The sequence below is a fragment of the Cervus canadensis genome, chromosome 7 (genome assembly GCF_019320065.1).
Source record: "Cervus canadensis isolate Bull #8, Minnesota chromosome 7, ASM1932006v1, whole genome shotgun sequence".
Classification (NCBI taxonomy): Eukaryota; Metazoa; Chordata; class Mammalia; order Artiodactyla; family Cervidae; genus Cervus; species Cervus canadensis.
The window spans coordinates 32,777,481-32,849,569 of record NC_057392.1 but is presented as its reverse complement, the minus strand read 5'-3'; positions in this window follow the sequence as shown (position 1 = coordinate 32,849,569).

Genomic DNA, 72,089 nt, shown 5'->3' with positions numbered 1-72,089 from the left:
GTGAGCCCTGAGGGGTAAATTCCTGCCATCCAGCTTCCATCAGACTGCAGCCACTCCCTGTGGTGAGCCCTGAGGGAACTCAGGGTGTGAAAATCCAGGACACAGGCGCCCAGACAACCCAGCTGCATGTCAAAAGCCTGACTTCAGTGAGCCCAGACTCGCGTTTTCCCATACACAGAAAAGCACTGATTCCCTTAATTTGAGATAGCTGGTTTTCTTTTAATTAATAACAACCTTCTCACATTCACATTGCCTGCCCTTAGTCACACAACTTCTATATAACCTGGCTCCCCCTCCCACCTCCTCAGAACATGTCTTTCAGGGTGACTTGAGATGCTGCCTCTCAGGCTTGAAGCCCTCAAAATCCCCATTGCATAAAGTGTAACTCTCAACTTTTAGGTTGTGAATATTTTTAAAGTCTACAGAGATCTCCCAGTTAGGAAGTGGAGGAAGGCAAGATTGGGCAAAGAGACAAGATGACCCACAATCAGTTTCCACTGGGGCCTCAGACAATGCTGTGAGGATGTTCCAGAGCTGAGGTGGACCTTCAAGGTCATCGCTAAAAAAGTCAAGGTGAAAGTCGCCCCGTCGTGTCCGACTCTTTGCGACCCCATGGATTATACAGTCCATGGAATTCTCCAGGCCAGAATATTGGAGTGGGTAGCCTTTCCCTTCTCCATGGGATCTTCTCAACCCAGCAATCGAATCCAGGTCTCCTGCATTGCATGTGGATTCTTTACCAGCTGAGCCACCAAGGGAAGCCATAGGGTCATCCCCAGTTGAGACAGAAGTTGGCCTTTGTGTTTCCACACCTTTGATTGTTGGCTGCCGGCAGTCCCTGGAAGGGGACACCCTGGGTGAGGCAGTTTCTGATGCTAGGGTAGTGCCCAGGGGGACTTGCTGTCAGAGGCTGAAATTCTTCACAGCTGAAGAAGGGAAGCTTTTGATTCAAAGAAAACTAGATATGTGTAAACTGATCACTAGGGTTATTTATGATGCATTGTTCAATGAGAAAAACAAGTTTCAGAGACATGTGTGCAGTATCATTCTATTTTCAGAAAACAAATATCTTTGTTATTTTTGTAAATTTCTTGTGTGTTTGAATTTAGAAAGGAAACTGAGCTCTTTACAAAAGTTACTTCGTGAGTATGGAAGTACGAAAGGGAAGGGGATTTAATGAGATTATTATCCTTTTTTTTGAGTTATATATATATCTTTATTTTTAATTTTCAATGAAATATAGTTGACATAGAATATTTTTATTTTGAAGTATACTGCATAGTGATTTGATATTTTCAAATATTAAGAAATGATCGCCATGGTAAGTGTAGTAACCATTTGTCCCAGTGCAAAGTTATTACAATATTATTGACCATATTTCTTGTGCTGGACAGTGTATCCCTGTGGCTTACCTATTTTATAAATGGAGGCTTGTACCTTTTAATCTCCGTCATCTGTTTCCTCCTCTTCCCTCTGGCAAACACCTGTTTGTTCTCTGTATCATTGAGTCTGTTTTAATTTTGTTTTGTTCCATTTTTGCTTTTTACATTCCATATATAAGTGAGATCAAAAGGTATTTATTTATCTCTGTCTGACTTATTTCACTTAGTATAATGCCCTGAATTTTGTCCACTCATACTGTCACAAGTAGCAAAAATATTTTTAATGACTGAGCAATATTCCACTCTGGAGAAGGAAATGGCAACCCTCTCCAGTGGGGTTCTTGCCTGGTAAATCCCATGGACAGAGGAATCTGGCAGGAAGCAGTTCATGGTCCACAGAAGAGTCAAATACAACTTAGCAACTAAACAAAACAACAACATTCCATTGTGGATATATATCCCATATTCTTTATCCATTCATCTATTGTTGGACACTTAGGTTGCTTCCAGATATTGACTATTACAAATAATGCTTCAGTGAAAATTGTCGTGCATATATGTTTCTGAATTATTCTCTTTGTTTTCTCTGAGCAAACACTAAGAAGCAAACTTGGTGGATCATACGGTAGCTCTTTTTTCAGTTTTTGAGGAGCCTCCATGCTTTCCCAAAGTGCCTGCACCAGTTCACAATCCACCAACGGCACAGGGGGCTCCCTTTTCCCACTTCCTCACCAACACTCGCTATTTGTTGCTTTGCTGATAATAACCGTTTTGACAGCTATGAGGTGGTGTTTCACTGCGATTTTAACTTACATTTCCTTAATGATGAATGACACTGAGCATCTTCTCACGTGTCTTGGCCGACTGTATGTTTTTGGAAGAATGCCTGTTCAGCTCATCTGCCAACTTTTAAATCAAGTTGTATTTGTTTTTAGTTGAGTTGTTGTCAGCTATTTTCATTATATATCTTGTGCTGTTTTCATGATTAAGTGAACATGTCAATTAGATACATTTTTTTAATGCTATTTTGTCTTTTTTCTCCTTTTTGGCCACACTGCAAGGCATTGGGGAATCATATTTCCCCAATTAGGGATCAAACACATGCCCCCAGCAGTGGAAGCATGAAGCCCTAAGCCCTGGACTTTCAAGAAATGTCTTCAGTTAGATACAATTATTACATTTAATTAGAAAACAGATACAATGTGGCTTATTCATTTTACAAAAGGAATATACATCCACCTCCCAGTTCACTCACAATGCAAATTTCTTCAGTGTATTTGAAATATAAATCAATTAAAAACAAAAAATAATGCAGGTTTTCAAGACAGCGTATGTAACGAGATTCCTAGTGGTGAACAGGTTACCTATAGACAGTTTTGACTTGAAGCCAGTTACGTATTCTGCAGTGGAACCTCTGCATCTATGTTCAGGGAGGTTTCTCATCTCCATGACCTTTAATCTGTTCTGGGAGAAACCCTTTGGTGAGGCTGGCCCAGTTCACACCCCTGCCAGCCACGTAGGAATGTTCCAGTTATGCAGCATGGGTCACTTGCCTAGTAAGTCAGCCTTTTCCATTTTAGACTCTTGATGGGGGCAGAGGGGGACCTGAAGTTTAACTTTGCATGTCCCAGATGGCTGGTGACACTCAGCATCTTCCCATACACTTACTGGGCATTCAGTTATCTTCTTTTATTAAGTGCCTCTTCTAGTCTTTATCCATTTATAGTGACAGGTTTGCCTATCATTGGTTTCCAGCATTTATTTTATTTTATTTTTTTCCATTTATTTTTATTAGTTGGTTTCTAGCATTTCTTTATATATTTGGGCATAACTCATTCCTTATGTGTAAGTCTTGTGAACGTCTTCCAGTCCGTGTGTTGCTTTTTGACTCCCTGTATGATGAACAGAAACACTTAACTTTCATAAAGTCTAACATCAGTATTTTCTAGTTAAGGCTTTTGGTGTAATCTTTCCCCATTCTGAGCTTGCTACAGAAAACGCTCTGCTGTATTTCCCCCTGGAAGCTTTGTTGTTTTATCTTTCATACTTCCGTCTCTGATCTGTGTCAAATTAATTTTTGTTTATGCTGTGAGGTTGAGTGTCATTTTAAGGATTGTGTCATTTTAAGGATTCAGTGTGTGGATTTTATTTAGAAAGGTGTATGACCGTCACTGCTGTCTAAATGTTAATATTATTATCAATATTGTTTTCTTACTTTTCAATTCCCTAATGACCTTTTAAGCTTCCCTGGTGGCTCAGATGGTAAAGAATCTGCCTGTAATGCGGGAGACCTGGGTTCAATCTCTGGGTTGGGAAGATCCCCTGGGGGAGGAAATGGCAACCTACTCCAGTACTCTTGCCTGGAAAATTCGATCGACTGAGGAGCCTGGTGGGCTACAGTCCTTGGGGTCACAAAGAGTCAGACACGACTGAGTGACTTTACTTTCACTTTATTTTCAATGACCTTTTAATCTTTATTTTCCTAGCTCTTTAGCAGTAATCTGCAGGCTGGGCTTCACGTTTGAACTTTGTCACTTATGAAACATAAGCTTTCCAACAGGAGTTTCTCTGCGTATCAGATTCTATGTTTGGAAAAATGAGGATGACAATAACTGCCTGAATTAGCTCATGAATTGCTATAAGAACCAAATTGGATAATATACAAAGTTCCTTATAAATGGAAATTGTTATGCTAAAGTTGTTCATTTTTTTAGCACTGAATTAAGAACTCCAGAAACTTCCATTAATAGAAACACTTGACAACAGGATCTCTGAAAACACTTTCAAACCTTCAAAGCCTCAAGTTGGGCTAATGTCACTTCGTCTCAGGCTTGAGTCTTTGCTCACTGGTGACGAAGTGGAGGTGTGGAAGGGAACCGTCAGCAGTGATGGCTTCTGCTCTCCCCCAGCTTCAGTGAGGGGCCAGAGGCAGGGAGGTGACAAGCCTGCATCTCTGCGTTTTACCACACCTTTTTCATTTTATGAAATCTAGCTGGGTCTGCAGTGTGGGGTATGCAAATAATGCAGGGCTGGGCTTGTGGCACATTCTAGCGGTCCTCCACCTGTGGTCCCCAGTCCAGCAGCATCGGCACCACCTGGGAATTTGTCTGAAGGCAAATGTTTCGGCACACCCGAGTCCTGCTGGCTCAGGAACGCGGCTCATGCCCTTAGGGATCCATGCTCTCACAGGTCTTCCAGGTGACAGTAATCCCCATTCGGTTTAAGAGCCAGAAGAAGATGCTGGAAAGGCTGGTCTCCTGGGCTGCCTCTGCAGTTTGTTTCCTGCGTGGCCTTGAGGTAAACCTTATAACCTTCCTGGACCCCGAGCCTCCCCTTTTCAAAAGATAAATGGAGATAATGGGCCATGGGCCAGAAGGTGATTATGAAAGTACTTCATAAACTATGATTGAAACAGAGCTGTCTCCTTGATTTGGATATGTCGGTATGGGCATAGGAGCAGGATGTCAGAAAGGGACTCATCAGATCATTTGCTGAGTCACAATGGTTTTTTAAAATGAAAAAAAAAAAAGATAAAATAGCAAGAGAGTTATTCTGAGAGTTTGAGGCTGCCTTTCAAGGGCAGGCAAGCCTAGACCAGTTGAAACAACCCCTAGGGCAGTGCCCAGGTAGCTGAGGGGTGCTCGTAGAACTGTCAAGATGGGGATTCAAACTGGGGGGAAGCAAACAATGGTGACCCCCTTCCTTGGCATTTCATCATACACCTTTAATTCCCACCAGATTTGCCCCTGTGATGGAGTGAGGGTGAGAGATGGCTTGAGTTATGACCAAGAGTGCAGAGTCACAGTCAAGAAAAATTAGCCGGAGGAAATACCTTCATACAATCACAGTCGGCAAAAGGGAAGCTAGATCATTTAGACCCCAGGAAAACACATTCTTTCTGAGTTTAAGAAACTATATTAGCATCTTCCTGAATCCAGATTGAAAAGACTCATTCTCTAGTCATTCAAATGAGGAAGCAATTTTCCAGTAACAATAGGGCTATTAAATGTACCAGTTGAAAATGAGAATAATGTGTAGCTCACAGAGCCAACTTCCAAATCAGGACTCTTTCTTACTCCCCAGCAGATTGGTGATGCAGTCTGTTTCTATATATTTCTTATAAATTGCTTATGTATATCATTGGATTTTATTGAAATATTTAAAATACAATAGCTGCATATGAAAAGTCTTTGCTCCAAAATTATACTTTCAAGGTGACAATGAACACATGAATCTAAAGCTGTTCTTCATACACTAAAACTGCTATTTGTAAGAATTGCTAGTGGTATTCTTTTCCTTTCCGGATTCTTTCTTCCTTTAAGGTATCATTTGTCTATAGAAGACACTTTTTCAAAGCAATGGGAAACGGAGTTTCAAATGCCCAATATTATGCTACATTGACTGATAAAATTATGCATGCCCCTTTTGGATTCGATGGGGGATATAATATGACCATGAAAGTGTTGTTTTGTTGTGTTTTTTCCATTTTATGGCAAAACTCCTTTCAAATAATAGGACATCTGGTCCTGTGTCATCTACCAAGCCAGCGCTGACAGAGAAGAACCCAATGGATGAGGTCTCCCTGGCATACTTGGAAACTGTCACTTGGAAAAAAAGTGGCAGAGAAGCTGGCTTGGCTTAAACAGCGCATCAGTCCCTCCTCCAACTCTGAGTCAGAAATAATCACAGAAACCTCCATAACTTTAGAGGTTGGGTTTAGCATGCCCTGCTGCCACCGAAACCTGAAGTTGGATGACTCTAATTTCCAGCATGGTGGCAGTGGTGTATCCATTCACTGGGTTGTCACAAATTCCCTGTAACCCAAAACAAGATAAACATTCCAGTGATATCATATTAACTTCTTCTTGATTTTTAAAACAGACCTTATGTTTAGAGGAGATTTAGCTTCAAACTGAGCAGAAAGTACCGAGAATCCCAAGTAGCCCTGTCCCTGCACGTACATCATCTACTCCACCACCGATACCCTGCCCCAGCGTGGTGCGTTTGCTGCAACCGATGAACGTATATTGACAGAGTATCCCCCAAAGCCCATTGCTTACGTTAGGGTTCACTCTTGGTGTTGGACATTCTATAGGATTTGGCAACGGTACGACATGTATCCCCCGCTGTAGGATCCTACAGAACAGTTTCACTGCCCCAAAACCCTCTGTGCTCCACCTGTTTATTCCACCCTCTCCCCCAACTCCCGAAATCACTGGTCTCTTTACTATCGCCAAGGTTTTGCTTTACAAGGTTGTCATATAGTTGGAATCATAAAGCATGTAGCTCTTTCTGTCACTAACGAGTATGTATTTAAGGTTCCTCTATATCTTTTCCTGGCTTGATAGCTCATTTCTTTTTAGAACTGAATAATATCCCATTGCCTGGATGGATCACAGTCTGTTTATTCATTTACCTTCTGAAGAACATCTTGGCTGCTCCCAAGTTTTCGCAATTACGGATGAAGTTACAAACATTCTTGTGCAGTTGTATAGACATAAGTTTTTACCTCATTTGGGTAAATAACAAGGAGCACCATTGCTGGGCTGTAGAAGTGTTTTTCTTTTTTAATAAGAAGCTGCCAAACTGCCTTACAATGTATGGGTACCATTTTGCATACCAGCAGAGAATGAAAATTCCCATTGTTCCACATTTTTGTCAGTTTTGATGTTGTGTTTTGAATTTTGGCCGTTCTGATAGATGTGTAGTGTAGTAGCATCTCATGATTATTTTAATTTGAAGATTCCTTAATGACACATGATGTTGAGCATCTTTGCATATGCTCTTTTAAAAACTGAAATATAATTGCTTTGCAGGGAAGTCAGTGCTACTCTTGCTTCATCGGCCCTGTCCTCACACTGTGTCCACGTCACGCGCTCATTTATGACTTGTGAATCTTCTTCGGTAAGGTATCTCTTCAGGCATCTTGCTCATTTTTTTAACTGGGCTGTTCACTTTGTTAGGGTTGAATTTTAATAATCCTTCATATGTTTTGGATAATATTTCTTTATCAGATTTTTTTGTTCAAATAATTTTCCCCAGTCAGTGACTTGTCTTTTCATTCTCTTGATGGTTTCTTCTCCAAGGCAGGCATTTTAAATTTTAATGAAGGGTAGCTTGTCAATTATTTCTTTTATAGGACATGCCTTTGAGGCTGTATCTAAAAAGTCATCATCATAAACAAGACTACCTAGATTTTCTCCTATGCTATCTTCCAGTGGTTTCGTATTTTTGCATTTGATTTCCAGGTCTGTGATCCACTTTGAATTACATTTTGTGAAGAAGTGTGTAAGCTTTGTATCTAGATTCCTTTTTGCTTTTGATTTTGCACGTGGGTGTCTGTTGTTACAGCACCTTTCCTTGAAAGACTATTTTTTCTCTTCACTGAATTGCCTTTGCTCCTTTGTCAAAGACCACTTGGCTGTATTTATGTAGATTTATTTCTGGATTGATCTGTTTGTCTATTATTTGCCGATACCAGGCTGTCTTGATTATCGTATGTTTATAGTGGGTCTTGAAGTTAGTTTCAGTCTTCTGACTCTTCTTCTCTTTCAATAGCGTGTTGGCTACTCTAGATCGTTTGCTTCTCTGTACAAACTTTATAATCAGACAGTACCCGCAGAATTACTTCCTTATATTTTGATTGAGATGGCAGTGACTCTACAGACCTATTGGGGAGAACAAACATCTGGACAATATCGAGTCTTCCTGGGTGTGAACACGAACTGTCTCTTCACCTTTTGTCCTATGGCCTCTTTGATCAGAGTTTTGTAGCTTTCCGCATAAAATCATTGCGCGTCTTTTGTTAGATCTGTGTCTAAGCGTTCTCTTTCATCTGGTGGGGGATGCTAATGAAGGGCGTCATGGTTTTAATCTCACATCCCGCGGCTTGCAGCTGTGTATGTAAGAGGTCATCGCGGCCCGAGGGCCCGGTGACTTCCTGCAGCGCGCGGGCGCGTCACTGCGGGGGCTTCTCCCGTCCTGGGGCGCGGGCGCCGGGGTGCAGGCTCAGCAGTTGTGGCCGATGGGCTTCGTTGCTCCTTGGCATATGGGATCTTCACACACCAAGGATAGAACCCGTGTCCCCTGGCATTGGCAGTTCTTTTTTTTTTTTTCCCCCCCTTTTAAAAAAAAATTGGAAGATAATTACTTTACAGTACTGTGTTGCTTTCTGCAATGCAACAACTTAAATCAGTCATAAGTATCCGTATGTCCCCTTGAACCTCCCTCACACCCTTCACCCATCCCACCCCTCCAAACTGTCAGAGTACAGCCTAGACTCCTTACTATGCAGCAGCTTCACACCAGCTATCTACTTTACAAACGGTAATGCGTGCGTCTCAATGCAGCACTCTCAATTTGCCCCACCCTCCTCTACCCCTGCTGGGTCCTCAGGTCTGTTCTCTATGTCTGTGTCTCTGTGCCTGCCCTGCACATAGGTTCATCAGCACCAGTTTCCTGGATTCCATGTACATGCGTTAATATACGATATTTTTCTCTTTCTTCACTCTGTATAACAGGTTCATCCACCTCACCAGAACTGACTCAAGTTCATTAAGTTTTCTGTCTGGGGGATATTCCTTTGTATATATGTGCCACATCTTCTTTACCCATTCATCTCTCCATGGACATCTAGATTGCTTCTGTGTCTTAACTATTATAATAGTGCTGCAATGAACACTGGGGTACATGTATCTTTTTGAATTATGGTTTTCTCAGGGTATATGCCCAGTAATTGGATTACTGGGTCATATGGTAGTTTTCTTCCTAGTTTTTTTTTTTTTTTTTTTTTTAAGAAATCTTCATACTGTTCTCCATAGTGGCTGTATAGTTGCATTCCTACCAACTGTATAAGACTGTTCCCTTTTCTCCACATCCTCTCCAGCATTTATGGTTTGTAGATCTTTAAAATGATGGCCATTCTGACTAGTATGGTGTAACACCTCATTGTAGTTTTGATTTGCATTTCTCTAATAATGAATGATGTTGAACATTTTTTTCATGTATTTGTTGGCCATCTGTATGTCTTCTTTGGAGAAATGTCTGTTTAGGTCTTCTGCCCAATTTTTGATTGGGCTGTTTGTTCTTCTGATACTAAGCTGCATGAGCTGCTTGAATATTTTGGAGATTAATCCTTGTCAGTTGCTTCAGTTGCAATTATTTTCTTCCATTCTGAGGGCTGTCTTTTCATTTTGTTTATAGTTTCCTTTGCTGTGCAAAGCCTTTTAAGTTTAATTAGGTCCTACTTGCTATTTTTTGTCTTTATTTCCATTATGCTAAGAGGTGGGTCATAGAAGATCTTGCTGCAGTTTATGTCAGAGTGTCCTGCTTATGTTTTTCTCTAAGAGTTTTATAGTTTCTGTTCTTAAATTTAGATCTTAATTTATTTTTGTGTATGGGGTTAGAAATTGTTCTAATTTCATTCTTTTCCATGTAGCTGTACAGTTTTCCCAGCACCATTTATTGAAGTGGAGAAGGCAATGGCAACCCACTCCAGTACTCTTGCCTGGAAAATCCCATGGACAGAGGAGCCTGGTAGGCTGCAGTCCATGGGGTTGCTAAGAGTCGGACATGACAGAGCAACTTCACTTTCACTTTTCACTTTCATGCATTGGAGAAGGAAATGGCAACCCACTCCAGTGTTCTTGCCTGGAGAATCCTAGGGATGGGGGAGCCTAGTGGGCTGCCATCTATGGGGTCACACAAAGTCGGACACGACTTAAGTGACTTAGCAGCAGCAGCTACAGCAACTTATTGAAGAGACTGTCTTTCTCCATTGTATATTCTTGCCTCCTTTATCAAAGATAAGATGCCCACAGGTGTGTGGGTGTATCTCTAGACTTTCATCTTGTTCCATTGGTCTATATTTCTGTTTTCCTGCCAGGACCATACTGTATTGATGACTGTAGCTTTGTAGCATAGTCTGAGTCAGGAAGGTTGATTCCTCCAGTTCCATTTTTCTTTCTCAAGATTACTTTGGCTGTTTGGGATCTTTTGTGTTTCCATACAAATTGTGAATGTCTTTGTTCTAGCTATGTAAAAAAAAAATGTCATTGGTAATTGGATAGAGATTGTGTTGAAACTGTAGACTGCTTTGGATAGTATAGTCATTTTCACAATATTGATTCTTCCAATCCAAGCACATGATATATCGCTATGTTTGTGTCATCTTTGATTTCTTTCATCAGTGTCTTAATAGTTTTTTGTGTATAAGACTTTTGTCTCCCTAAGTAGATTTATTCTTATGTTTTTTATTAATTTTCGTTGCAGTGGTGAATGTGATTGTTTCTTTAATTTCTCTTTCTGATTTTTCATTGTTACTGTATAGGAATGCAAGGGATTTCTGTGTATTGATTTTGTATCCTGTGACTTCAGAAAATTCACTGATTAGCTCTAGTAACTCTTTTTGATAGTAACACAAATGAGTGATGAAATTTGTCAAAAGCTTTTTCTTCATCTACTGATATTATCATATGATTTTTATCTTTCAGTCTGTTAATGTGGTGTATCACATTGGTTGATTCAAGTCTATTGAACTATCCTTGCATCCCTGGGAGAAATCCCCTTTATCATGATGTACAATCCTTTTGATGTGGGATTCTGTTTGCTAGAATTTTGTTGAAGATTTTTGCATCTATGTTCATCAGTGATATTGGCCTATAACTTTTCTTTGTGTGTGTGATGTCTTTGTCTGGTTTTGGCATCAGGGTGACAGTGGCCTTGTAGAATGAGTTTGGAAGTATTCCTTCCTCAGCAATTTTTTGGCAGAGTTTGAGAAGGGTGGGCATTAGCTTTTCTCTAAACATTTGATAGAATTCACCTGTGAAGCCATCTGGCCCTGGGATTTTGTTTTTTTGTGAGAGTTTTGATCACAGTTCTGATTTCACTGCTTGCCCTTGGTCTGTTCATAATTTCTGTTTCTTCCTGGTTCACTCTTGGAAGGTTAATTTGTCCATTTCTTCCAGGCTGTCCATTTTATTGGCAGAAAGTTGCTCATAGTAGTCTCTTAGGATCTTTTGTGTTTCTGTATTGTTTGTTGTGACATGCCCTTTTTCATTTCTAATTTTATTGATTTGAGTCAACCAATAAAAATAAAATTTCTCACATATATATCCCTATATTATAAAACTAATGATTGTAACCCAATATTTTCAACATCTGAATAGATAAATGATACTTTTCTAGAGGTGCCCAATACATTGAAATTATGGATGGAGGGTCAGGACTTATAATAACACTACACTAATCATTTAAAATTATAATAGATGATATTGTAAATATAAAATTATATATATATAAAAATACAGAATCACATCCATATTCAAGAAATAACTTTGCTTCTCCTGCCAATTTATTGCTTATTTGTATAAGGCATGACCAAATAAATAATGTCTAAAGAATACAACCAATCAAATTGTGCATATCAATACAAAATGTTTATTTTAAAAAACATGCAAGGTGTTCAAATGATATTAAAAGAAAGACAGGGAATTCTGTCGACTTAGTGTGGCAGATTGAATTTTTCAAGGATGAACATATTCTCTCCCTTCCTACATTTTCTGTGAAGAGGTAGGATTTATGTTCTTTCCCCTTTATTTTGGGACAAACTTATGACTCTAGTATAAGTGATGCCATGTGGAATTTGAGGCTCATTTGTGAAAGTTGAAACAGCGTCCACCTGATTCTCTTCTGGGACATTTGCTCTTGGAATTCAGCCACAGCGCTGCACAGGAGCCCAGGCTACATGAAAATGCTACAGTCACAGATGTTCTCAATGACCGCACCAGGTAGGATCTTGGTCAATGGCCAAAATCAACAACCAGACGTGTGGCTAGGTGAGCAGATGACTCTCGTCCCCAGACATCAGGTCACTGTCAAAGCCTTTGCAAGTGATGCTCCAGAGAGCAGGGATGAGACTAGCAATGAGCCCTAGCAGGGTTTACAGCCACATTTGGATCAGGGCTGAGAGTCATAGGGAGGCTGGGAGGACGCTAGCAAAGGCCAGTACTGGGCATTTTCATGAGGTCCCCACTGTGCTGACATCATCTATCCCTCTAAGTTTCCTCTGAGGGGGAGGGGGAGGTTGGCCCCCACCTTGTACATCTCTCAGCCAAATACTGTAAAGACGGAAAGCATCTGGTGGGTGAAATTTATCAAAACTGATCTCAGGGAGACCGCAGTACATGGTCTTGAAGAGAGATCTTAGTCCACTGCCTGAGAATTGAACCCGATTACCCTGGATGGAAACCAGGAATCCTAGCCACTAGACCACCAGGGGCTAGACGATAAGAGAAACAGTTTAAGACTGAAGCAAGGGGGGAAATGCGCACCCAGAAAGAAAGGGTGTGGGCGTCCCTCACTAATGAGGATGAGTGCAGTGAAGAGGTGATTTAATTCCTTGTACAGGACAATTCTTCTGGGTCTTTATTTACCTTTGGCTAATTAATCTTGTTTCTTTTCACACGTCTGACCTGCCTAGGATTCTTCCCAACATACGTGCACAACTTTTTGCTAAGATGGGTCCCAGCACAGAGGCCCGTGGGCACGTGTCCACACTTACTATGGGGTGGTGCTTCCTCCGGTTCGGACCACCAAGGAGACGTTCTGCGCGTGTGCAGTCCCGGAAGCTTCCCTTGACCTCAGGAGTCTTCTCTCTCCCTTATCTCTCTTCCTTCTTATCTCTCTTCCTCAGCAGAGCTCCGCTTCTGCCACTAGCTTTGTCCTTGGAGTGTCTGGGGGAAAAGAAACCTCAATTTTACTCTGCTTGACAAACACCAGCTGCCCAGCCCAGGGGGGCATCTGCCTCCTACCTCAGAATGACCTGCACTTGACTGAGCCTGCGTCAGTCGGGCCTCTGACTTGTCTTTGGGGCCCGGAGTCCTCTGTCTCAGTTCACCCCTGGGACAGAAGTTCTTCTCTGTCAGATTCCTTATCTTTCAGAGGTATGGGTAAAGTTTGGCTTCAAGCTCATTCATGTTAAAATTGCCACAGACCTGGAATCCACTCTCACTAGGTTAGGTTATTAGGAGTTTTGATTTGCATCTTGGAAAGTAGGTTTTCTCCCAACTACCCCCACATAACAGGGCTGAGACGCTGATCCAGACTCACCCTGTCTTGGGAACAGCAGTTGACCCATCCAGCTTTGGGGGTCAAGGAGTCAGACCACAAGTGGTAATAGGACCCCTGTTGGTTAACAGCTGTGAGCTGCTGACTTCTTGGTACAATCAAGAGGAAATAGAAATGATTCCATAGACTTGTTTATTCCTTTATATGTAACCATATAGCCAGAAAACCTATTTTAGTTGTGAATGCATCTTTTCACTATCAGAGAAGCTTCGTATAAACTAAACATATAGCTGATGGAGTCACAGTTATAAGTAGTCAGTTTTCCTTGACAGAGCAGTTTTTATCACAAATTACCATCATCAGGCTGAGGCACTCAGAGAATACTCTGAGGCACTCATTTAAAGATTTAGTTTTGAAACTGAGAAAACCAAATGTGGATCCTGGCGGGGATTCCCCATAGACTGAACAGACCCTCAGCTTCTCTGCATCTCCTTCAGTTCAGTTCAGTTCAGTCACTCAGTCGTGTCTGACTCTTTGAGAGCCCATGGACTTTTTACTTAGATTTTGTACTCCCCGCTCCCACCCAATGCAGGGTTTTACAGAAAGCTTTTTGTTTTTATCTCTAAGAAGATAATCATAAAGCTGTGTTGCCCACTGAATTTATGTCATAATTATCACCTTGTTAATAAACAATAAAAAAAATTGGAACATCAGCAGCCATCTGACTTGGGAGATCTGATAAAAACTGCAGGAAGCCACCAAAAATGAAAGAGATAAACATTACTTTTGGGCTCCAATCTAGGAGCTGTTTGTAGCCCAGTTGTTTGAACAGCTTGCACTGCTCAACGAATCGATTTCTCCAAGCACATATATGGTTGCTGGTTCCCGAGCCAACCCATAAAAGCCTATTTCATGACTAATTTGCTTGAAGGAGTCTTTGTATCTACAGGGCGATGTGGTCAAAGTTTCCCCACGGGATGGCAGGAATATGCCTGTCTCTCTGGACTTTGCGAGATAGGAAGTTCCTTTTCTCCTTTTAATCCCTTAAACTTGTATTTAACAGTGAGATGGATACACCGGCTGAGGGGTTACTGAGGGTTGGTTGGTATACAACATTGGCTTTAGACTGGGTTTAATAGGGATAGAGATGAGAGGGGGCATTTTTGGGATGAGCAAAAGGATAGATGTTAAGTAACTAAGGGATCATACTTGGTAATCTTAAGACTTTTTTTGCCGTGTAAATTGAATTTACAACTTGCCTTTTGATATTCATTTAGTAGTGTCCTGAAGATCTTTCTACAGTAGAAAAACGTGGAGAGGGTCACTTCATTCTTTTTGATGCCTTCTTAATATTTGAAGTTCAGTTCAGTTCAGTCTCTCAGTCCTGTCCGACTCTTTGTGACCCCATGGACCACAGCATGCCAGGCCTCCCTGTCCATCACCAACTCCCGGAGTTTATCCAAACTCATGTTCATTGACTCGGTGATGTCATCCAACCATCTCATCCTCTGTCGTCCCCTTCTCCTCCTGCCCCCAATCCCTCCCAGCATCAGGGTATTTTCCAATGAGTCAGCTCTTTGCATCAAGTGGCCAAAAGTATTGGAGTTTCAGCTTCAACCTCAGTCCTTCCAATGAATATTCAGGACTGATTTCCTCTAGGATGCACCAGTTTGATCTCCTTGCAGTCCAAGGGACTCTCAAGAGTCTTCTCCAACACCACAGTTCAAAAGCATCAATTCTTTGGTGCTCAGCTTTCTTTATGGTCCAGGTCTCACATTTATACACGACTACTGGAAAAACCATAGGTTTGACTATATGGACCTTTGTTGGTAAAGTAATGTCTCTACTTTTGAATATGCTTTCTAGGTTGGTTATAGTTTTACTTCCAAGGAGCAAGGGTCTTTTAATTTCATGGCTACAGTCACCACCTGCAGTGATTTTGGAGCCCAGAAAAATAAAGTCTGACACTGTTTCCACTGTTTCCCCATCTATTTCCCATGAAGTGATGGGACCAGATGCCATGATCTTAGTTTTCTGAATGTTGAACTTTAAGCGAACTTTTTCACTCTCCTGTTTCACTTTTATCAAGAGGCTCTGTAGTTCTTCTTCACTTTCTGCCATAAGGGTGGTGTCATCTGCATATCTGAGGTTATTGATATTTCTCCCAGCAATCTGGATTCCAGCTTGTGCTTCCTCCAGCCCAGCATTTCTCATGATGTACTTTGCATAGAAGTTAAATAAGCAGGGTGATAATATACAGCCTTGATGTACTCCTTTCCTGATTTGTAACCAGTCTGTTGTTCCATGTTCAGTTCTAACTGTTGCTTCTTGACTTGCATACACGTTTCTCAGGATGCGGGTCAGGAGGTCTGGTATTCCCATCTCTTTAAGAATTTTCCACATTTTCTTGTGATTTAGTACTTGAAACAGTCTATCATTTAATGAATCAGTCTGTGAGAGGTGGCCATTCGCCACATTCGCCATCTCTTAGGGCAAACAAGGAATTAGTATGTAAACAATAAAGAAAGCAGGATTCGCCCCAGGTAGCTAGATGCATATGGAAGAGATGATTTCAGCAAGCCTGGGTACTTGCATCTTCCCATGCGTAGAAGATCACTAAATCTCTTCCTGTGAGAGATTTAGTTCTCTCTTAATTAACAGTAATACTTACGTGTTCAGATTACCTGCCTCTTGCTGTAGACTTGTATGCAGCCCGGGTCCTCCCTGCCTCCTTGGACTTGGCTCTCTTGTGTCACCTGAGATGCTGTCTCCTGGACTCAGTCCTAAGGTTCCCACCGAATACAGTAACTCTGCTTTCAGATTGTGACTGTATTTTTTTAGTTGACAGTCTCCTTTCACTGCCTATGTGTTTCTGTTCCTTTACAGTCATAAAGAATGTTTTTATGTATCCATAAAATCTCCTATGTTTTAGATAAAGCTGGAGGTTTTCAAAAACATTATACACAGAATGTTTAGCAGTATTTTATCTTATAATCATATAATTGTATGTGCTTACACATTTACTATGTAACTTAAGAGCTACAAGAAATCAGTTAGTTTGGTGTATAATTACAAGTATTTTTGATGGGTCCCCAGAGAAGCTTTTTCCAGGGATTCTGTCTGTGCCGGGGGCAGAAAGTGACCTTCCCAAGACTCTTGGGGACAGCGTCTCTCTAGGGCAACCTGTTGACTCCTATTGAGTTGTTGAGTGGAGGATAAGTCTGTCACTTTCGTGTTATTCTTTCCTTCCACAAATCTTGGCCTCTGATCCCCAAGTCAAAGAAGTAGACTCATTTTTTCACACCTCGTTAAACCTTCTATCGCCTTGTTGAAATAAGAACTGCTCCCACAGTAGTTCTCCAAGGCTGGGCTTAGGTTGGGCGCTCATGTGGCAAGGGTGCCATCTAGTGTTCGATGGGCCTCATTACGTCTCTAAACCAGAAAAAAGAACCAGGCTGAGATTGCGGTATGCAGGCAGGGCAATTCGCTGCTACTGTTAACTATGCTAGGGAGCTTTTCTGGTGATTTTCAGATGTCAGCAGGTCAAAGTTCACTAATAAAATTACTGTTTTAATCACATTTTACTATGACTGAAATATCTCCAAATGGCAGCCCTCACATCTGGGGTACTTGGCAGTATCCCAGAAAAATGCATAGGCACAACTTTGGGCTTTGATTTGTGGGAAATCAGGATCGCAGAAATTAGATCAAATGTACAAAGATGAGCATCCTCAAAGATCTTCTTACTTTACTGATAAGTTCTAAACAAATTTAAACTCTACCAAAAAAATGCTACATTACATTGCTACATTGCTCAGACACTCAGTCCTGTCTGACTCTTTGTGACCCCACGGACTGTAGCCCATGAGGCCCTTCTGTCCAAAGGATTCTTCAGGCAAGAACACTGGAGTGGGTTGCCGTTTCCTTCTCCAGGGGATCTTCCTGGTCCAAGGATTGAACCCAGGCCTGTAATGTCTCCTGCATTGGCAGGTGGGTTCTTTAGCACTAGTGACAAGGTGGCACTGAATTCAGGCCAAAGACTTTTACAGAGAAAACTATGGCAAAGAAGGGCTTCCCTCGTGGCTCAGCTGGTAAAGAATCTGCCTGCAATGAGGGAGACCTGGGTTTGATCCCTGGGTTGGGAAGATCCCCTGGAGGAGGGAAAGTCTACCCACTCCATTATTCTGGCCTGGAGAATTCCATGGACTGTAGAGTCGGACACGACCGAGTGACTTTCACTTCACTTTGGCTAAGAAGCAGCGGGAGATGGTAGTAAAAGCATGTTTGTTTGTTTTTTTTAACTTTATTATTTATTTGACTGCACCTGGTCTTACTTTTGGCATGAGGGAGCTTTATTGTCGCATGTGAGCACTTAGTTGAGGCATGTGGGAGCTAGGGCCCGGACCAGGGATTGAACCTGGGCTCCCCACATTGGGATCATGGAGTTTTAATCACTAGACCACCAGGGAAATCCAAAAGCATGGTTTTTTAAAGACATGCTGCTTGGGATTGAATCCTGGCTCTCCTGCTTATCTACTGATGGTGGGAGTGGAATCTAACATCTGCAAGTCTGAGTCTCTCCACCTATAGATGAGCCCAGAAATAGTAGTTACAAGGATGCTATAAAACTTATGGCACGAACTGAAATCTAGTTCACTTAAAAAAAATTATGCATCATGTCCTCTATTGAATAACCAAGGATAGCCAGCATTAGAGTTTTAGGGTCTGAATGGTCTTATTTATAATCATACATTTAATATTGCATAAGGAAGGAAGCCTAAAACATACCCTCAGGTTTATTTTTCTTCTCTTGACATGAGCCAGTGATGGCAGCCTTGTTTTCTGTGCTGAATAAAAATGCATTTCAAGGTTCAATGCAGTGAAATAAGTCAAAAAAGGTAAGGGGTGTGGGAGAAATCTGGAAGCATCCATGTTATCAGAGTTTTTCTTTTTTCTTTTTTTTTTCCAGAGTTTTTCAAAAAGGAGAAAAGCCAACTAGTTTGGAATGAAAAGGTATTTGCTCTCAGAGTTCAGTTGTCTCTTCATCCTTTATTGCGTTATAGTCAACGAATCCAAAATAAGCGACATATCATATCTCAACAGCCTGAGTGATTGAAAAAATTAAAACAAGCCCATATCATGATACAAAATGAAATCATAGAATTTAGGAATGAGATGTGCAGAAACCCAAAGATGCAACAAAATTAGTGGTGAAAGCTAACTCCAGAGGCCCTTTCCAATATCCAAACATCAGCAGACAAAATGGAAGGTCACTAAAATGACATTTTTTTTTTTTTTTTTGGTAACTGGCTCTGAAGAGTACTGATCAATCCAGTCATTTAAACTTGTGTGGTTTGGAGACATCACCCCAGCTTTGCAAACACTGTTCATCTCCTGACCTCGGCTCCTCTTGGCAGCAGAAGGAGCTGACATTTATTGTGGATAAGAAGAGAGGCCCTGTTTAGGTCAATTACTCTGCATCTCAGAGGACTGAGCCAGAACCGAAAGCAAGAAACCCACCAAGGTCTTGGAGAAATTATTCCTAAGGGTGAAAACATTCCCTAACGTGGACACAGGGGGAAGCTCCTACGAATGTTGGAGAGCAGAAACGCTGAAGAAGAGAGCTGACAGTCCAGGTGAGCGCCTCTTCATTGTGAGAATTCATCTACCCAGACAGCCATCCGCTGCAGCAGACGTGTTTGACAAGTGTGACCGTGCTAGCCGCTCGGTCGTGTTTGATGCTCTGCGACCCCATGGACTGCAGCCCACCAGGCTCCTCTGTCCATGAAATTCTCTAGGCAAGGATACTGGAGTGGGTAGCCATTCCCTTCTGCAGGGGATCTTCCTGACCCAGAGGGTGAACCCAAGTCTCTTGCATTGCAGGTAGATTCCTTACCGTCTGAGCCACCGGGAAGCCCCTAGAAAAGCTGCACACAGTATTTCCTCAGCTTTGTCTGTTTTTAGCATCAACAGTGGTGGGCGGCTCCTCTGCAGGCCGACACTCCCACATCTGGATCCATCACTGTTCATGCTCAATGCTTTTCGAAAACTAAGGGAACTTGCTCAAGAAGTGTGGGGGAGTTATCAGGTCCCTAACTCTAACCCTAGGGACACAATTGCACAATTGGGTCCCTATAAAAAGTGTCCCAGGTACTCATTCTTTGGTGGGAACAATTTTTTTTTTTAAGACTATTTTGAAAAATGCAGATGCCTCAAAATGCAGAGACCTTCAATAAGGCCTTTGTTGAATTTGTTACAATATTCCTTCTGCTTTATGATTTGGTTGTTTGGCTGCATGGAATGTGGGATCTTAGTTTGCTGACCAGGGATCAAACTCTCACTCCCGACATTGGAAAGCAAAATCTTAACCACTGGACCACTGGTGATATCCCTGCTGGGAACAAGTCTGAGATGCGTCCTGCAAGGTTAGTCAGTAGGACTGATTGAGTGCCACTTGCCTATTGCAGTAACCAGCTTGAACAGCTAACGCCTTTTAAAGCTCCTTTCTCGCCTTATCTCCTTTTCTCTCTTGTTTCTTGGGATAAACTCCCCCGTCCCCTCCACATCTGCCTGCAATTAAGTCTCAGGCTCTGCTTGTCAAGAAACCCAAACCTAAAGACACCATATTCTGGTTTGGATACTGCCTGGCTTCTCCCGTTCAGCGCACTCTCACTTACCCTGCCTTCCCTGCCGTAAATCTTCAGCCCTCTGACACCTCTTGGGGGGAAAACAAAAGCCTGACAGATTCCCTTGCAAAGCTGCAAAGGTTGCCATTTAGGTTGGTAAGCAAAAGCTAGAGGGAGTCTTCTAGGATCCCGGCTCTCATGACTGCAGAGCGATCTCCAGGGATCAGGAGAGTCTCCAGGACTGTCCGCCTACAGCAGCGCCTTGCTGTACACTCCCACGTGCCTGCACTTCAGGCTGAGTTCCCTGAGTGACGTCATTATGTCTGGAACACGGTGGGGAAACACGCTGTACCCTGCCCCGTCACATCTAGTTCACAACGGCTGCAGCCATGCCACACGCTCTCTTGAGCAACCAGGAGATGTGCTTCCATTTTAAGGTGCTCTAGAGCCTGGTTCGTTGTTGTTGTCTAGTTGCTGAGTCGTCTCTGACTCTTTGCGACCCCATGGACTGTAACCCGCCAGGCTCCTCCATCCATGGGATTTCCCAGGCAAGAGTACTGGAGTGGGTTGCCGTTTCCTTTTCCAGGGGCTCTTCCTGACCCAGGGATGGGACTCAGTCTCCTAAATTGCAGGCAGAGTCTTTACCAAAATTTTGATGATGGTCATAAAGAGTACTCCTTGTGCATTCAGACAGGCATGGTAACCTAAGGGACAAAATACGGGCTACAGGCAGACAGGTCTGAGTCTGAAGACAAATCTAACCGCCCGCTAGTTACAGGTAGCAGTTGACACTGACGATCTACCTGGAGTTCACTTTGGGAATGAGGGGGATTTCCTTGACATGGCTGGGAGCCCCCAGGAACGTCTCCTGTTCATCCTCTGCCCAAGGCCACACCTCTTTTACAGGGAGCTGACCCATGTCTGTCAGTGGGAGGATGGCAAGCCACTCGGCCCAGATGAGAACAGCCGTGAAGGGAGCACAGCACGGGCCCCCTGGGTTGGCCGAGGCCTTTGTGGAGGCCGCACCAGAGCTCGCCTCCTTCCTTCCGAGAAACGACGTATTTCCTACCGTACCGGGAAACAAGGCCGTCACAGCCATCAGCAATTCCAGCCTCCAAAGTAAGTCCCTGAGACTGACGGGTTCCCAGGAAGGAGGAGAATCCCTGTGACCGGGCATCCATCCTGCCGCTGCCCATGGTGACCCCAGAGGGCTGAGAGGAGTGATCTCAGTGAGCCCTGAGCAGAGTACATCATGAGAGATGCTGGGCTGGAGGAAGCGCAGGCTGGAATCAAGATTGCCAGGAGAAATATCAATAACCTCAGATATGCAGACGACACCACCCTTATGGCAGAAAGTGAAGAGGAACTAAAGAGCCTCTTAATGAAAGTGAAAAGAGGAGAGTGAAAAAGTTGGCTTAAAGCTTAACATTCAGAAAACTAAGATGATGGAATCCGGTCCCAGCACTTCATGGGAACTAGATGGGGAAACAGTGGCTGACTTTATTTTTCTGGGCTCCAAAATCACTACAGATGGTGATTGCAGCCATGAAGTTAAAAGATGCTTACTCCTTGGAAGGAAAGTTATGACCAACCTAGACAGCATATTAAAAAGCAGAGACATTACTTTGTCAATAAAGGTCTGTCTAGTCAAGGCTATGGTTTTTCCAATAGTCATGTATGGATGTGAGTGTTGGACTATAAAGAAAGCTGAGCACAAAAGAACTGATGCTTTTGAACTGTGGTGTTGGAGAAGACTCTTGAGAGTCCCTTGGACAGCAAGGAGATCCAACCAGTCCATCCTAAAGGAGATCAGTCCTGAAGATTCATTGGAAGGACTGACGTTGAAGCTGATACTCCAATACTTTGGCCACCTGATGCGAAGAGTTGACTCATTGGAAAAGACCCTGATGCTGGGAAAGATTGAAGGCAGGAGGAGAAGGGGGTGACAGAAGATGAGATGGTTGGATGGCATCACCGACTCAATGGACATGAGTTTGTGTTAACTCTGGGAGTTGGTGATGGACAGGGAGGTCTGGTGTGCTGAGGTTCATGGGGTCACAAAGACTCGGACACAACTGAGTGACTGATCTGAACTGAACTTGTTCTTAAGAAGCTGTGGTGTGTATGTGCAGGGCGTGGGAGGGAGTTGCTGCCAAGAGTCCCTCCTTGACTTTGCCATGGTGTGTGTAGATATGGGTCTCTTTTGAATTCTCCTACCTGAAGTTCATTAAGCCTTCTAGATACGTATGTTAATGCTTTGGGGGGCAGGGTGATAATCAAATTTTGAAGTGTTTAGCCATTGTGTCTTTATATATTGTTTCTACCCCCTTTCCTCCTTTTCTCTGGTACTCTTCACACACACAGTATACTTTACGTTGCCCCACGTGCTCCATTCATCTTTTTTCTCTATTCCTCTAACAATGGTTTTATTTATTTGTTTTGGCTGTGCTGGAGCCTCATCGCTGCGTGGACGTCTCCCCGGTTGCAGCGGGCGGGGGCTCCTCTGGTTGCAGACGTGCTTCTCCCGTGGTGACTTCTCTCGCCAGGGAGCACGGCCTCGAGGTGCTCCGGCTCAGCAGCTGCAGTTCCGAGGCTCTAGGTCAGGGCTCCATAACTGGCCCACTGGGCTTAGCTGCCCCCAGGCATGGGCCGTCTTTCCGGATCTGATCAGAGATGGAACCCATGTCTCCTGCACGGGCAGGCGGGTCCTTTTACTTGAGCCGCCAGGGAAGCTCCTTTTCTTTCCATTCCTTAGGTTGGATCATCTTTATTGATCCATGTCAAGTTTGCTTATTTTTTCTTCTCCTGCCTCAAATCTTCTATTGAGCTATTGTGATTTTTAATTTCAATACCTGAAATTCTATTTGATTAACTTTTATAATTCCCATCTCTTTACTGGTGTCTGCTACTTGCTGTCCTAGTTCCTCTAATTGCACAAGCAGGATGTCCTTTTACATATATATTAGCTGCTCTTCTTTGTCTGCTAACTCCAACATCTGGTCCCCCTCAGAGAGTTCCTATTGAAACAGAGAGAGTTTCTTTGTCTGTATTGGCCACACAGTCTTATTTCTTTGTGTGCCTTGTATTTTTTGTTGAACATCAGATTTTTAAAAAACTGGATATTTTAGGTAATATATTGTTTGTTCTAAATTCTGATTTTCTGTCTCTGTGGCAGTGGGTGTTGCTATTTTTCTTTCTTTCACTTTTTATTTGTTTGGTGATTTTCCTAAACTAATTCTGTAGTCTCTATTTCCTGCAGTGTGTGATTACTGATGTCTGTTAAGCTTTTTCTCTCTTTATTGCTTTTATTTTTGAACCTGGCTTCTTATAGTCACAGGAAATGGCAGTCTACTCCAGTATTCTTGCTGGAGAATTCCATGGACAGAGGAGCCTGGAAGGTTACAGTCCATGGGGTCACAAAGAGTCAGTCACGACTGAATGACTAACACCATTACTATTGATGATTGGTTATAAGATATGTAATACATGTGGTAGGGGATATTTTAATATGAAAATGGTTTATTTAGTCCACTTTCTAATTTTAGAGAGATTCAAATTTATTAATGTTTAGAGATATCCATGTACCCCGCAAATATTTGTAAGCTCTCAGCTATGAGTCTAACTCTGCTCAAGATAACATTGAGGAAGAAAGTTACCATTTCAATCTCCATGGAGCCTACCATCTCCCAGGCATGGCAAAAAAGGGGAGAAAACTGAAGTACTAGTCCATATTTGGGGAAGGGGGCTAATGTGAAAAAAGGGATAATCTAAGTTTTTCTTCCATTTCTGAATTTGGCTGCATTGGCCGTTTTAAAGTTATTTTTCCCTAAATACAGCTGAGTGAGATTCTGAAATACCCAAGGCAATGATCTGAATTGCAGAAGGAATGGTGGCATTTATAGGATATCTCTGTTGTTGTTGTTCAGTTGCTAAGTCATGTCTGAATCTTTGGGACCCCATGGACTCTAGCCCACCAGGTTCCTCTGTCATCCGCTATTGCCCAGGATTTGCTCAAAGTCACGTCCATTGAGCTCATGATGCTATCTTACCATCTCTTCCTCTGCTCCCCCCTTCTCCTTTAACTTTCTATGTTTCCCAATATCAGTGTCTTTTCCAATGTGTTGGCTCTTCACATCAGGCAACCAAAGTATTAGAGCTTCAGTATAAGTCCTTCCAATGAATATTCAAGGTTGATTTCCTTTGGGAATGACTGGTGTGATCTTTTTGCAGTCGAAGGGACTCTCAAGAGTCTTCTCCAGCACCACAGTTTGAAAGCATCAATTCTTCTGCACTCTGCCTTCATTATGGTTCAACTCTCACATCCATTCTTGACTACTGGAAAAACCATACATTTGACTATAACACCTTTGTCGGCAAAGAGATGTCTCTTTGGTTTCATTTATTTACATATTCATTTGAGTCGGTAACAGTTCTTATCCAGTGGTGGTGGGGAAAAAGAAAGCAAACAAAGGAAAAGAATCATACCCGTTTCTTTTGTGTTCACAAAAAGTCTGATTCTCCTCCATATATTACCCACTTCAGGGCTTTTGTACCCATGGAAGTATTCTGATCAAAAGTTTGATTTCATTTATTTGTAATCAGACAAGGTATTTTACTATAACTGTTAGAAACTAAACAGTTTTTCTTTGATTATTGGTATTCAGTTGGGTCTAGAAAATAATTAGAAACTTATAAATCTCTAGTCCATGAGGATGGAAAACTACTGATAAATGCAAAGTGGTAGCTCTGACCTATGCATGGTGGAATTTTCAGAATTATAATGAATGGGCTTGATTGAGGCATCAAATGTGGTTTTTATAATGCAATTTATTTCTGTATGGTTGCATTCAGGGGCACACATTACAAATCACTATACAGATCATCACTGCAAGTCTACCTTGCAAATACAATTCATAGCTACAAATATAATATTGCATATATTAATATCAAGAAACAACAGTGTCAAGGAGCCAAAAAATGACTTGGAACAGGAATGCCAGAGAGTATGGCATATTTGAGACACACTGAGTTGATTTGATTGTTTTATTACAGAGGCTATGAGGTATTAAAGATCAGAGAGAAAGATTTAGATGTTGAAGTGGTGGATTATATAGTTATTCACAAAATATGCAGGAGTTGTTTCCCGTTTTACAAGCAAAACAAGAAAATGATACTCATAGGAAGGTACAGAAAGGGAGGTCTGTCTTGCCCGCTAAGATTTATTTCTCCATCTATGTGTGATTTGTCCATTATCCCCCTAAGCTGTGCAGGAAGAGTTTAGCTTCAGGAGAGGCAGTCTTGCTCAAGAAATGCTTCTTTAGCTTCATTATGGAGAGATCCTTCTTCGGTTGGTAGAAAATCACATTTTTGCTCCTAAGTGAAATGATTTGGCTACAAAGCAGAATGAATGGTAATTTTCAAAATGAATATGATTTTCAACAACAGACTTCACAACACCACATTCAAGAGGGTGCTTTGTGCAGTAATCCGTGGAAGCAAGTCCTCCAGCTGAGCCCGTGAGTCCCCAAGGACAACGTCTCTTTAATCTTGTGACTCAGAAAAGTCTTGATAGGTGGTCAGTGGGTATCAGTCTCCTGCAGGAGGGGGAGGAGCCTGAACCTGAAATTAGATCCAGCGGTTTAGAGATGAAGGAATGTGTTTGCCTCTCTTTTGGGGGGAGGTGGGGTGCTCTGAGAGAACTTCTGGCTAACCTTGGCTTTGCATGTGCAAACTTCAGTACTGCCGTCTTCAGTCACGCTTCTGGTCGGAAAAACAACCCGGGGACTAGTCGTGGAATGAGTTTCCTGATGATGCAGAACATGGTACTGCAAATTCAACAACTGAAAGCAAGATGCATTCACCATTAATGCATGAATTCACAGCTTCTGTGAGTCAGGAGTCCAGCCACAGTTGAAGTGTGTCCCTTGCTCAGAATCTCACTTGGCTGCAATTGAGATGCTAACTGGGCTGTAGGTGTTTCTGGAGCTTGGCTTCCTCTTCAAAATCACATGATTATCAGCAGAATTTAGTTTCTTGCATTTGAAGAACCGAGGCCCCCATTTCCCAGAGATCACTAGACATAGTCAACCACATGGTAATTTCTACCATGTGACATTTTGCTTCTTCAAGGCCAACAGAGAGCATCTCAGCTGCTTCTTGCTCTTTTTTTTTCTTTTAATTGGAGTATGGTTGACTTGGTTTCCCTGATGGCTCAGTAGGAAAGAATCTGCCTGCCATTACAGGGGACTCAGGTTTCATCCCCGGGTTGGGGAGATCACCTGGAGGAGGGCAGGCAACTCACTCCAGTATTCTTGCCTGAGAAATAACATGGACAGAGGAGCCTGGCAGGCTGCAGTCCATGGGGGTCGCAAAATAGTTGAACATGATTTAGCAATTAAACAACAATAACAATATAGTTGGCTTAAAATTTTATGTTAGTTTCAGCTGTATGGTCAAGTAATTCAGTTATACACATGGGAAAGTGAAAGTCGCTCAACGTGTCCAACCCTGTGACCCCATGGACTATATAGTCCATGGAATTCTCCAGGCCAGAATACTGGAGTGGGTAGCTGTTCCTTTCTCCAGGGCATCTTCCCAGCCCAGGGATTGAACCCAAGTCTCCTGCATTGCAGGCAGATTCTTTACCAGCTGTGCCACAGGGGAAGCCCAATTTCCCTTATATGTTATTACAAAAAATTGAGTATAGCTCCCTGCGCTATACAGTAGGTCTTTATGGTTATCTATTTTAGGTTTAGTAGTGTATTTGTGTTCATCCCAAACTCCTAATTTTTCCTTCCCTGTCTCTGCTGCTTCTTACCTCTTGCCTCCAGACCCTTTTTTAAAGGGGGCTCACCCAGGATAATCTCATTTATTACTTTCTCAGAATTACTTTCTCACCTAACTTGGGACCTTAAGGCAAAATCCCTTACCTTTTGGTGTATAATGAAAACTAATCATGGAGTGACACCCCACCCACACTTAAGGGGAGGGGATTGATTATACAGGATCAGAAATTTTGTGGCTGTCTTAGAGTTCTGCCTACCACAGGACTCAAGATGAAGCAGCAGGGGACGTCAGCATCCAAGGTGGCATGGAAGAGGTAAACCGTAAGATCTAACAGGAAGAGATTCATTATTGAATACCAGGGCTTGACTGCAACAAGAGACTGAAATTGTAACTCAGAAAGATGGAGACTGTGAATAGAGAGGCTTTGACCTGGAGATTCAGGATAGAAGAAAGGTATTAAGGTTATTAGAAAGAGCTGTAACTTATATAGGAATTGGGTCTGTTGTTCTATCCAGTCTTGAAGTGAAGTGAGAGTGATGTGGGGTCAATACCAGTATCAATACCAGGTCAATATCACCTAAGACTGAAAAAAGGGGGAGGGGAGAAGAGGATCCAAATTTAAGCTTTGTTAGGGGTTAAGGGTGAGATTTTAACTCTTCTCAAGTGTGCTTAAATCAGAGCAGGAAATTTGAAAATGTCTGAATCCTGCTTGCCAAGCACATTATATCTCTTGATTATCATAGGGGATCTGTGTTCAAAAGAAACAGTGAAACTTAGCATCAAAGTCACCCTTGATTGATATTTGAGAAACCATTCAATACTATAGTGAAAGCTCTCTCATAAAAGCTTAAGTAGAGGACTGGACTAAAGCTGAGGTCTGAGTGGAAGCTTCTAGCTTCTGACCATCTCTTCCCCACTCTCAATTTCTAATTTAAAAATTTGGGATCCTCTTGATTAGACAGATCTGAAGAGAGAGCACCTGCACCCAGAAGGGCTCTGAGCCCATGCAGCCCACTGCATAGAATACGGAAGGGAGTTCAAAGCATTAATTGATGTGTCCCATGGATCAGCCCTCCTCAAGGGTGTGGTTGGAAGGTCAAGATAGAGCCTGGAGCTGGACCCATGCAGTTAGGTCAAAGCAGCTTTGTCCACTATGGTATAGGACCTGATCCATGAATTCCCTGGGCTATGACTAGTCATACCCTTGCTGGTGGTAGGAGAAGTTAGGAAGTTGGATGAAAGGCAGTTCTCTCTGGATTTGTAGGAAGGATGCTAAAGTTAATGACCCTATATACATATATATTTATTTTTTTCCTGGAGGCTGGCATAAGAATAGTAGATGTGCCTTCAGGTGGCAAAGAATAGATCGAGGCACTTTCAACAGCAATGGACTTGGGCCACAGGCTGTTTATGCTGGTACTTGCTCTCCTCTGCCCTTGGCCAGCTGGACATCAGGTGAAGGAGCAACAAACTGCAAGCTCCACTAATCACCAGGAGTTTGTTTCCATTGTACCGTCTGCTGTGGTCATCACCGGCTCATCCTACACTGATCTCAGAGGTCTGAGTTCAGTTCTCTAATATCCAGTTTTAATTCCCTAATATTAGACACTGTCTATGGTGTTAGGCACTGAACTAAAGTCATAACATTGTGATACATACAAATTATGTTGTCATATTCTGAGCGCTATACTTAGTATAATTACAACGTTGTTTTTGCTTTTATTGGTGCTTAAAAATGCCTCTTGCAGTTATTTATATTTATATGTAAAATGTTTGTTTTTCAGAGTGTACAGTGTTCTGACTGCGGAATCTTTGGGAAATGTTTTAGTGTGAAGAAGTAAATAACCACCATATGCAGACTTAACACTTAAGCCCTTTCCACTTTTTATTAAAAATTCATCTTGAACACCAGTGACTCAATGATGACCTTGGCTTGAACTTGCCAGCTTAGCATGCTTTCTGGGGTAGCATGTGTATGCCTAGGGCCGGTGGGACAGAGCTCTTATTCAAGATAGCAACTGGAGTGAGCTGCTGATGTATTGGGCTTTGCAGGTGGCACTAGTGGTAAAAAAAACTCACCTGCAAGTGCAGGAGACTTAAGAGACACAGATTCAATTCTTGGGTCTGGAAGATCCCCTGAAGGAGGGCATGGCAACCCACTCCAGTATTCTTGCCTGGAGAATCCCATGGACAGAGGAGCCTGGCAGGCCATAGTCCATGGTGTCACAAAGAGTTGGACAAGACCAAAGCAACTTAGCACGCATGCATACTGTTGTATTAACATATAAAAGATTGTGCATATCTCTACTTATTTCCATCAGGACAGATTTCAGGGATAAGAATCCTGGGTCCTCAGTAGGAAACTCACTAAGACTCTTGGTAATGTTGTGATGGACAGTTTTATGTGTCAACTTAGCTAAGCTAGAGTGTTCCCTTGTTTTACCAAATATGTAGGTGCTGCTATGAAAGTATGTTATAGATATGATTAACAGCTGCAGTTGGTTAAAACTGAGTAAGATTAGGCTCAATAATCTGGGTGGGCCTGACTCAATCAGTTGAAAGGCCTTCAGAGCAGAATTGAGAGTGCCCTGAAGAAGAAATCCCTCCTGTGGATTATAGCTTCAGCTCCTGCCTGAGAATTTCCATCTGCCCTTCCCCTACAGACGTCAGATTCAACCTCCCAGTTATCACAGTCACTTAAGTGAATTCCTTGTCATAGCTACATATATATCTGTGTATGTGTGTGTATGGCATATACACAAATATATGTAGTATGGCATAAATATATATGTTCAGTTCAGTCGTTCAGTCATGTCTGACTCTGCAAACCCATGGACTGCAGCAGACCAGGCCTCCCTGTCCATCACCAAATCCTGGGACTTGCTCAAACTCATGTTCATTGAGTCGGTGATGCCATCCAACAATCTCATCCTCTGTCGTCCCCTTCTCCTCCCACCTTCAATCTTTCCCAGCATCAGGGTCTTTTCCAATGAGTCAGTTCTTCACATCAGGTGGCCAAAGAATTGGAGTGTCAGCTTCAGCCTCAGTCCTTCCAATGAATATTCAGGACTGATTTCCTTTAGGATGGACTGGTTGGATGTCCTTGCAGTCCAAGGGACTCTCAAGAGTCTTTTCCAACACCACAGTTCAAAACCGACAATTCTTCAGCACTCAGTTTTCTTTATACTCCAACTCTCACATCCATATATGAATACTGGAAAAACCATAGCTTTGATTAGATGGACCTTTGTCAGCAAAGTAATGTCTCTGATCTTTAATATGCTATCTTGGTTGGTCATAGCTTTTCTTCCAAGGAGCAAGCGTTTTTTTTAATTTTATGGCTGCAGGCACCATCTGCAGTGATTTTGGAGCCCCCCAAAATAAAATCTGTCACTGTTTCCATTGTTTCCCCATCTATTTGCCATGAATTGATGGGACTGGATGCCATGATCTTAGTTTTTTGCATGTTGAGTTTTAAGCCTACTTTTTCACTCTCCTCCTTCACTTTCATCAAGAGGCTCTTTAGTTCTTCTTCACTTTCTGCCATCAGGGTGGTGTCATCTGTATATCTGAGGTTATTGATATTTCTCCCGGCAATCTTGATTCCAGCTTGTGCTTCCTCTAGCCCAGCGTTTCTCATGATGTACTTTGCATATAAGTTAAATAAGCAGGGTGACAATATACAGCCTTGATGTACTCCTTTTCCTATTTGGAACCAGTCTGTTGTTCCATGTCCAGTTCTAACTGTTGCTTCTTGACCTGCATACAGATTTCTCAGGAGGCAGGTCAGGTGGTCTGGTATTCCCATCTCTTGAAGAATTTTCCACAGTTTATTGTGATCCACACAGTCAAAGGCTTTGGTATAGTCAATAAAGCAGAAGTAGACATTTTTCTGGAAGTCTTTTGCTTTTTCGATGATCCAATGGATGTTGGCAATTTGATCTCTTGTTTCTCTGGCTTTTCTCAATTCAGCTTGAACATCTGGAAGTTCATGGTTCAGGAACTGTTGAAGCCTTATTTGCAGAATTTTGAGCTTTACTTTGCTAGTGTGTGAGATGAGTGCAATTATGTGGTAGTACGAACATTCTTTGGCACTGCCTTTCTTTGGGATTGGAATGAAAACTGACCTTTTCCAGTTCTGTGGCCACTGCTATTTTCCAAATTTGCTGGCATATTGAGTGAAGCAGTTTAATAACATCATCTTTTAAGATTTGAAATAGGTCAACTGGAATTCCATCACCTCCACTACATTGTTCATAGTGATGCTTCCTAAGGCCCACTTGACTTCACATTCCAGGATGTCTGGCTCTAGGTGAGTGATCACACCATCGTGATTATCTGGGTCGTGAAGATCTTTTTTGTACAGTTCTTCTGTGTATTCTTTCCACCTCTTCTTAATATCTGCTGCTTCTGTTAGGTCCATACAATTTCTGTCCTTTATTGTGCCCATCTTTGCATGAAATGTTCCCTTGGTATCTCTAATTTTCTTGAAGAGATATCTAGTCTTTCCCATTCTATTGTTTTCCTTTATTTCTTTGCATTGATCACTGAGGAAGGTTTTATTTTCCCTCCTTGCTATTCTTTGGAAGTCTGCATTCAGATGGGTATATCTCTCCTTTTCTCCACTACCTTTAGCTTCTCTTCTTTTCTCAGCTATTTTCTCAGTAAAGCCTCCTCAGACAACCATTTTGCCTTTTTGCATTTCTTTTTCATGGGGATGGTCTTGATCACTGCCTCCTGTACAATGTCACAAACCTCCATCCATACTTCTTTAGGCACTCTATCTATCAGATCTAATCACTGTATAATTGTAAGGGATTTGATTTAGGTCATACTTGAATGGCCTATTGGTTTTCCCTATTTTTTTCAATTTAAGTCTGAATTTTGCAATAAGGAGTTCATGATCTGAGCCACAGTCAGCTCCCAGTCTTCTTTTTGCAGATTGTATAGAGCTTCTCTATCTTTTGCTGCCAAGAATATAATCAATCTGATTTTGGTATTGACCATCTGGTGATGTCCATGTGTAGAGTCGTCTCTTATGTTGTTTGAAGCAGTGTTTGCTATGACCAGTGCGCTTTCTTGGCAAAACACTGTTAGCCTTTGCCCTACTTCATTTTGTACTCCAAGACCAAACTTGTCTGTTACTCCAGGTATCTCTTGACTTTTCCGTTCCAGTCCCCTATGATAGGAAGAACATTTTTTTTTTTTTTTTTTGATGTTAGTTCTAGAAGTTCTTGTAGGTCTTCATAGAAATTTAAACTTCAGCTTTTTTGGCATTAGTAGTGGGGCATAGACTTGGATTACTGTAATATTGAAAGATTTGTCTTGGAAACGAACAGAGATCATTCTGTTGTCTTTGAGATTACACCCAAGTACTGCCTTTCAGACTCTTTTGTTGACCATGATGGCAACTCCATTTCTACTAAGGGATTCTTGCCCACAATAGTAGATGTAATGGTCATCTGAGTTAAATTCACCCATTCCAGTCCATTTTAGTTTGCTGATTCCTACAATGTCAACATTCACACCTGCCATCTCCTGTTTGACCTCTTCCAATTTATCTTGATTCATGGACCTAACATTCCAGGTTCCTTTGCAATATTGTTCTTTACTGCGTTGGATTTTACTTCCATCACCAGAGACATCCACAACTGGGCATTCTTTTTGCTTTGGCTGCGTCTCTTCATTCTTTCTGGAGCTATTTCTCTGCTCTTCTCCAGTAGAATATTCGGCACCTACTGACTGGGGAGTTCATCTTTCAGTGTCCTATCTTTTTGCCTTTTCATACTGTTCATGAGATTCTCAAGACAGGAATACTGACGTGGTTTGTCATCCCCTTCTCCAGTGGGCCACATTTTGTAAGAACTCTCCACCATGACCCATCTGTCTTGGGTGTCCCTACATAGCACGGCTCATAGTTTCATTGAGTTAGACAGGCTGTGGTCCGTGTGATCAGTTTGGTTAGTTTTCTGTGATTGTGGTTCTGTCTGCCCTCTGATGAAGAAGGATTAGAGGCTTATGGAAGCTTCCTGATGGGAGAGGCTGACTGTGGGGGAAATTAGGTGTTGTTCTGATGGGTAGGGCTATGCTCTGTAAGTCTTTAATCCAATTTTTAGTTGAAGGCTGGGGCTGTGTTCCCTCCCTGTTGTTTGACCTGGGACAAAACCATGGTGGAGGTAATGAAGATAATGGCAATGCAACCTCTTTCAAAAGGTCTTGTATTCAGTGCCCCTGCCCCTGCAGCAGGCCACTGTCAACTCACACCTCTACCAGAGACTCCTGGACACTCACAGTCAAGTCTGGGTCAGTCTCTTGTGGTGTCACTGCTCCTTTTTCCTGGGTTCATTTTAGGAATCAGCAAACTAAAATGGGCTGGAATGGACAAATATAACTCAGATGACCATTATATGTACTACTGTGGGCAAGAATCCTTTAGTAGAAATGGAGTAGCCATCACAGTCAACAAAACAAGCAAGGTTTTGTTTGTGCCCTCCAAGAGTCTGTTTCTCTAGTCCTGTGGACGTTCTGTAATCAAAGCCCACTGGCCTCCAAAGTCAAATTCTCTGAGAGTTCTCAGTCCCTTTGCCAGATCCCCAGGTTAGGAAATGTGTCATGGGTCCCAGGACTTTATTAACAGTGTGAGAATTTATTTGGTACAATTGTCCTGCAGTTTGTGGCTCGTCTGCTTGGTGGCTCTATAATGGGGTTAATGGAAACCTCCTCCAAGAGGGCTTATGCCACACCCTGTGTGACCTGGGTCTGCTGCAGTCAGAGCCTCTGTCCCCGCAGCAGGCCACTGCAGACCCCTGCTTCCACAGGAGACACCCAAACACCCAAAGGCCGGCCTGGCTCAGTCTCTGTGGGGTCTCTGGGTACTGGTGCACACAAGGTTTCATTTGAGCCCTTCTGAGCATCTCTGGTGGGCATGGGGTGTGATACTAAATGAGGTTTCGCCCCTCCTACTGTCTTGCTGGGGCTTCTCCTCTGCACTTCGATGTGGCATGTCTTTCTTTGGTGGGGTCCAACATTCTCCTGTTGATAGTTGTTCAGCAGCAATTATAGTTTTGGAGTTCTTGCATGAGAAGATGAGTGCACGTCCATCTACTCTGCCATCCTGCTCAATCTTTTTTTAAATATATGTACAGACATCATATACACATGTGCATATATACACACATATACATATATGTCAACTTGTCGTTGTTCATTGCTCAGTCGTGTCCGACTCTTTGTGACCCCATGGACTGCATCATGCCAGGATTCCCTGTCCTTCACTGTCTCACGGAATTTGCTCAAACTCATGTCCGTTGAGTTGGTGATGCCATCCAACCATCTCATCCTCTGTCACCACCTTCTCCTGCCCTCAATCTTGCCCAGTATCAGAGTCTTTTCTAATGAGTCAGCTCTTTGCATCAGGTGGCTAAATTATTGGAACATCAGCTTCAGCATCAGTTCCTCCAATAAATATTCAGGCTTGATTTCCCTTAGGATTGACTGGTTTGATCTCCCTGCTCTCAAGAGTCTTCTCCAGCACCACATTTTGAAAGCATCAATTCTTTGGTGCTCACATATGTATGCCAAGTATACACATACATATATGTCAGGTAGGTAGAATGATGAGCAATACTGGGTAATACTGATTCTGCCTTTCCGGTGGGGCTCTGATCCAGTCACCACATCCTGTTCCAGAATGATCATCTGCGTAGTCCACGAGAATGCCCTACTTGATGTATTCAAACCAACATGGACCATTATTATTCTGCAGAGATAAAGACGCACTGACCAGCTTTGACTGGGGATCTGATCAGAATGCTGTTTCAGTTCATAACACCAGCATGGTGATAGGGAGCAGGGTGTACTCAAATGGAAGCTGAAGAGATCAGGACACGTGATGAGCAGCTGACAGGCGGTCACAGCTCCTAACAGTGAAGTCCCCGAGACTCAAGGCAGATCCGGATGACGACATGCATCCATTAGGATTCTCACATATTCTTTCTTTCTTGCTCGGCAGTTGTTCATATAAATTAAAGCTGAGCCCACAAATGATTTCCTGCTTGCTCACCTTGGAATTAGGGTTATTAAAATACTTCAAACACTTGGTAAATTCTTTAGGCTATCTATCTGTCCTGGATTGGAACATGGTTATTTCTGATTTCAGATAGCCATTTATCAGATTTCCTTTGGTTTACAATTAGCTGTACTTTATAACATAATGTAAAGGAGGAAAAATGTCTAGCCATGGGCCAGACAGAGATTTGTGCCGCAGAAATATCCTTCACAGTCCTGAGGAAGGAGTGATAGTACCATGTGTATAACCATCACTGAAGACACGTCACTCGTAGGGGCATGACAAAGCTTTCAGTTTTAGCTTTAAATTCCTTTATTTATTTTTAAAAATTTTACTGAAGTATAGTTGCTTTACAATGTTGTGTTAGCTTCTGCTGAAGTGATTCAGTTATACGTATATGCGTATTCTTTTTCATATTCTTTTCCTCTGTAGTTTATCACAGGATATTGACTATAGTTCCCGTGCTATACGGTATGACCTTGTTTATCCATTCTATGTCATTTGCATCTGCTAATTCCAAACTCCTGATGCATACCTCCCTGCCCACCCTCCCCCTTGACAACCACAGGTCTGTTCTGTTTCTGTGAGTCTGGTTTCTGTTTCATAGATAAGTTTCACTTGCAATTCTAATAAATCTCCACTATTGGACAAGCTTTCCCCCTTCCTCTGGATCAAATCTCAGGCAGGCCTTTGACTTTTCTGGTCCTTCTTCAATAAAACAGAAAATACTCCAGAGAAATAAAAGTCACAAACACACTTTCAGTTTAGTCATTTAAAAGTCCAGTCTCACGTGTAGACAGGAAGGCCAGTGTCAGGGAAGAGGGCAGAGCAGACATCTCTCCCATATTCTGTGCATTCTCCATCATCTGACAAACCTTGCTTCTGCCCCTTCCAGAATTGGAGCAGGAGAGCAACAGGTGCTACAAGGAAAATGTTCCCCCTTAACAGATGGGCTTCTGTTGACCTAGCTTCAGTGTGTTTGAGGTTTATCGTGCATTTAAAAGTGAACTTTCTGGAGGCACTAAAATGAATTGTTGGGGATGCCTCATTTGGGGAGAAACTTTCCACCTGCCATCATCTCGATGAAGGAAAACGTATCCCTATCACGGCTGGTATGGTACCTCCTCCCAGTCCTTACCAATCCAGCAATGCTTCCAGCTTTTTCTGCCTACCCCTGCAGGCTGCCCTCTTGGACAGGATGTAAGAAGATGCATACAGAGTCTTTTGCATACTAGCCATATCCGATCTGTAAGTAGGGACTCACTCTCTCATCTTCTTCCTGGACAAACTCCAGTGGTGCAACCCAATTCCAACCCAGAACCCACTTCCATCTGCCCTGCCCTCAGAGCAGCGAGCCAATCAGTCTCTTGCTGTTTAGGTTTTTCAAGTGAGAGAGAAACTCAAATCCATTCTGGGTGGACAGACTGTAAGGAACATATCTTCCCAAGTGAGCAGATGGGAGTATTTCCTTATTCAAGAGGGGATGGGACTCATAGCAGACATTCCAGCATTCTCTCTAAAGCCTCTAGTTTCCCCACCTGTGAATCTCTCCTCATGTATCTCCTCATCATAGAGAAGGATCTTTAACCTTTGCTCCCTAAAACAATTTGCATCATGGTCATCTTTGACTTCATTTTAAGATGTGGTGTCCATTAAATTAGGACAGGGCTTCTCAAAGAGTGGTCTCAGGCCAGCACTGTCAGAATCCCTGGGGAACGTATTAAAAGTGCCAGACCTCAGAGCCCCCCATAGCCCCTGGATCAGAAGTTCTAGGGGTGGAGCCCAGAAGTCTGTATTTTAACAAGCTCTCTTGATGATTCTGATGAAGGCTCATGTTTGATAACCACTGTGTGAAGGCATCTGTCAAAATTCCAGTTCAGCTTCCTCTTACATGTGTACTTGGCTGACCCTATTAAACCCACTTAGTCCGTTTTTCACAATAACTCCTATGTTCACAGATTTAAGAAGTAACTATAAAATGATAAATCATAATTGCACTTCCAGACAACTACAGCCTGCTGACTGTCTGACACTCACCAGACCTTAGTCACCAGGGGTTGAAGGGCTGACCTCCTCAGGGCAGCTGGGGTGATGTAATGTGTCATTATGTCCTCGCTCATCTCCCTACCTCCAGTAAACTGTAAAATAAACTGTTGTTTTGCAAAATATTGCATTAATTATGATCTGTGGTCAAACTCATTGAATTTTTTTGGTTATTGAGACACATCATCCCTTCATATTACTTGCTACCTTTTTTAGTGCTTTCTTAGGTTCTTTTGTTGGTATAAATAAGGAGTTTCAAGTTCAATACCATGGACACTTTGGGTGAGATGATTCTTTCTTGTTGGCAGCTGTCCTGGGTGTCACTAGTATCCTCTAAGCTGTGATAACCAAAAATTTCTCTGGACATTGCTAAATGTTTCCTAAAGGTTAAAATCAACACTAGCTGAAGAGCTCTGGCTTAAATGGATAGCCATCAAGTCCCCAGATACGTTGAACATGTCGGAAGGATTTCACTAATTTTGGAGACCAAAAGAGAGCATTTCATTTTGGTCAGGGTTTCTAATTGCCATCAAGATAATTTTGAAATATTTTGAAGAGTATTATTTTGCAACTTGCTATAAAGATGCATCTTATGATTGCTGAGCAAATAATTTTGAGTTCATCTGATTCATATCATCAATTAAGCCCTTAGAATCATTCCAAGAATTCTCTGTCTGAGAGTCCTCATTTATAAACACAACAAGCTCCAAGAAACACAATTACTATACATTTTCTCAAGAAAGGGGGTGGTGGCAGTATCGTAGACTGTTGATTTAAATTGTCTTCTTTTTTTCTTCTTTCATTAAGTGGTAATTCAACTCTTCATCTTTCATGATTTGCTTTACTCACTCCAGGCAATTATTGCTGGCGATTATGATGTTAATGAGCTTTGCAGAGCAGACGGAAGAAATGAAATATATTTTTAGGAAGTTAAGTTCATGGAAGCCACAACTTGAATACATATACAAAGCAAGCATCTTTCTTATTGTGCCCTGATTGATTTTATACGTCAGGTGTTTGTATGAATAGATGACCTTTACTTAGCACGGGAGTATTTTGACAAGAAACTTACTCTGATGAGCCATAAAGGAAGTCTTTTGTGAGACTGTCTGTTCTGCATTGTGTCTGATTTTTTTTTATATTGCATGAGTTAATTTTGAGGCCTTCAAATCTAAGCAGGATATGCTGATCAACATGAAAACTAGAACTTTTTCCTTAACTCCTTTGTAGTTGAATTCTAATGGTCTTGACATGTTGTGCTATTGTTCACCAGGGTGATATAAAATACAATCAAATGCAGACACAGATAACCATGGAAGAGCAAACCCAGATGACAACATGTATCAATAGAATATTTTCTTATGCCCTTTTCTTCTTCCTGAGTGACACAGAGGCTGAAATAACCCTCCTCTTTGAAAGCCTTTGATTCAATCAGAGGTGTGTTTTCCTCCCAGATGAGGTTGACATATTAGAACTTCGCTGTCAAAACCACCTTTGTTTCTAAATTAATACTCAATACTCACATACTAATAAGAAAGATCTTAATATGCCAACACTCTCATCTTTCTTCAGTCATACAGACTACTTCATTTCTGCATAAACTTTCAAACCAATGTGCTGTTGAAAATAATTTACATCATTTGATCCTGAAATCTTTGATAAGATTGGACTAGTAGCAGGGAATTAATATAGATTACCCATTTAAAAAATAGAATAACAATAAAAATCTATTATTATTAGGAAAAGTCACTTAAAACCAGAAAGAACAAACATTTCAAAGTAAGACATTGTCCTTAAGCAGATAATGCACTGGACAAACATAAAAATAAACTTATGGTATATAAATTACAGATACCACTGCTGCCCAGTAGAATTTTCTGACATGATGAATATGTGCTATGTATACAGTATTTAATGTGGAGTCACCAGCCATGTGTGACTATTGAAGATTGAAATGTAACTGTAAGTAAAAGACTGAATTTTGAATTGTACTTAATTTTAATTAATGTTGTGAATTTAGACAGGCATTTGTGACTAGTGGCTCCTGTATTGGATAAAGAAAATACAGTGATTTATGTATTCATGTATGTGTTCCTGCTTTTCTCATTTTACAGAGAACCTGACATTTAGCTGCTACTATTTTAAACTGCTTTATGGTTACCATACCATAAAATCTACTCATGCAAAATATATAATTCAATGACGTTTAGCATACTCACAGTTGTGCGTTCATCACCACACTCAAATGTTTTCATGACCTGCTCCCAAAACCTATACTCCTTTGGCATCATCTATCACCCCAATTCTCCCCCACCCCATCCTTCCATCATAGGTGATCAGGAATCTACTTTCTGTCTGTATAGATTTGCCTATTTCAAGCATTTCATACAAACGGAGTCACACCGTATGACTGGTCTCTTTCATTTGCCCCAATGTTTTCCAGATTCATCCACACTGTAGCAAGTATCAGTATTTCATTTCTTTTTACTTCCATATTGTATGGATATGCCACGCTGTGTTGATCCACCTACATGTGAGGACTTTTGGCTTATTTCCACATTTTGCCTAATGCTTATAACATTATTTATGCATGTACAAGTTTTTGTGTGGTGCACCATGCCTTCGGTATATACTTAGAAGTGGAGTTGTTGAATCATATGGTAATTATACGTTGAGTCTATGGAGGTACTGCCAGAGCAGTTTCCAAAGTGGCTTCACTATTTTGCATTCATTCTACTACAATGTACCAGGGTTCTGGTTTCACCATATCCTTATCAATACTTAGTATGTCTTTCCTGTTATAGCCATTGCAGTAGGTGTGAAGTGATATCTTATTATTACCAGATATAAGCGTTTTCTTCTATTTTGTAGGTCATCCTTGCTGCTTATCTGTTTTATGTGTAGTGGTTTGTATCAGTTAGCTCCTTACTCCTCATCTGACCCTCCCCCGCCTCCTTTCCCTTTTGGTAAATTCATTTTCTACAACTGTGAGCCTGTTTCTGTTTTGTGTATATTGGATGGACCAAGAAGTTTATTTGGGTTTTTCTCTAAGATGCAGGGGCTTCACTGATAGCTCAGCTGGTTAAGAATCTGCCTGCAACGCAGGAGACCCCAGTTTGATTCCAAGGTTAGAAAGATCCACTAGAGAAGGGACAGGTTTCCCACTCCAGTATTCTGGCCTGGAGAATTCCATGGACTGTATAGACCATGGGGTCACAGAGAGTCAGGCATGACTGAGAGACTTTTACTTTCACTTTCTTTTCTGTAAGATGTTATGGAATAAACTTTTTGGCCAATCAAATAGATTCATTTGTATCACTTTTTGTGTGATAAATGATATTGTATAATATTTGTGAAAGAATCACATACAGCCAGCAGTTACTCTTGTGGGCAGTGCAGTCTGCATAGTCATAAATCAGCAAAAATTTGGAAAGGATTTCTTTCCTTCTTCTTGGAGCAGATGTTACTGGTGCCCTGTAAATGACTCCTTTGCTTTCACCATTCTGGAGTTGAGTTGGTTCCTCAGGGCTGGAAGCAATGGCAATAAGTAAGACAGAGATGTCAGAATGTTTTGGTACAACCTCAAGTAAGGGTTTAAAAGTCTTCATGAACTTCAGTGGCCCAGTGGTTAAGACTCCGCATGCTTCCACTTCAGGGGACATGGGTTCAATCCCTGGTCAGGGAACTAAGAGCCTGCATGCCATGTGGTGTGGTTAAAAAAGGTCTGTAAGGTTGTGCTAAAATTAACTCAGTAAATAAAAGACCTAAGATTAGAGAAGCAGCCAGCTGAATATTTTCCCAGGGAAAGACAAGAAGATACTCCCATCATGAAGATGATAAGGAATCACCAGGGAGAGAAGCCCTGGCATCACTGAAGACTCAGTGACGGCTGTTCGCTGCCACCTTGAAAGCAGGCTTGCTTGTGACGATGTGGCTAATAAGCAACCAGGACAGAGGGGCAGATGACAGCGCTAAGACATGAGAGGCAAGACAGATGCAATTTCACGGCGACCAGGTGGCCCCTGTGGCCCATGTGTGACACAGGCGTAGGGAACAGTGTACCGTGTGGTGAGGTAGATGGGTAGCCAGTGAGAGTTTTGTCTAACATAACCACAGAGATCAAAAGCAAGCGAGCAATAAGACTGATCGTCGCTATAAAAATGAGAAATCCCTATTCTGCACCTAACTTCCAAACATGAGCCAGTTCTCAGACAAAAGCATGACACAGTTCTTCTCTTTAATGGGGGTGCATTCAAAGTCCCTTTGAACGAGAACCTTGAAAGGACACAGGAAGTGTTGTTAGCAGCAGTTTCCTCAGTTTTTCTCCAAAGGGCTTTATAGGTTTTGTCACAGTAACTCTGGAAACAAGAACACTGGGATCTTTCAACGGCTCTTAGATACACAATCTCAGATGACATCGAAAACCGAAGGCTCAGAAATGGCAGTTTGACAGTGGAGGAGCTTGCAAAGGCCAGGTGGTAAATAGACTCCTGATACATGAATTAAGATCTTGGATGAATTGCAGCAAGAAGAGTAGCTTGTTCCACTAAACCGACGAGGTAAGTCTCTTTCTCTCCTTGAAACTAGACACCACCTTGAAGAAGCATTAGCTTAACAGACTGAGCTTAGATTGTAGCAGAAATATGGATTTGAATGGGGCAAGGGATTAAGTGTACAGATATTGATGATGCTTTGCCCATACGCTCTCAGCTTTTACCATTCATGAGCACAGTGACCCAAAAGCTTCCAGTCACAACCCCCTGCAACTCTTCACCTGGAGTTTCTTAGCCTATGAACAAAAGGTGGTAGGGAATAACCACCCCTTCCCAACAGCCCTTGAACAATAATTTAACAAGAATTGGTAGATAAATACTCCAGCGGCCTTGCTGAGTCTTGTATCTGAGCAACTTGGGATAACTCTGAGCTACTTATGCCCACTATTGGTTACTTGGACAACCGCACACCCTTCCTTTGCCTCCTTCCCTTTCCTGTCACACTTCTTCCCAGTTCTATAGGTGTTTTCTAGAATCAGTCCCTGAGTAAACTGCTTGTACCACATCCTTGTGGCAAGGTTTGATCTGCTTTGGAGAAACCCAGACTAAGATACATCTAGCCCCATTTCAGTATCTCTAATTTTTCTGTTTATCCTTGTGAAGCAAAACAGAAACATTGAGGGAAAGAGGGCTGGAAAAAATAAGAAAGCATAATTGAAAGAAGGGAAGGGTAAGTGGGGAAAACAAAGGGTGTTCTCAAGAGGTATTGGGTGAGCTTGCTCAGAAGGCAGGAATTGGAGAAGAAAACTTCTTCCTGACAATTTTGCCCCATCAACCACTTATCCAAAGCTCCCAAGCAACCCACAAAGAACACATGTGGTTTATCTGAAATGATGACTGCAGTGTAAGGTATGTGTGATGGTTAATTTTGCGTTAATTTGGATGGGTCACAGGGTGCCTAGACCTTTTGTTAAACGTTTCTGGGTGTGTCTGGGAGGGTGTCTCTGGACAAGATTAGAATCTGAATTGGTAGACTGGCAGAGTGTCCCCCCAAACGTAGGTGGCCATCGTTTAACCCGTTGAGGGACTGGTTAGAACAGGAGAAGCAGAGGGAGGGAGAATTTGCCCTCTGGCTGTTGGACTGGGAACACTGGTCTTCTCCTGCCCTTGGACTGGGGCCTACGCCAGCAGCTCCTTGGGTTCTTAGGTCTTGGACTCAGGCTAGAAGCATGCCGTCAGATCTCGCGGTCTCCCTGTTGCAGATGGTAGGCTGCGGGACTTCTCAGCCTCCCCAATCATTGAAGTCAATTCCTTATGATATGGCACCATTTCGTGTCTGTGGAGAACCCTGACCAATACTGCATGTTCACCAAGGGACGGGTCAGCTGCAAGCAATGGAAAACATGACTCTTGTCACTTGAGTGCATAAAGTTAATTTGGTGAAATATCTAAAAACGTGTGGAGGTAGTAGGTCCATGTCTCCTCCAACTGATTAACAGTAATGCAATAACCTAGGCATTTTCTTTCCTCCGGCTTCAGCATTCTTCTGTAACCATGCTGGCTACCTTTGGCTGCAATATAGCTGCCATGCCCTCATCACACTTCCACTGCAAGAAGAAAGAAGGTCAGACAGGAAGGAATGGTACCAACCCTAAGAAATCTAAGCTTTCCCGGCAAGTTTCAGCTATTTTTATTAGCTAGAATCATGTTCCAAAGCCATCTCTACCTATAATAGACTATTTTTAGCTGGGTACATTGCCACCCTGAACAAGGAGGAAGAGATTGAGGAATCAATATTAGGTCGACAATTATCACCATGCACTACATAAGGTGAGCACAAGTAAAACTCAGATTATTTCACAGCAGGGTTGGTATGGCCCTCTGAGGTCATTTTATAAAGTCAATTTCTGAAAAACGGACCCTAGAGAGAGGCATATACTATTCTCCTGGTCTCATACAATTAGAGGCCTGCCTATGCGGTGGTGTGTGGTGGGAGTTTGAGGATGATCCTATCTAACATCTAAAAATAAGATGGGTGAAAAATCTAGGGTAGCCTTATAAAGTAGAGGAGGAGCCAGAACAAGAGACAGAAGCAGCTGCAGTGCTTCCTCAACAATTCAAGCCAGGGAGCAGGAAGGACTTTGCACCCAACTCCACAGCTGCCTAAACGGATCATAGCCAACGGAAGGGCTTTCAGGGGGCCCTCTTGAACATAATCTTCCATCTGTGGTGGAAGCGTGAGGTTGAAGGACTTCATGAACTGAAAAATGAATTTCTCAATTTAAGAACTTGACTGCAGGAAGATTGTCTTAGCTACTGCATTCCATTTGTGCATATATTCTCTGTGTGTGTGTGTGTGTGTGTGTGTGTGTACATCAGGGTGACCATACACCCTTGCATAAATGACATTTTCCAGGCTAGCCATTTCAGAGTCAACCTTCACATCAGTTTTTGATTTCTTAGGGATTTCTTGGAGGAGTGCTGAGAAATCTTTCTCTTGTGCTTACCTGCACAATTCACTTGCTTTAAGTAATGAAATTCCCAGGAAGCTATAACATCGTTATGCTTCTGTTCTTTTCTTCCTTTCTGAAAAATGTGCAGTGACACTTTTGATCTCTCCAGAGACACCAAAAATGTGTACGGATGGAAAGGTGATTCTTCTGAGATTCGCAATGTGTATTCTCTATTTATGTCTCTGTATCTTAATACAGGTACACCACACACATGACAATATGGAAAACATAAACACAACTTTTAAAATTTAGAATTAAAAGTCTTCTGGAAATTCATTTGAATGGCAGTAAGAAGTGCATGCTCATGCATTATTAATCTCTGCTATAAAAAATGGAATTTACAGTAACAGGATGTTTATTGCTTATGCTCCCGAGATGCAGAGACATACTCCTTTTGTGCCAGGCACTTTAAAGGCAGAGCTGTTCCACTTCATGCTGATGGCCCTGCGGTATCAAACAAGCACCAATGACATTGCTCAGGGTCTTCCAAATGAGTTTCTAGATTTCATTATCAAAAATTGTCTGCCCATTTGTACTGCCCATCTTAGTCCAAACCAACAGCATGAGCTGGAGTGACTCCAAATCTGTTTTTGTGGGGATATCTCACAGATTATAATGGGAGTCGTGGAAGTACATTACAGATTTCCATTACATTACCTCACTGTCTTTACAAAAAAAAAAAAAAAAAATCATAGGAAGAAAATTTGTTATTGTTGTTTAGTTTTGTGTTTTTTTGCGAGAGGTATGACAGATTTGTCTTTAAAATTGCCTGCTAGAAAGGATGAGCATCGTTACACCAAGCTTCCTGGAGCCCTGGGCATGCAGACAAAATTCCCAGGTTTCCAGGTGTTTCACTGGAAGGTGTATCACTCAAGACTGATTTGGATTTCCACAGGAATGAGTACAATTTGCATATCCACCCCTCCATCATGGAATCAAGGTTGCTATAGGTTTGATGTAGGTTAGTTGGTTTGGGCTAGATATTTCAGACTTGTTATCAACTTACCTTCTAATCAAGCATGAATTTTCTTAAGAATCCATTAAATTAGAACTTTATATTAGATTGATGATATAAAATTGTCATTTCTCTAAGTCAAAAGTGGTTGAATATACTGTGTGGATCACAACAAACTGGAAAATTCTTAAGAAGACAGGAATACCAGGTCACCTAACCTGTCTCCTGAGAAGTCTGTGTGCAGGTCAAGAAGCAACAGTTAGAACCGGACATGGAACAATGGAGAAAGAAGTACGTCAAGGCTGTATATTGTCACCCTGTTTATTTAACTTCTATGCAGAGTACACCATGTGAAATGCCAGGCTGGATGAAGCTCAAGCTAGAATCAAGATTGATGGGAGAAATATTAAAAACTTCAGATATGCAGATCACACACCCTAATGGCAGACAGTAAAAAGGAACTAAAGAGTCTCTTGATGAAGGTGAAAAAGGAGAGTGAAAAGGCTGACTTAAAACTCAACATTCAAAAAACTAATATCATAGCATCCAGTCTCATCACTTCACGGCAAATAGATGGGAAACAATGGAAACAGTGACAGACTTTATTTCTTGGGCTCCAAAATCACTGTGGATGATGACTGCAGTCATGAAATTGAAAAATGCTTGCCCCTTGAAAGAAAAGCTATGACAAATCTAGATAGTATATTAAAAAGCAGAGATATCACTTTACCAGCAAAAGTCTGTCTAGTCAAGCTATAGTTTTTCCAGTAGTCATGTACGGATGTGGAGGTTGGACTATGAAGAAAGCTGAGAGCTGAAGAATTGATGCTTTTGAACTGTGGTGTTGGAGAAGACTCTTGAACGTCCCTGGAACTCCAAGGTCAACCCAGTCCATCCTGAATGAAATATTAATATTCATTGGAAGGACTGATGCTGAAACTGAAGCTCCAATACTTTGGCCCCCTGATGTGAAGAACTGACTCATTGGAAAAGACCCTGATGCTGGGAAAGACTGAAGGCAGGAGGAGAAGGAGGTGACAGAGAATGAGATGGTTGGATGGCATCACCGACTTGATGGACGTGAGTTTGAGCAAATCAGGGAGATGGTGAAGGACAGGGAAGCCTGACTTGCTGCAGTCCACGGGGTCACAAAGAGTTGGATATGACTGTGCAAACCAAACTGACAGTAACAACAAACCTGACACTTTATCCCACCCGGAAAAACACCTCTAAGCGACTCTGACTGCCTCCCTTCCTAAAGAGTCTGCCCTGGAGTCCTGCTCTCTGAGTGGCCCTGGGGAGGGTGCTCCGAGTCCTCTCCCACTTCTAGCTGTAGGAGGCACAGCGTTGCACGGGAGCCGGGAAACGACGCTCGAAGCAGTTCTTCCATTTCCATAGCTTCGAGTCACTTATTGACAGTGGCGGCCATGGTATTCATAGTGATTGCCAGGGGTTTCCTTGATGGTTCAAAATATGTCTTCAAATACTCTGAGGAAAGGTAAGCACATGTGCATCTTGCAGACAGGGAAGCTGAGGCCAGTTGTGAGTAGAATGCCTTTCCTGAAGGAATAATGGAGGCAGCGGCCCTGTTAATCTCCTCTGGTCAACCTGAAGTCCTTTTCTGTGGTCACCAGCAACCTCTTCACAGCTGCAGGAAGATCGATTCTATAATGGCTCGCCGTCAACCACAAAGCTTCACTACCTGCAGTTAGAGTTCTTTACCTTCACCTCTCATCTCCAAAATGGAGATAATAACAGTATCTACTTCATTGGATTATCGGGAGGATGAAGACGGCCACCGCATGGACAATATTTAGAACAGGGCTTGAGCTGGACAAGTGCTATGGGAGTTACCTAAGATCATTGGGCTGTTTGCTTTTTTGCTCTTGCCATTGGACTGTAATTGCTTTACAATCTTGTGTTCATTTCTGTTGTACAACGAAGAGAATCAGCTGCCTGTATGCATATATCCGTCCCTCTGGGACTTCTTTCCGCCCCCACCCCACCCCAGCCCTCTGCGTCATCACGGAGCTCTGAGCTGAGCGCCCCGTGCTGACAGGAGCTCCCCGCTAACTTTATTTTACACACGGTCGTGGACATGTGTCAATCCTGATCCCCCAGGTTGATCCACCTTCCCCTCTCCACTGTGTCCACATGGCTGTTCCGAATGTCTGCATCTCTATTCCTGCCTGCAAACAGGTTCATCTGTACCATTTTTCTAGATTCCCCATATATGTGTTAATAGATGACGTTCGCTTTTCTCGTTCTGACTTCACACTGTATGACAGACTTTAGGCTCATCCACATCTCTATTAGGCTTGTTTTCCAAAGCCTTCTGCTCTGGGAGGCTGAAACCTGATGGACAACCTGCCCTTGACTTTTGTAATAGCAAGCTTTCGTATCCGTGAAGTGAGCAACGTGAAAAACACAACCAAAGGCTGACGATGCGAGGATGTGCTATATTCCTTTAAGAGGGATCTTATGTTTCCCTGTTCAGGGACGTCAGCCACATTCCTGTTTGTTTATAGTCTCGTGTAGGGCTGAGGAATAATTTCAGAGAGCCGTAAAGAAGCCCAGGTGTTCGCATAGCACCTGGAAGCAAGCATGCTGTGGGCAGGTGCCCAGAACCCACTCTCAGCCTCGCGCCAAAGCACCTCAGCCCTCTCCTCGCCGCGGCCGGCGCTTGGACACGCCAGCTCACATCCTGCCAACCCAGCAGGCTGATGTGATGGCTCGGTGTTCTAGGAGCAGAGATTACGAGATGGATGCTCTGGCTGAACCTCACAACTGGCACTTTCTCCAAGGCCTGTGGGATGGGAGCTGTGGATCTCTGGACTCATTGCATGATGGCTAGGTATGAGAGGCTCAAAAAGGCTCAAATGGGAGCAAGCTGGCAAATTCTCAGTTATTACCGATAGGCTACTTCTTCCAAAGGCCATAGACAGTACATGGATAAGACTGTGCACAGTCTGCTAACTGATAAGTCACCGTCTTGTAGGACAAGCCGTCTGCACTTTGCCATCCTCGGGACAGTTGCTGTGCTGCTCTCTGTATGTATTACTAGCAACACTGGATTCTCCGGTCACCAACAACTCACTTCTGGGTTATTAAAAATGCCTGGATCTGACTTTTGAAGTTAGGCTAGATCACGTGAAGACCTCTCTGTCGGAGCCCTAGGAAGCAGGGGAGTCAAGTGGATGCTGGGTGGACAGAGAAAGGTCCAGCCTGGAGGGGGTGTGGCCTGTTCCTTCCACGTTATGTTCAGACGCTGGTGGAAATGCTGCTTACAGACAGGTGCTCATGGGAATGGGGAGCCCAGATGGGAAGAGATGCATTTTTTTCTTTGTCCTTTTTCCTTTTGAACTTTTTGCTTTGTATTGGGGTATAGATGATTAACAATGTTCTGGTAGTTTTAGGTGAACTTAGCCATACATATATATGTATTCGTTTGCCCCAAACCCCCCTCCTATCCAGGCTGCCACATAACCTTGAGCAGAGCCACATGTGCCATACAACAGGTCCTTGCAGATTATCCACTTTAAATATAGCAGTGTGTACATGTCCATCCCAAACTCCCTAACCATCCCATCCCCTTGGCAACCGTTAGCTTGTTCTCTAAGTGTGTGAGTCTCTTTCTGTTTTGTAAGTAAGTTAATTTGTATCATTCCTTTTAAGATTCCACATATAAAGGATGTCATACAATACTTCTCCTTCTCTGTCTGACTTCATTCACTCAGTATGACGCTCTCTAGGCCCATCCATGTCGCTGCAAAGGGCATTAATTTACTCCCTTTAATGGCTGAGTAATATTCTATTGTATATATGTACCACATCTTCTCTATCCATTTCTAATGGACATTTCATATGAACATTGAGGTTGCTTCCATGTCTTGGCTGTTGTAAATGAACATTAGGGTAATATATCCTCTTGGATCATGTTTTTCTCCAGATACATGCCTAGGAATGGGATCACAGTGTCATATGATAGCTCTATTTTAAATTTTAAAGGAACCTCCATACCATTCTCCATAGTGACTGCACCAATTTACTTTCCCACCAACAATTCAGAGGGTTTCCTACTCTCCACACCCTCTCCAGCATTCATTGTTGATTTTTGTTCTAGAAAAAAAAAGATCATCACAAAATACTAATAACACATTACAAAATGTGGTCCAGATTTTCTTCTCCATGAATTGCATAATAGTAGGTCAATCATATAAACATTTTAGAATTAGGTTTATCACAAGTCAGAGAGAAGCAATGGTACACACTTCACAACCTTTGCTAAAATTAGAACAAAAAATTGCAAACAACCTAGCTACGTAACAATAGTTGTTGCTTAGTCACTGAGTTGTGTCCGACTCTTTCTGGAACCTCTTGCATTGTAATCCACCAGCTTCTTTTGTCCATGGGACTTTCAAGGCAAGAATACTGGAGTGGGTTGCCATTTCCTTCTCTACTGATTTTTTTATGATAAATGTTCTAGCTGGTGTGAGGTGATATCTCATTGTAGTTTTGATTTGCATTTCTCTAATAATTAGCAATGTTGAACATCTTTTCATGTGCCTATTGGCCATCTGTTTGTCTTCTTTGGAGAAATGTCTATTTAGGTTTTCTGACTAGTTTTTGAGTGGGTTGTTTGCTTTGATGTTGTTAAGCATCTTAAGTTGTTTGTAAATTTTGGAGACTAATCCCTTATCAGTCACATCATTTGCAAATATTTTCTCCCAATCTGTGGGTTGCTTTTCATTTTGTTTGTTGTTTCCTTTGCTGTGCAAATAGATGGGGAAAAGATACATTTTGAAGACAAAACAAACGAAAGAGTGGGTTATGTTAATGCTGCAATGGTGGAGTGACAGCCTAGGAGGAGAGAGCAGAGAGGACAGAAGCTGATGGAATTTGAGATGATGTGCGATAAAGAAGCTTCAGTGGACGTGGACAATCCAGGATCGATATTCATAGAAGCTGCAAGCATAGCACGTTTGTCTCAAAAGGCAAAGGATTTGCATTTTCTAGGCTGTAGATACAAGCGTTACTTCAAGAGGTGGATCTGGCCAGACAACAAATTTTTAAACTTAAAAGTTGCACAAGAAAAAGTTGCTCAGTCAGAAGATGAATTGATACATTTAAAAATTGCTTCCCTGGTGACTCAGACGGTATAAAGAATCCGCCTGCAATGCAGGAGACCCGGATTCGATCCCTGGGTCAGGAAGATCTCCTGGAGAAGGGAATGGCTATCCACTCCAGTATTCTTGCCTGAAGAATTCCAGGGACAGAGAAGCCTGGCAGGCTACAGTGCATTGAGTCGCAAGGAGTCAGACATGACTGAGCGACTAAGACACATGCACACATATATTCCTTTTCATATCTTGCTCATTATGGCTTGACTACAGCTCACTGTGCTGAACACCGGGACCTTCCTCTTTGCCCATTCTACATATAATAGCTTCCCTCTGCTGATCCCAAACGCCCAGCCTCTGTCTCCCCCAAGCCCTGGCCCCACGGCTTCCACAAGTCCACCCTCTATGTCTGTGCGTCTGTTTCTGTTTTGTAGATAAGTTCATCTGTGTCATACGTCAGATGCCACATAAAAGTGATATCGTATGATATTTGTCTGATTTACTTTACTTAGTATGATCATTTTTACATCCATCCACATTGCTGCAAATGGCATTATTTCATTCTTTTTGTGGCTGAGTAGTATTCCATATATGTTATTGGTACATTTTAATAGGTGACACTTCCTCCAAATTTCTTTCCATGAATTAAAATTAGAGGTTAAAAAGAAATCAGTGGGAAAGTAAGGCAACAATGTTAAAATTAACATAAGTGGGAAATAACATCCTCCACTGAACAAATATCAACAAATTTGCTTTCTTTTTTCCTGTAAGAATCAGATTTACCCAGGACTAGAATTCTTGTTGATGCCTCATAATAAAATGAATGTTACCAGATTCTTAAGCTTAGAAAGCTCAATGTTAAACAAAGCTAAGCAGATATATTAGCTGCAGAGATCCTCAGAGTTTTTAAAAAGAATGAGTGTTTTACCAGTTGGTGCCTGTAGGTGCCTGTAGGATGAATTCTCCACACTTATTTGATAATAGAATCCCTTTATAAGACCCATCTCTGAGGATTGATGTTTTCCCAACACATTTTGGGAAATGTTACCCTAGAAATCTTAGCAATTCTTTATGAGCTTCAGGATCTCTTAGTAGACCTTATTAAGTGGTAGGTATTATTATGTGTGAAACACTTTAAATGTATTATTTTAAATTTTTACAACTGTCATGTATGTGAGACATTATTATTGCATATCACCATTAAGGAGAGAGACCCATAGAGGTCAGTGGGTTCACCCAACATCAAGGCTTGCCTGGTGGCTCAGCTGGTAAAGAATCTGCCTGCAATGTGGGACACCTGGGTTCCATCCCTGGGTTGGGAAGATCCCCTGGAGAAGGGAAAAGCTACCCACTCCAGTATTCCTGGGCTGTAGAGTTCCATGGACTGTTTAGGCCACGGGGTCGCAACTGAGCGACTTTCACTTTCACTTTCAAAATCAGAAAGCTAGTACACGATGGAGTTGGCTTTTAAACACAGATCTGCCTCCATCTGCAGTCTCTTTTCTTATATAAACAAATTTCTTTCTGCGCAAATATGATTGAATGTTAGAGTTCTTCACTCTGTGTTTGCTATAGAAGGTGGTAGTCTCCTCTTGGAATTAATTATAGTAAGGAATGCCCTTTTGCTAAACTTAATGCTGACTTAAAAGGCTCTTGTAGAAGGTGGACTGATTAGGAAAACAAAGGAATGAAATCATCCGTATGAAGTGGGAGATAACCAAATTTTGTTGTTGAGTAAGACTTGAAAATTATTTTCAAGGCTGCATTAATGCGTCATCTACTGACTTTGCTCTGGCTGCTGCTGTTACTTTGCCAGGTTCAGACCTGATTTAATAAGCAACAGCTTAAGAACAGCCATTTATGAAGTATCCTTACAATGCTCACGAAAAGGTTCAACTGGAAGGCATCTTGGAGGCTCTGTTGACCCAGAAGGACCATATCCTGTGCTGTTCTTATTTTTGCCCTGAAATAAAAGCCTCTGGTTTTCTTTTCCTTTCACTCTTATTTGTAAAGCCTGGCCTACAAGTTTCACTCTTTTTCCTATAGGAACAGTCTTCTGCCTTTGCTTCAACTATATTAAATGCTTGACAAAGCACAACTGCCAAGTTCAATGACCCTTGCCTCCCCCAGCCACACCTCTCTCTAGAACAGGATGCTTCATGGTCCAAACAGACTTTTCCTAGAGAACTGTTCAAGGAGCAAGCCTGTTTTCCTAGCTCGATCAAGTGCTATCACTTGGAGGAAAAAAAAAAAAAAAAAAAAACTCTCATTTCAAGGGCACAGTGGAAGAGTTTTCACTTTATTTCCAGACTTCAGGATGCCTGATTATTAGAAACTGTTTAAGTTTTCTTTCTCACATGGCACAAGCAGCCTCTTAACCCAACTTTCATTCCTTATCTTGACTCTCTTTCTACCATAAAGTGGAATCCTGAAGCTGTGTGATTGTAATTGTGGAGGCCATTTTCCTGTTTCTCAGACAGCTCCCAGCCTGGGCGCACAGGATGGAGAAATTCATCAGAGATTTTGGGGTTATTCAACCCAAGTGCTTTTCATTGAAGATTCCTTTACATTTAGTGCAGTGGCTCTTTTGATGGAGCAATTTTCTGTGAGAGGAGGTCAAAGCTGGGAAAAAAATAGGAGCTAGTCCCTGACCACCTAGAGGGGTGGGACAGGGTGGGAACTGGGAGGGAGGTTCAAGAGAGAGGGGATTTGTGAACACTTACGGTTGATTCACATTGTTGTATGGCAGAAACCATCGCAACACCGTAAAGCAATTATATTCCAATTAGTTTTTTGTTTTTCAAAAGGAGCTAGTGACCTGAGGATAGGAGTAGAGTTGCCAGACACAATGCAGACCACTCAGTTGACTTTGAAATTCAGATAAACTATGAAGACATTTTTAGTATACGTACATCTTAAAAGTTCCACGGGGCATACTTATGCTAAAGAATTTGACATTATTATCAGAAATTCAAAGTTCACTTGTTGTTGTGTACTTTTTTTCTGCAGTTCTGTATTTTTACTTGCTAAATCTACCACTCTAGATAGGGGAAAAATCTAGACACAGAGGGCAGGGTGGCCATGAGTGAGAGAGACTGCACAGGAACCTAAGTCCGTGTTGAAAGTCTGGGAACAGAAAGACCAAGAGGTGAGGATGGCAGCATGTGCGTGTTGGGGGGAGGGGGGTAAAAAGGGAGAGACATTACTTCCTCCCTATTTCAGGAGTTATGCTTAATGAGCATATTTAAGGAATAAAATGAAAATAGCAATCATTTCTATAAACAAATGTAATTAGATAAAACAACCAATGTTAATGTTTTAAACCAATGTTAATGTTTTACCACATCGTCGTCTAGAACATCAAATCTGAGCCTTTGTACATTCTGAATTCAAACTAATGAATTTGATTTTTATAAATTGTTTTTCTCCTTTGACGGGAAATTATGACAGTAGAATTGTGTTTTGTAAAGTTTGTGTTCCAAGATCAAGATGCTTGCCCTGTCCATCCTGCTCGCCTATATTTTAAGCACAAACCTGATGCTTTTGCAAATCAAGTTCCAAGCTGCTTTAACCTGGCAGAAATCTTCAGTTCCCTGGAACTAGTCTTCCCAACCTGGAGAAACCTAAAAGGATAATTCTAAGATCACTTATGAGGGCAAGGAGAGATGAGGTTGCGGGGGGTGGGGGGTTGGGGCTGTGTGTGTCACAGGGGACAATGGCTATTTAAGCAACAATGAAGGGACTTTCCTGGTGACGCAGTGGCTAAGACTCCACGCTCCCAGTATAGGGGCCCAGGTTCAATCCTTGGTCAGGGAGCTAGATTCCCATTGCCATAACTGATACCCTGGGCAGCCAAATAAATAAATATTTAAAGCAACAGCATGAAGGAAGGAAATATTTCCTAGAATAAGAAAAAAAAAAAAAAGGAAATGGAGGCAGAGATTAGGAGAGCAGGTGGACAGATGAGGGAACGTGTTTCTGAGGGGTGGCTGTGACCCCCAGCCTTCCCGATGAGGGCAAATCACTGGGGCACAGAGCAAGGTCAGACCTGGAGAGACCACAGGAGTCAGGTCCAGGGTGCCTCAGTGCTAAGAGTGATGTACTGGGACTGATGGATCAGGACCTTCTTCATTTCTAGAAGTTATCAAAGACCCTGGAACCTTTGTGTGACACCAGGCGGGGCGGGGGAGGGTCACGTCACGTCGTAACTGTGATTAAATTTCCCAGCAGCACAGCAGGTGAGTCAGAAGAAAGTTGATTTGAGGGGAAAAAAAAGTAAAATTTCCTGCACACCTGTGGCCCTAGATTCATACTCACTCCACATATCTGCTTCATCTGAATTCCATGCTTATCTATTATGAAGAGGAAACCTTTTTAATTTTTTTTCTCCTAATTATGCCTAAGGTATCATGATGTGGCATACCAATCTTGTAAATTTGTTTCTAAGATACTGTGAGTTCCCGAGAAAGTCCCAACTTGCTTGATTTTGATTCAATGAAGGCAGACTTGAACTAATTGTGTCGCCTCTAAGATTTGAAAATAATTGAATCTCTGTTTCTGTCTTTTGATCCAAGTCCTAGAGAGTAGTTCTCAATATAATAATATTTTCCTAGCATCACTTCAGTAGTCAAACAAGAATGTAATCCAAAAAGCCCCCTGTATTCACAGAGACAATGCTCTTATGATGAAACCACAGAAAGAAGTTGTAATTAATGCAAGAAATAAGGCGAACAATCTATTAACATAATCTGAATGAAATCCTTGCACTGTTAAATGCAGACACTAAGTGCTCATATAATACTTTATTAATTGACGAAGTATTTATCCACAGGGAAATGAGGATAAGAGACCGTACACTTTGTCAGATGACAGGAAAATGTATTAGAGCTTCATAAGAAATGCATACAATTCAAACAATAGCGTGATTATCTTTTTAAAGCAATTACATTTAATCTCAGAAGAAAGAATAAATACATTAATTCTTCTCTGTTCCCTGATAAGCCACCAAGATACATAAACGATCATTTTTTTCCCTCCAGCTCTGGAGGCTGGTGGCAATCGAGTGAGTACTGCTCAAACAACTTCTACGGTGAAATACCACTTAGCACAGGAAAACACATTATGAGATTAACTGACTTTGGGCTGAACAGAATCCTCTTCCCTGGGAAGCCCTGGTTTGTACTTGACTTTGCACATTCCTTTCAGCTTTGGAGACTTGGATGATAAGAAGTTGCACCACCCAAATATAAACGGGGTGGGGGATGAACTGGGTATTTGGGATTAACATAGACATGCTACTATATTTAAAAGAGATAAACAACAAAGACCCGCTGTATAGCCTAGGGAGCTCTATGCACTATTCTGCAATAACTTAAATAGGATATATAGATACATATGTACATGTATAACTGAATCCCTTTGCTGTGTACCTGAAATTAACATAAAACTGTAAATTAATTATCATCCAATATAAAATAAAAATTTAAAAGAAAATGGTGTTTGGTACTGAATTTCAAGTGTTTTCCCTACCCTGCTATGCTGGGCTGAACCAAGTATGATCACTGAGGCTGGCTTTTCCTCTTAAAACTCCAAATGCAATGCAAGCAAAGGAGGCAGGGTCGCGACTCTTTTCTCTCGGACCCGTTCAGTTTCTTCTTGGCTTTCCAGAATTGGAAGCTTGTCTTTCATCTACATTAGCTGACTGTGACAACTAAACAAGGTCACGCAGCCACCAGCTAGCAAGGAGACAAGAACCTTGTCCCCATGGTCCGCGCTCGTCACCTCCTAAGCAATGGCCAGGCCTCCACAGCTCCCGTTTCCAGCCCACGCCACTCCCTTGCTGTCAGCCTCCAAAGGCTGCTCCGCCTTCTCTAACAATCGCTCCAGAAGGGCCGCCTCTCTCAGCTGCTGGCCCCTCAGAAAGAGCCTTCTCAGTTGACCCCTGGGCCCTAGACCCAGGGTACTGTGTTTCTTCTGTCACTCCTCACTGGGGTGGCAATAGATGGGAATAAAGTATCGTGTGAGTTAGCCCATTGTAATGTTTTTCTTCTTAAAACTTATCTGTCATATGCCCTGTGGGGGCAAACACTGTAAATGTTATGTGGCTGAGTACGTTTGGCAAAAAAAATGGCCTGCGGTATCTCCCCCTAGGAGATGGACAAGGCTTGCTGGCAATTACAAACTCTGAAAAGTTTCATCAGAAAGAGGCTCATTACATTTGGTTTGCTAATGATTACCTTACTTCTTTGACCACTGAATTTTTTATTTTGGCTGCATTGACTTTTCGTTGTGGTGCAAGGGCATTCTGGTGGGAGGTGGCTTCTATCTAGTTTCAGTCTGTGGGTTTATCCTGTTGCAGAGTGCCGGCTCTAGAGCACCTGGGCTTCAGCAGTAGAGCACACGGACTCTCAAGTTGTGATGTGCCGGCTTGGTTGCTGTGCCGCATGTGGGATCTTAAATCCCCCAAAAGGTGAACCTATGTCTACTGCATCAGAAAGTGGGTTCTTAATCACTGGACCTCCAGGTAGGTCCCTGATCTTTGAATTTTCAAAAGTATTTTCAAATACAATATTAGACATTAAAACTCCATGGGTGAGGGTAAGGGTAGGTAAAAAGATACAAACAAAACAGCAACAAACATTCCAAGGAACTAGTTTTCAATAGAACATAATTTAAGAAGCCAGGTCTAAACTATTTAAATGTGACTTAAAAGATAAAGACGTCATGGCTTTCAAAACAGAAGTGAAGTGAAAGTTGCTCAGTCATGTCTGACTCTTTGTGACCCCATGGACTATATAGTCCATGGAATTCTTCAGGCCAGAATACTGGAGTAAGTAGCTGTTCCCTTCTCCAGGGTTCAAAAGAGAAGTTGATTGCTTTTGTATATGTATTTTTAGGATAAGGTTGGTATGATATTAATATGAATTAGAAGGGTACCTGGTCTCTTTCACCTAGTTTTTGTAGGATTCTCATAAACTCCTTTAACGTTGTGGCCATAATACATGTACTGAGGATTCTGGAGAAAAGACAGTGAGGAAGTTGGTCCCTGTAGTCTTTCTTGTTGCTGCCATGGCCTTCCTTCCTGACCACCTCTGACAAAGAGCACCAATGCCAGAAAACAAGGAGCTGAGGAGAAAAGTGATCAAGTCATTTTAACAAATCCTGTGTCTTCAGGGGCTAAAAAATTTGTCATAGTCTGTTGGGGGCGTTATAAGAATATAATGTGGACTGTTTGGCTTATAAAAATGAGCATTTATTTCTCTCAGTTCTGGAGCCTGGACGCACATGAATCAAAGTCTTGGCAGATTCAGGGCCTGGTGAGGGCGCCCTTTCCTTCTTCATAGACAGCCATGGTGCTCCTCACAGGACCTGTCCTCATATGGCGGAAGGGAGGAGGGAGCCCCCGGGGCCTCTTCTATAAGGGCACTAATCTCACTCATGAGGCGGCAGACTCATGACGGCCATGGTGCGCCTCTCAGGGCCTGTCCTCACATGGCGGAAGTGAGGAGGGAGCTCGCAGGGCCCCTTTTATGAGGGGACTAATCTCACTCATGAGGGCCGCAGACTCATGACCTTGTCACCTGGTAGAGGGCCCACCTCCTAATACCATTACATTGGGGGTTAGGATTTCAGGACATGGGTTTGGAGAGACACAAACAGTTAACCTACAGCATAACCACACTGACATCATCCTAGTTATTCTCTGCTACTTCATCCTCTTATATAAGTGCAAAGTGTAAGATCACTGTCATTCTCAAGATAAAGCAACCAGACTGCAGTGAGGGGCTACACTTTTTGCTCGCCTTCTGTATATCTTTTCACTTTCACTTTTTCCCTACCTCTCCATTTTTTAAAAAAATATTGGATTATAATTGATTTACAATATAGAATTAGTTTCAGGTGTACAACAAAGTGATTCTGTTATATGTATATCTCTATTCTTTTTAGATTCATTTCAAATGTAGGTTGTCACAGAATATTGAGTAGAGTTCCTTGTGCTATACAGTAGGTCCTTGCTGATTATTAATCTTATACATAGCAGCGTGTGTATGCTTATCCCAAACTCCTGATTTATCTCTCCCCCTCACATTTCTTATTTGGTAACCATAAGTTTGTTTTCTGTTTGTAAGTCTGTTTCCATTTTGTAAATAAGTTCACTTGTATCATTTTTAAAATTAGATTCCACATATGAGGGATATCATACAATATTTGTCTTTCTCTGTCTGACTTACTTCATTTAGTATGATAATCACTAGATCCATTGATGTTGCTGTGAATGTCATTATGTTGGTCTCCTCGCCGCCCCCCCCCCCCGCCCCTATTTTGGTCTTTTTTAAATGGCTGAATAATATTCCATTGTATATATATGCCACATTTTCTTTAACCATTCCTCTGTCAATGGACATTCACGTTGTTTCTCTGTCTTGGCTTTTGGAAACAGCGCTACAGTGAACATCAGGTTGCATATATCCTTTTTAATTAAGACTTTCTCCAGATATATGCTCAAAGGTGGAATTGCTGGATCATAAAAGAGTTGGACGTGACTGAGTGACTGAATTGAACCGACTGAAAAGAGTTTTATTTTTAGTTTTTCCAGGAATCTCCGTGCCTTCCTCTACATTTTCTTTAGTGAATTTTCTCACTGTATTTCTTCCTTTATTTTTCTTTAATTACTGCATTTCCTTAATTTTAAAGTATTATTAATTGTAAGATATACCATAGATTAACTATAAGCTTGGTGGAGGGGAAGAAATTACAATGATTTGACACATCAATTCTAAGAGGCATACTAATTTTATACATTTATTTATATAGCAATTATCAAGGCTTGTTATGCACCAAACACATTCTAGGCATGTTTCATCTATTTATGTTTCATTTAATCTTTATAATAACTCTGTCATGGAGTTACCGTTATTGTTCCTATTTTAGAGATGAGGAAACATGCATGAAGAAACAAGGAAATGCCCCTACATCACACAGCTGGTAAGTGACAGGGACTAGGTTCAAGCCTAGCAGTTCTTACCACCACCCTGTTCTGCCTCAAAAAAGATTCTGAACCCCAAGAAAGAGAAGATTTTAGCTGAGAAAATTTTGTTTTTGTTTCCCAAGTGATACAGGGCAATAAAGATCAGAAACATAAACATTAAACCACTACCAAATTTTTAGTTCTATATCTGAGATATTTATTGAGCCATACTTGAGTCCTGGTGCAGAGGGCTTTCCTTTCAGGAGAAGAGAGGTTCTACCTTTCTACCCCAAGGTAGTCACAGCTGTGTCGGGAAAAAAGAGACCCACATATAAACTGAAGCGCAGGAAAGAAGACAGCCCTTTGGAGTGTAGCTGCAGATTGATTGTTTAGATGCTACTCTGAAGGTTCTGGCCTCCTGCTTGAGGTCACACGGTGGTGAGAGGTGGAGCTAGAGTTAAACTCTGACCGAGTGACCTCAGAGTAACTGCTTCACACACTCTCCAGCCCTCTCTGCCGCTTCTTAGGGGTCTTTGAAAACTGCTATGCAGAAGGATCATCTTAAATCTGAGGCATGAGTTCCATTTAGCTGGTCCAGTGGTGGTAATCTTTATTTTTGATAATTTTCTTTTGAAATACTTTCCCAAATGTCACTGCTTGAGGAGAAGTAAGGCTGAAGTGAAAGTTTGAGAAGCCAGTGATGGTGTCCAAGAATCATCAAAATTTAGAGCCAGGAGACTGGGAAGAGCCCAGATTTTCTGCTCGTGGGGCATGAGTCTGCTGTTGTTGATTTGTCATTGTGTAAGCCGGGAAGTTGTCCGAAGCACACCGGCTCCTGTGTCTGTTTATTCAGTTTCTTTATTTCTCATTTTAGGCTCGGCAATTCTTTATTACTTTTTAAATACAATTCTTAAAATCCGGGTTACATTTACTCCGTTCAGAACACATGAAAGTTTTTGCCGAAGAGTAAGTGCCTTATAGAATCTTCATTGCAATCTGTTTTTCAACTGCCTGATTCTTAAAATAAATTTCAAAAATGCCTCTGGGGCACTCTGCTCAGGTAGAGAAGCTCTATTAGTGGTCTTTTGACCTCATAAGCAGTAGTGATACCATTTCTAAGCAGAAACAGCAGGAACATGTTCACAATCCATTACAGGGAATATGAGGTCAGTAACAATGAACTTGATTGACAAGTTGGAGAAAGGTTTATTCTCTAGCAGGGAAAAAGCCACATGGCATATTTTCCTGAATGGATGAGTTGTCAAGTGACAGAGTTCAGTGGGGCTTTAGGGAACATTCTGCATGTGGCTATAAATAACTTTGTTCTTGTTTATTCTGGAAACTGGCTCTACTCAGGAAAGACCTTGAGAGTCATAGAGTCAAAATTGTGTGTCGTTACCCTGCATCCGAAGTGATCAGAGTCATCACCCTGCCTTTACCTTGGATGACTGTAGCAAGGAGAATCAGCTTTCCAAACAGATAACACCTTATGCAGAATTGACTTACGGGGAAAATTTATCCTCAGTGTAGAAAATAAGCAGGGACATTCAAGCCTGGCACGTTTTGAGGATAGACTAGTTTCATAGGCAGAGGAAACACCTATAAAAGATTGCTTGAAGTAGCTAAAATCAAAATTACAGGGAGGCCTGGCATGCTGTGGTTCATGGGGTCACAGAGTCGGACACGACTGAGTGGCTGAACTGAACTGACTGAATGATTCTAACACTAGTTTCCAAGTTCTTTTCTGAGTCACTGAAAATCATATTAGGAATCACAGTTTTATGTCAGTGATGTTTGGGAATGAATCAACTCAGAAGGCCTCAGATCCCACATGACTGGGACTCACGTCTTCATGGGGGTCTCTGGAGACACATCTAGATGGACTTATCTGTTACATACTCTCAGGAGCCCTGCATTTGTTAGTGACACTTGCAATAATTATAAGTGACACCATCAGGATCTCTGTTTCCCAGTCCTCTGCAGGTATGCTTTCTTTGCCATTATTTGACTTCCCCCTTCCAGGGGAAAGCTGACAACTTGTCCTGCATCACTCAGGATGCCTAGGAAAGTACTTTAATTCTCTCAGTATCTGTCACCTTCTCATTGAAAACCTGCTCCAGAATCCATTTCGATTAGTTTTCACCATCTAATTACCACCGCTCTGGCCTTCATTCTCTAAGGAGGGTGGCCTGCCATCCTGATTTGCCTACATCCTCGCTGTAGCGCTTTCTGGGCTAAAACTGGAGAGCTCTTGAGCAAATCAGAATGACTTGTTCACCTTATTCTCCAAGATACCAGTATTCAACTCTATTATGTACAACAAATGGCGCAACCATTGCAGACCACACAGATGAAATAAATGCACAAAAGAAGACAACACCCACTTACAGCTGAGACATCAGTGTAGCTGAGGGCCTGGTCCTCTCTCCTCTCATCCTGGGTCTAAAAAACACAACAAACTCTTGCAGTTCTAAAACCACCATACATCTGGGATTGCAAGTATTATGAGCTAAAGGTTTACACTCATCCCCCAAATTCATATGTTTAAATCCTAACCCCCAGTGTGGATTAAGGGGTGGGGGAGCCTTTGGGAGGTGATTAGGTTATGAGGGTGGGGTCCTTGTGAACAAAATTAGTGACCTTGAACAGGAACCACAGAGAGCTCTCTTCTCCTCTCTGCCATGTGAAGACTCAATGAAAATGCAGCCATCTGCAACCAGGAAGAGGCCTCTCACCAGACCCAGAGTCCAGACCCAGAGTCCTCTGGCACCTCAATCTTGGACTTCCCAGCCTCAGGAACTGTGAAAAATACATTTCTGTTGTTTACAACCCACTTAATTTATGGTATTCTGTTAGCACAGACCAAATTGACTGATAGAAAGGTCCCAGACAAAATATTCAGGCAGGTTTCAACATGAGAGAGCATATATTTGTCTTTTAGAAATCAGTGTCTGGCATCATTCTAGGTAGAGAAACAGATCTGGAGGTACATGGAACATGCCTTTCTGTGGCTAACACTATATCTTGTGCCAATTAGGCGCTCAATAAGTATCTGTTGAATCAAACCATAAATACCCTAAAACTGTGTAAAAAGTGGAAAAATATTTTTTAAGAAAAACTAAATCATCTCATATAAGAAGAGCTCCAATGCAGTACATTCTGGAGTTCATTCAGTGTCTCCTTGGTTATCGAGAACCACGTTCTTTCCGTCTTTTCCCCTCCCACTGTCTGGACCCTTGCTGTGTCTCCTATCACTGGCATGAGATGGTGGTCATAGACCACATGACCACATCAGTAGAGGAAAAAAGGCAGAATGTACTCCTCTTCTTTTATTGTGGGGGAAGGCATTCTCCAGAAGCTCACACCAGATTTCCCTTTCAGACTCGTGAGTTTAATAAACGGAGTTTAGGAGAACTAATCTCTAGGGGAGCAGTGCAAAGTCTCCCAACCAGAAGTGGGAAGGCTATTTGTTGGGCAGCAAACAGGCATGTCTACTCATAGGAAAAGTGAGCTGTTGTTGGCAATTTGGGTTGATGATGAGATTTACCATAAAATTAAGGTAGATGTAGAAAAAAAAAATCTGTGATAATTTTGAAGCCATATTGTGATAGAGACTGATTAATCATTCATGTGAATAATATCTTCTTCCATGATACATAGAAAAACTATCATTCCTAGCTTCCCTTGAAATTAGAATAAGGCCATGTGACCGAGTTCTGGCCAATGAAAAGTGGGTAAAAGTGCCTATAGAGAGACCAACCAAGAAAGCCATATCTTCCTTACAAGACTGAGATTCAAATGAAAAGTCAATCTGTACTGATGTCTGTCACTACAAGTTCTAAGCTTACTTGTTATTGCAGCATAATCTCTCCTGCTTTGTTTCATAATCTCTTCTAAGTAGGAAAATCTCACACAAAGTCCTAGTAGCTCTTTTACTGATGTCATGCAAGATCAAAACTGAACACTCCATTCATTCTTTATGATATATTCTTGTGACTCCAGAAGTCATCTTATATTTAAGAGTTGACTAGATTCATATCTTGAAAATCCGTCCCCTTAACAGAGTTTATTTGTGCAAAAATATGGACTGAGCCCATTGATTTATTTTCATCATTTCCACAGAAGTTAATGCAAATTCAAGATGAGGTTGGACTCAATTTCATGCTGTGTGACACTGTGAAAGGAAACGTTATGGGGTCAGTCATGTAAGTCCTTACTTCTTATGCCAGTCTTCATACCCTCGAGTGCTGTCATTGTGTCATTCAAACATTTAAGAAAATATGGGCAGATTTTGTTAGTCTCAAGGATTATGAAGATGAACAAGGCCTTGTCCTTATAGAGATGACTGCTTATGTGTCGTATGAGCTATAGTAAAAGTATGTGCATGGTGCAGTTAGCACAGGAGGCAGCATTGCTAAATCTGCCTCGAGGATGATTCCACTCCACGCATCATACAGTCAGTCTGTTCAGGCTGCTATACCAAATTACCATAGGCTGAGTGGCTTGTAAAAAACAGAAATGTATTTCTCACGCTTCTGGAGGCTGGGAAGTCCAAGGTCAATGTGAGAGTGTGTTCGATGTCTGCTGAGGGCCCACTTCCTGGTTCACAGTGGCCATTTGTTTGCTGAATCATCATATGGTGAAGGGGTAAGGGAACTCTCAGGAGTCTCTTCTATAAGGCCATCGACCTCATTCACGGGGGCTCCACTCACCTGACTTAGTTACCTCCCAAAGTCTCATTAGGATACCATCACACTGGGCATCAGTTTTCAACATATGAATTTTGGGGGGATATAAGCATTCAGTCTATAGTACATATATATAGGCCAATTTAGTGATAAGGGTGATGTCAATATTCACTAAAGTTAACCTTTATCCTTAGTGTAAAGCTCTGTTCTGGTCAATCAGAAGGCACTTTTGTTTATACTACGATCTTGGGAAGATGACTATTTATTAATTGGCTCTTATGAGTTTATACAAGCCAGTTCAAGAATACCACTGACATAATCAGGTAAGGTTCTCCTCATCAATATGTCTCAGTATAAGAATACTTTTAAAATACCTTTTCCAATTAGGATTGTGTCATCTACTTCTGCTTTATTGACTATGCCAAAGCCTTTGACTGTGTGGATCACAACAAACTGTGGAAAATTCTTAAAGAGATCAGAATACCAGACCACTTAACCTGCTTCCTGAGAAATCTGTATGCAGGTCAATAAGCAACAGTTACAGCCAGACATGGAACAGTGGACTGGTTCCAAATTGGGAAAGGAGTACGCCAAGGCTGTATATTGTCACCCTGCTTATTTAACTTAAATGCAGAGAACATCGGGTGAAATGCCAGGCTGGATGAAGCTCAAGCTGGAATCAAGATTGCTTGGAGAAATATCAATAACCTCAGATATGCAAATGACCACCCTTATGGCAGAAAGTGAAGAGGAACTAAAGAGCCTCTTGATGAAAGTGAAAGAGGAGAGTGAAAAAGCTGACCTAAAACTCAACATTCAAAAAACTAAGATCATGGCATCTGGTCCCATCACTTCATGACAGATAGATGGAGAAACAATGGAAACAGAGACAGACTTTATTTCCTTGGTCTCCAAAATCACTGCAGATGACTGCAGCCATGAAATTAAAAGATGCTTGCTCCTTGGAGGAAAAGCTATGACCAACCTAGACAGCATATTAAAAAGCAGAGACATTACTTTGTGACAAAGATCCATCTAGTCAAAGCTATGGTTTTTCCAGTAATCATGTATGGAGGTGAGAGTTGGACTGTAAAGAAAGCTGAGCACCGAAGAATTGATGCTTTTGAGCTGTGGTGTTGGAGAAGACTCTTGAGAGTCCCTTGGACTGCAAGGACATCCAACCAGTCCCTCCTAAAGGAAATCAGTCCTGAAAATTCATTGGAAGTTCTGATGCTGAAGCTCCAATACTTTGGCTACCTGATGTGAAGAACAGACTTATTGGGAAAGACCCTAATGCTGGGAAAGATTGAAGGTGGGAGGAGAAGGGGATGGCAGAGGATGAGATGATTGGATGGCATCACGGAATCTGTGGACATGAGTTTGAGCAAGCTTCAGGAGTTGATGATAGACAGGGAAGCCTGGCGTGCTGCAGTCCATGCGGTCACAAAGAGTCGGGCATGACTGAACTGAATGTTTACTCATTCATGAATCCTTCAACAAATATTATTTTTTGCTTACTCTTTGCTCAGCCCTAATACAGATGCTGAGGATATACCAGAAAACAAACCATACATGGCTTTTGTCATTGTGGACTTCCTGTTCTAGTAGAGAGTGATAAACAAAATGGAGAAAAATAAAGTGGGTTAATGGGGATCCTGAGCTCTTATGGGAAATGATACTTTATATGTGATGGTCTTAGAAATCTTTCATTGGTCAGATCCCATTTGAACAAGATTTGAAAGAAGTGATGGAGAAAGATATGCCAATAAAGAAGAAGACATCCAGGTGCAAAGATCTTGAAGGGGGAGTGTGCTTGGTATGTTTGAAAAAGAGCAAGAAAACCACTGTGTCCTGATTGAAATGAGTAGGGGGTAAAGTGGTAGGGAGTCAGGTAATCAAGGTGTGGGGTTTAGGAGGGGGATTCTATGGATAGTTAAAGTATGTTGAATGCCTTCTCTGCAGCAAAAGCAGTGGTAAGAATTCTGTGTGTGCTCTTCTTAGTTGCTCAGTTGCTTCTGACTCTTTGTGACCCCGTGGACTGAAGCCTGCTAGGCTCCTTTGCCATGGGCATTCTCCAGGTAAGAATACTGAAGTTGGTTGCCATACCCTCATCCAGGGGATCTTCCCAACTCAGGGATCGAACCCAGGTCTCTCGCTTTGCAAGAGAATTCTTTACCATCTGAGCCACTGGGGAAGCCCAAGAATACTGGAGTGGGTAGCATATCCCTTCTCTAGGGGATCTTCCCAACCCAGGAATCGAACCAGGGTCTCCTGCCTTGCAGGGAGATTCTTTACAAGCTGAGCTCCCAGGGAAGCCCAATAATTATATAGCCATTTTAAAATTTAATACTTTCAAAGCTATGACAGAGTTCATTTCCCACCCTTTACTAATGATTAATTTGAGGCCTTTAGTACTGTTTTAGTTTGGGTTACTCTATAAGTAAACCCTGAAACAAGATCTGAATGCAAATAGTTTTATTTGAGAGATGATTCTTGAAGATGCCAACAGGAGACTTGGGAAGCCAGTCAGAGAAAGGAAGAAAACAAAAAATGATGTTATCAAGGCAACTACAATTATGGGCAACTGAAGCTCAAGCCCATGTGGTAGGGGTGGACTCTAAAAGCCAGAGAAAACAAATGCCTCTCAGAGTTGTCATATCAGAAGGGCAATATTTGTAGCCTAAACTTCCATCAGTCATAGGTTGGGACTGCACCCCAAAGGGCACCAATTCTCTGGCTGTTGCCCTTTGTACTTTTGGGACATTCTTCGGGTCACTGGAGAAAGCCTTCAGACAGAGATGCTCAGGAGTTAGCAGTTGGAAGCTGGCCCATGGTGCAGACATGAGTGAGACACGGACAGCATCTGTCCCAGGCTGCTAGGCAACTGGTGTTTTGCAGAATCTGGATTTTCCCACAAACCCATGTGGTGCCGGAGGATGAACTTAAAACATCAGTAGAATCTCCATAAGGCTTATTTCTGTGTCACATGGAAGGTTAACCTGCTTTATTTAATAGAGGTCAACACAGTCCCATGGTTCTGAACTCTACTGAAAATTCACAACAGGTATTCCAATTTGCTTTAGTTTTCTTTCTTTTTTTTCTTTGCTTTCTTTAGTTAATTTTTAAATGGGCATATAGTTGATTTATAATGTTGCTTTAATTTCTTCTGTATAGCAAAGTGATTCAGTTATACATACATACATATATATGTATATACATATATATATATATATATATATACATTCTCCTGTAAATAAGCTTTTCTGTTATAGTTTATCATAAGATATTAAATATAGCTCCCTGTACTCTGCACTAGGACTTTGTTGCTTGTCCATTCTATATGTAAAAGCTTCTACCTGCTAACCCTAACTTTCCACTCCATCCCTCCGCCAATGCCTTCCCTCTTGGAAACCACCAGTTTGTCCTCTGTGCGATTTTGTTTCTGTTTCATAGACAGGTTCATTTGTGTCATGTTTTAGATTCCACATGTAGGTGATCTCATATGGTATTTGTCTTTGTCTGGCTTACTTCATTTTGCATGATAATTTCTAGTTGCATCCATGTTGTGGCAAGGGGCATTATTTCATTCTTTTTGATGGCTGAGTAGTATTCCATTATATATACACACATATACATGTATGTATTGTACATATACATTATATATACATATATACAATACATACACATATATACACACATACATACATATGTACGTATTGTACATATATATTATACATACATACATACATATATATACACACCACATCTTCTTTGTCTATTCCTTTGCTGAAGAATATTTAAGCTTTAAGCTGTTTCCATGTCTCAGCTATAATGCTGCCATAAACATAGGAGTGCCTGTATGTGTTTGAGTTACAGTTTTCTCTGGATACTTGCCCAGAAGTAGGATTGCTGAATCATATGGCAATTCTTATTTTAGTTTTCTGAGGAACCTCCATAATGTTTTCCACAGTGGCTGTGCAAACTTACATTTCCACCAACAGTATAGGAAGATCCCCCTTTCTCCATACCCTCTCCAGCATTTGTTACTTGTAGACTTTTTAATGAGGGCCATTCTGACCAGTGTGAGGTGGTACCTCATTGTAGTTTTGATTTGCTTTCTCTAATAATTCTAATGTGTTTCCTCCAACAACCCCAAAAGGTGACCAAGAAGAGTCATGAATTTTATTCCAACATGATTATATCTATAAAGACCATTGAAAAAGTGCCAGCAAAGAGATTTTCATGAAGTCTAAAGCCACAGGTGTCTAAATCTAGGATCAGAGATTTGTCACCAGGCATGGTGCCAAAGAGAACATGAGGACTTACTTGGCATCCTCAAAGATTAAATGTGGTTCTTCCTTCTCTGAACTGTGATGGCCAAGAAGATGAGGGATGCTTTAATGTGAGAGTACTCAATGCTGTGAGAAAAAGGAGGGATATTATGTTAAAAGAGAAGGCTGCGGCATTCTCAATGAAGTGCCTGTCCAAGGAATCCCACCATGTACACATATAAATAGATCCAAAGCTGCTCTGGCTTGCAGGGGACAGCCTGTGTGTGCCTGTGGTCTCCCTGCTCATCTGAACACGACACTTAGAAAACAGAGACGGGAACTAGAAGTGACTGGAGAAAGCCCTTGGGTGATGCCCATCCATGTGCTCCAGGAAGCTCTGCTGTCCTGAAAGGTAGTCACCAGGCTTCCAGAGGAAATTCTACTGGGAGTGTGCTACAGAAGGCTTTGCATAAATTAAGTGAAACGCAACCATTCCTAGACCTGAGAGATCACATTGTTTTCCTCTCCAATCTCCAGTTAGATTATTTATTTGAAATGGTATCAAATATGCCTGTCCCTAGGCAAGGAGTAAAATAGCAATTTTGAGGCTGAACATAAGGGAAAGAGAACAAAAGATTAAAGCAATCAAAATAAAACGGGGCATGTTTTGGGGAAAAAAAAAAGTCTAAAGCATGGCAAAGACAATCCCATTCTTTGCCGGTACATAAAGAGCTGACATTCAATCAATAAACGTTAAGGGCATGTTTAAGACGAGTGCTGTTCTTGAGTGTAGAAAAATGGATATTATGGCAAAGGAAGCCATGATCAAAACCAATGGTTTCTAACCATTTTTAAGCAGCAGAATGCTTTTATTCAAATGTAATTGTACATGGAGTTCAATTGATAAAGCAGATAAAAATGCAGCTGCTCCAATAGAGTGAGGGGAGTCCAAGGGCACTGTACCTCTGCCTCTCTTTTTTTTCTCCTGCAGCTGCTCCTGTAGCCCTGCCAGGGAATCCTTGCACTCTGCAAAATGGAATTTGAAAAGCAAATATTGGAATGTTGCAGCTTCTATCCATTTCCCACTTTCACAGATATTACACACTATTAGCTCCTTTTAAACTGCTAGACATACACTAATAAAGTTGCCAATCTTTCTCTTTTCTTGTGTTCATGATTTTGCAGAATGCAAATTGAGCTGAAAGATGAGCCAATAAAAGTATGGGATTTGAAACCAGCCCATCTCACACTTCCTGGTGTCCCTGCCGGGACTGGCAGGAGACGGTGTGTGTGAGCGATGTGTGATAGTCACACCAGCGAGAACATTCTTGCCTGACCTCAGGAGATAGTTTATTTGAACTTCTTGTCACTTCCCAGATCCTCGACCTTGGGACTGTTGGTAATTTGCATTGCTTCTACAGAAGAAGTCAGATATGTTTAGCATTTATCTTGAGGAGGTCTGAGACCTTAGGTGAACGCTGCATCTAGTTCGCTGCAATGATTAATTCATAGATCCTAAAGCTAAAGGGTGCTTTCTGTGCCCTGTCTGCCTCGTTCTTTGAAATGCAGCAGGATGGTTTAATGGCTTAAATGCACTAGTGATGAAGGGAGGAGGGGGGATCAGGGCTTCTGGTCCCATGAGGAGCTCTAGGCACAAAATCAAACAGGGCTATTTAACCCCTGCTTAAGCTGTAACCGGAATGGAGAGGTCCATGGCCCTGTGATTTAAATCATTACCTCTCTCCAATGAGGAGGATAAGGTGGGTCTGTGTCACTCTGTGTGGATGGTCTGAGGGATGAGAAAGCAGCCTGTGATATACTTTTTGCTTAAAGAGAAACAGCCGTGAGAGCAGGGGTCAGGAGAAGTACATAGACTCAAACTCCTAAGCTTTTCCTACCTGCAACCTGCTTTCTTACATGTAAAATGAGAACAAGAATAAGTACAAAGCTAGGTTTGGTTATTTACTCAGATTAGTCACACTTTTTACCACCTTCATGGGAGGAATAAACTTTTCTATCACACTGATGGGTTTAGCTATACAACTGGACTGCCCTCACGCTGGGGAAAGGTTGAGGGCAGGAGGAGAAGGGGACGACAGAGGATGACATGGTTGGATGGTATCACCAACTCGATGGACATGGGTTTGGGTGGACTCCGGGAGTTGTGATGGACAGGGAGGCCTGGCGTGCTGTGATTCATGGGGTCGCAGAGAGTCGGACACGACTGAGCGACTGGACTGAACTGAACTGAACATGCAGGGCACCGCGCACCTCACCACAGTTTGGCTTTGTGCTTCACCATGTAACGTGCACGGCTCATGGGATATTGGCAGACAGCATGCCGTAGTAGTTAAGCGTATGCTTGCCATGAGAAATCCATGCTCTGGCTGCTAGCTAAACAGGAGAGGCTTGTGGAACAGCTTCAACCTGTGGAACCAAACTGCAACCTAAGCAACCAACCCACTGCCGAACCACAGGTAAATGAGCAAGTGGGTTTTGAAGGCCCTGAGTTTCAGGGTACTTTGTTACACAGCAATGGCTAACCAATACACTTAAGTTTTTACCAACAAGTATTCCATAAAGAATTCCTGCTTTGATAAACAATGCTTACATTAGCATTTGGGTCAATGTCTTTTCCTTCGAATATTGCTGATGAGTAAATGAGTATCATAGTCATATTCTGGTGGGAAAATTCACGATAGTGTGTTCTGTCCACACTGCAAGGGAAGTTCCCGTCTCTCCTGCCCCATCCTTCAAATTCTTTCATATCCCATGTGGAACACTGAAGAGGTGACAGAATTAAACTCTCCTTGTGACTTTGTTTCTTTTGGAAAGAGAACTTTTTGTTGCAATCAAGGAAAATGGAAGGCTTTCCAGGAGCCTTTCTGGGTGTGCAGCGCTGAGGACATGAAAGCTTGTGCCTCTGCTGCTGGCTTCCCATCGCCTGGGGAGCTTCACCTCCTTGCATTACACTTCCCTGATTTACATAATGGGGCTGATTATAATTGCCAACCTCACAGGATTGTTGTGCGAATTAACTAATGTTGTAAAGTGCTTAGAGGTCCATAGATGAAAGGTGCTCTATAAGCCTATTATTATGTCATCAAAAATGAAATTCCAAGAAGATTACACTTTCATTTAAATTTCCATTAATTTTGTCATCATTCTAGATGAATTCTCCCTGGTTTTCTAGAGCAAAAATAAATAAATAAGTAGGAGAAAAGGATGATATGTTAAAATATGAAGCATTCATATGGAAAGGAAATTAGCTAGAAAAACCTAACACCTAAAAGTGATTTTTAAATTATTATCCTTTAATGAACCCTGATCATGTAATCAATATTATGTAAAACCCAGATATGGTCTCTGAGTTTACAAACTAAATTATGAACCTGACTAATTAAATAGCTAACATTTCCTATTTTGAGTGTGCGGGAATGAATGCTATATAAAGACCTCTAACTCAACTTGCTTTTAAATTGGACTTCTCAATAGCCTCAAAAGATTAAGCAAGATTATAAGTGTATATAAAAAGTACATTTATGAGGTTATCATGTAGTCTACTTAATTCTATTCTGAGTCTGGTATTGTCTCGTATTCTGAAATGATATTGATACTCGGTATGGTGACCTGAAGGTAATTAGCACCATAAAGTTTGAGTGTAAACTTTCTCATCAAACTGGGAGATGCTAAAAATTCAAACATCTTGTTTAATGTCTTCATTTTACAGATACGAAAACAGACCCTCTGAGTCTTTAAATAATTCACACAAAGTCACGTGGCTAGAAGTTGGTGGATATGGACCTCCAAAGGCTCTATTCAATGCTGTTTTGAATACAGCTATTTATAGCTATGAACAAGGGAATTCGTTTCTTATCCATGTTTTAATGTGAATTATTTCTCCCAGGCATCAAAGGGATCTTATATGGATGTTTCCAAGCCTCATTGTTCATTGAATAAGTTTCTTGTATTAATGCTAGTAAAATGTCTGCATTCATTGACCAAACACTGATTTAAGCAAACTTAACTTTATTGGGTAACCTAAACACACACAAATGAGTCCTTTTTCCAGGATTGTTGACAAGAGATGGCAGATGCGAGCTGGATTCC